Source organism: Lepus europaeus, chromosome 18 (genome assembly GCF_033115175.1).
Source record: "Lepus europaeus isolate LE1 chromosome 18, mLepTim1.pri, whole genome shotgun sequence".
Classification (NCBI taxonomy): domain Eukaryota; kingdom Metazoa; phylum Chordata; class Mammalia; order Lagomorpha; family Leporidae; genus Lepus; species Lepus europaeus.
This window is the reverse complement of record NC_084844.1, coordinates 49,857,794-49,926,928: the sequence shown is the minus strand read 5'-3', so window position 1 is coordinate 49,926,928 and position 69,135 is coordinate 49,857,794. Positions and strand designations below refer to the sequence as shown.

At 57.9% G+C, this 69,135-nt stretch overlaps 1 protein-coding gene across 1 annotated transcript; it reads left to right on the top strand.

Moving 5' to 3' along the window:
- The first annotated feature begins 17,138 nt into the window (after window positions 1-17,138).
- On the top strand, window positions 17,139-54,580 carry WSCD1 (WSC domain containing 1). The gene is made up of 9 exons (XM_062216486.1): window positions 17,139-17,218; window positions 25,750-26,456; window positions 31,583-31,697; window positions 33,214-33,398; window positions 35,785-35,906; window positions 48,569-48,713; window positions 49,559-49,723; window positions 52,024-52,224; window positions 53,797-54,580. The coding sequence occupies exons 2-9, from the start codon at window positions 26,027-26,029 to the stop codon at window positions 54,147-54,149; spliced, it is 1,716 nt and encodes a 571-aa protein (XP_062072470.1). The 5' UTR covers window positions 17,139-17,218; window positions 25,750-26,026; the 3' UTR covers window positions 54,150-54,580.
- The last annotated feature ends 14,555 nt before the right edge of the window (window positions 54,581-69,135 follow it).

Genomic DNA, 69,135 nt, shown 5'->3' with positions numbered 1-69,135 from the left:
GAACTCTTGTACGTAATTCTCACCTCTTCTGTGGTTACTCTGAACAGGCGGACCCCCAGTCTCGCAGCAGGTACCTCCGAGTCCCTGCGGAGTGTCAGGCACGCTGACAGGCATGTGGGGCATGAATGGGTGCATACAGTGATCCCCCCGCACCCTCGCCGAGTCTGCCATGCTGATGGAAGTCGTAGATGTAGCAGAAAACAAAGATGGCGGGCTTCCTGCCTTTCATCCATTCACCCAGTTAACAATATTATTAATTTGTGGAGCTTCTAATACATGCAAGCCAACCTCAAAACCAAACAAACGAGAGGGGGTTATTGGCATAAGCGCCAGGAAGACACACAGGAGCTATGCAGGCCGATGGCAGGAACCTGTTCCCTTATCTATTATTGAATTTGCTATCGCTGTTTCATGTGTGTGTGTGTGTGTGCATGCGTATGGGTATTTATATAGATTTCTCGAGATTTGCCATTTTAATCATTTTAATTATACAATGTGGTGACATTCTGATTGTTCACAATATTCTAAGAGAATTATGTATTTCCAAAACTTTTCATCACCCCCAGCAGAAACTGCACCCTTCAAACAGTAACTCCCGTCCCCTCCTTCCTCAGCCTCTATAGCCGCTAATCTACTTTCTGTCTTTGTAAATTTATCTGTTCCGGTTGTTTCGTGTCAGTGGGAAGATGCAAAATCTGTCTGTCCGTGGCGCCTCTGTCACCCAGCCTGGTGATTTCAAGGCTCATGCGTGTCGTGGGCTGCATCAGGGTCTCAGCTTACGGCTGAAAACAATTCCATTGTGTGGCTGGATCATTTGGGTTTATCCATTCGCCTGTTAATGAACAGGTCGTCTCCACATTTTTGTTATTATGAATAATACTCTTAGACTATCTGTGTTGCAAGTATCAGCTTAGTTTCTGCTTTCGAGTCTTTGGGGGCATTTATGATTGTTTCAATTTGGTTGATTGTGGATGCACAGACTGGATTAAGCACAGCTCTTGGCTCGTGGACTGAGTTGTGCACCCCTCAGTCCCGTGCCTTACGAGAAGAGGAAGAAGCCTTAGGAGTTCGAGGGCGCAGAGCCAGGTCCACACGAGGGTGTCTGCCAGCCAGGAGGAGAGCTCTCCCTGGAACCCCAGCCCTTGATCTGGCTCTCTCAGCCTCTGGGGCAGGGGGTGATAAAACGAGGGCGGTGAGAGAACTCTGGGGTTCTGTCGTGGCCGCCCGAATCGGCTAACGTAGTTCACAATCCACTACCCCCTTTGGTCCAAGTGCGACCCAATTTTAGAATTGTTAGCTGTCAATCACTTATTCTGATTGTAGTTCTTCAGTCTTATTACTATTGCTTGTGTGTGGATTCTATCTTCTATCAACGGCCACTTGTTGAATATAGTTGGAGGTACAGACACCAAGATGTATATTTATTCCTATGTAGATATTCAACTGAGGCAAGGCCATTTATTTAAATAAGCAGCACCCCCAGACCCATTACACTATTCTATTGCCTAAATGTCTGAGTCTGTTGTCCGTGATGGCATTGTAGCCCAGGGGGTTAAGCTACTGCCTGCGATGGTGGCGTCCCATGAGTGCTGCCAGTCGGAGTCCTAGCTGCTCCACTTCCAATCCAGCTCCCTGTTTTCTTTGTTTGGTGTGGTTTAGTTTTTAAGATTTATTTATTTATTTGAAAGGCAGAGTTACAGAGAGGGGGAGACACACACACACACACACAGAGAGAGAGAGAGAGAGATCTTCTATCTGCTGGTTCACTCCCCAAATGGCCACAATGGCCAGGGCCAGGCCGGGCCAAAGCCAGGTGCCAGGAGCTTTTTCCTAGTCCCCTACATGGGTGCAGAAGCCCCCAAAGACTTGGGCCATCTTCCACTGCTTTCCCAGGTTCATTAGCAGGAAGCTGGATCAGAAGTGGAGCAACTGGGACTTGAACCGGTGCCCATTTGGGATGCCGATGCTGCAAAAGGCCGCTTAACCATCTAAGCCAGAGTGCCAGCCCCGAGCCCCCTATTAATGCATCTGGGAAGGCAGCAGAAGATGACCCAAGTGCTTGGGCCCCTGCACCCATTGGGGAGACCTGGATGGAATCCCAGGCTCCTGGCTGTGGCCTGGCCCAGCCCAGTTGTTGTGGTCATCTGGGGCATGAACCTGGGGACAGAAAGTCTGTCTGTCTCCGCCTCTGCCTTTCCCCTCCTCTCTCTCTAACTCCATTTTTCAAGTAAATAGATAAATCTTTAAAAATTGTATTTTCTACATATATCTCTATTTTTGGACTCCCTTAGCTTTTTTACCCATCTTTGCACTATTTCTGTAACTGATTTAATTATCCTATCAAGACAAGTCCTGGTATTTGGTAGAAGAAATCATTCCTCTTGGCCTCTCTTTATTTAGAAATATTCTGGCCACTTTTCATCTATGTACAGATTTAGAGTCATTTTGTAAGATGCCACTAAAAATTTAACAATTTGGAATTTTGACTGGAATTCCTTGGACCTGGATATCTTTGGGGTACTGAGACTTCCTAGCCATGCACATTTTGTATTGCTAACCACATTTTGTGACATAAAAGATTATTAAAAGGTATCCAGGTGAAAATAAAGGAGGAACAGGAGAAAAAAACAGCAGAGCAAAACTGTACGTGCAAAGGCCCTGGAGTATGGAAGGACAGACTACGTGGGAGGCTGATCAATATGATCGGAGCACGGGATGAGGAATGAAGGAGAGATGAGACTGGAGACGAACGACTCTAAAAGGAAGTTGGTGTGGCCACATTTCCATTCTGGATGGACTTCTCTGATGGGGAGAGGGGTCGGAATGGAAACAGGGAGATCAGTAAGGAAGTCACTGCTGTCGCCTGGGAGAGAGATGGCTCAGATCACCGCCGGCACTGGTGTTTGAAAGAAATGGACTCATTTGCAGATCGTTTGGAACACACATTTGGGACTGAAAGGACTTGGAGTCTGTTTCCATGTGTGTGACGTGGACAGGAGGGAGGAGAGAAAGTGCCCCAATTCGTGGCTTGGGTGGCCGAGTGACAGAGTTGCCACTTGTTAGACGGGAACCCCTGACCTCTGCTCCTGGTTCCCAGGAGGAAGGATTTCTCGGAGCGCACATCCTCTCTCCCCAGGTTTCCCCACCTTGTCTCCTCTGGGGGGTGCACTTGGAGGGAGTAACTGCACATGCTGTGCCGGCTTTTGTCCTTCTTGGGGTCACGTCTGACCTCCAGGGGTGCCAGGGCTCCTTCGAGTGGGGAGTCCCACTTGGACGGGATCTCCATGGGGGAAGCTTCTGTAGGCTGCACAGCCTGACGGGGGTGGGTGTGCCTGGCAGCCCCCTCTCCATGTCCCACCAGGTCTCTAGCAGCTGTAAGCCCCGTATTTTGGCCTCTGTTTTTATTTTCATTTCATAGGTTGTTCAAAACCTGAGCTGGACAGGGAGATCCCATCTGATAGCGATCTCATCCCATAGATCTTAAATACTTGGTGCTTCAGGGCGTGAAGAAGCAGGAGTGGAGTTCAGGAACCCAGGGGTACCTGGGATGGCTTTGGGAACAGCCGGAGCCTGAGGCTGTGACCCTGGACGTTTTGATCCCGGTGATGGATTTCTAGAAGCTTGGATGAAGCTGTAGCGTTCTTTTTTTAGAGCTGTGTGGCTGCCTCTCCACAGTCCTGGTGTTGGCAGGAAGGCTGTGTCTCAGGTCAAATGCTATGCCGACTTACAGATTTTGATCTGTGCGGTAGAAATTGGGGTCTCAGGGTGGGCATTTGGCCCAACAGTGAAGGTACCTGCATCCCACATTGAAGTACCTGGGTGCAGTACTTGGCTCCAGCTCCCTGCTAACGCAGACCCTGGGAGGCAGCAGTGACAGCCCCAGTGCTCGGGTCCCTGTCACCACACAGGAGACCCAGATGGAGTTCCCAGCTCCCAATTTTAGCCTGGGCAGGCATTTCAGGAGTTGGGGAGTGAGCTAGGGGATGAAAGCCCTCTCTCTCTTTCTCTATCTTTCTCTCTCTCTCTCTTTTTCTCTCTTTCTCTCTCTCTCAGCTAGATTAATAGTGAATTCTCTGAACAAATCTCCAGTAAATAGCAACAGCTCTCCTCAGCTGGGGTTTGAGCAAGCGGAACAAAGAATCAAGATGGAGACCCGCCAATCTTTCACTTGTGCGTCCAGCCAGGCTGAAACACCTGACCCAGTTCTTCCTAGACCCAAGCAGGTGGTTCCCCCACGGGGCGGGGCATCCAAGTGCCCACTCCCTGTGGCCGGCTGACGTCCAGGAGGAAGAAGGGTGGAAGCGCCCTACCTGGGACCCAGGGTCGAGGGGCAGGTGCACCCTACTTGGCCATTTTCCAGGGTGGAGACTCAAGAATGGGGCACCAAGCTGGATTCCTGGGAGGTGGCCAGCCCTGAGGGCACTCTGTGAAAACTCTGCACCCAACAGCCCATGTGCCAGGGGTCTTCCAAGAGCTCATGGAAATGTGCACCATGGGAGAGCCCTGCGTGGCCTTTATTCATTCATTTTTGCACCAAAAGAAGTTCGTCTTTTAATCCTATTTTGGCAGGGATGTTTTGAAGTCTCCTTGGGCTGTGTTTGCCTTTTCTGGGGAATCCCGACCACACATGCCCTTTGCTGTCTTGTGCCTTCTCCCCCAATTCTGCCCTGCTCTGGGAGGGAGCTCGTAGGGCCCTCAAGGGGTCAGCAGGCACCTGTGATGCACCCATCTTGGGTCCTGGGGCCCCCTGAGCCCCAGCAGCAGGTCCTGAGCTCAGGGGGCCTCGGCTAGAGGAATGGGCTCCCTGTTGCTCGCTTTGGTGTCAGGGCCCAGGTAAATTATTCAGCAGCTTTCCCGCTCCACCAGCGTGCTCAGCTGCGACAATTAGCCGAGGATCTGCTGGGATTGCCTTGTTTCCAGCATTCCCTGAAACCTCCGACCCCGCTGAATTTAATTCTGCTCCTTTAATAATTTCTGGGAGCTTGGATTCTGTTGAGTGAGCAGGTTCCCGCCTGCGGAAATCAAATCAACTTTATCCTGAAGCTGCATGTGGCCTATTCAGGAAGCCGGAGCTCTGATTGGGTCGGGGGCAAGCAGGACAGGGAAGCTGGAGCTCCTTGGGGTGCAGCCCCAGCACCTGTGACAGAGTTGCTGCCTTGGGGGCTTTGGGTTGCAGGTGAGGCTGTTTCTCTGGGTTCCTGCAGGGGGCAGAATGGCAGAGAGGCTGCTTGGTGCTCCAGGATGGAACGCAGGCCCCTTCTCCTTGGCTCATTCCTCCCTTTATTCAGGGATTGTTGATACAAAACAGACCCGCTTTAATCCCACTGTGCATGAACTTCTTAAAGTCCCTTGTATTCCGTCACAGTCACGAAGGACTAATCACCGGGACCAGCACCTGCCATGGGCCCTCCATGCCGGCCACTCTGACAGGTGCCCCATGGTGAAAGTAGGGAGGAGGGGCCCCATCTTTCAGACGGGAGAACCAGAGCTTGGGGAGGTGACGTCATGTGCAGGTGCTCGTGCCGGTCAGCAGCGGAAGAACTGAGATGGGCACTGTGGCCTTGGCCACCCCCTGGGCTCCTCCCCAAGGGGACAGGGACGGGCAGGACACTTTGTGCAGAGGACGGTGTGCAGACCAAGGGAGGCAGAGAGGAGGATGCCATGCAGAACCCTGGCATGTTTGGCTACGTAGTGTGCAGGGCCCAATGCAAACAGAGAAGGGGCCCCTTGTTGGGAAGTCACGTGACTGCCAGATGGCGACAGCAGGACACTGAGCCTGGGGGACAGGGAACTCTGCCTGTGGGGCCTGTGAGCCTACGCAGGTCCCACACCCAGGAAGACGGGCAGGGGCTCGGGCCTTCGCCGCAGCGGTCTCCCGACGGGGGCTCAGGAGGGAGCTTGGAGGATGTTTGTTCTGAGACGAGAGCAGCATGGGCGTTTTGTGCAAGGCTGGAGGGTTTGGGCTTAGTCCTGTAGGGGCTGGGGAGCCCCTGGACTGCTTTGAGAAACCAGTGATCTTGGTTAAGATGGTGCTTCCTTATGTGTTTTCAAAAAAAATTATTTATTTGCTTATGACTATTTATTTGAAAGTCAGAGAGAGAGAAAGAGAGTGTGTGTGCTCTGTAAGCTGAGTTACTCCCCACCTGCCCGCACTAGCCAGGGCTGGGCCAGGCAGCCGCCAGGAGCTGGGAACTCAATCCAGGTCTCCCACAGAGGTGGCAGGGGCCCAATAACTTGAGTGCTCACTGCTGCCTCCCAGGGTGCGCCTTAGCAGGAGGCTGGAACCTTTGGTTTGATGTGGGAGGCAGGTGTTCCCCAGGTGCCTTAGCTGCTCGGCCCGACGCCTACCCCCATGCTTTCACTGCCTGTAGAGTGGCGCTACGAGGGGACAGGTTGGCGGCGCCACTCTCCTTAGGGAATTTGGGACCTCATCACTACCTGTAGGGATCTGGCCAAGAAAGTTCAGAGGCCGCGGTGGGAAAACACTCATTTAGGGGATGTCAAATCCATTAGCACGGTATTAAAAAAAAATTCTCAGTAGGAGGAAAATATTTAAATAGAAGTCATTAGCAAGCATATTTCCGACGCCAACAGTGGTTAATAAGTCAAAATTGCTTTCCCTACAAATGAACCCTGTTCAAGGCTTGCACTCCCCCACCCCTTTCGGAAGTGCTCAATTAGGGTGAAAAAAACCCATAGCTCTCCCTGGATGGAAACTGTTGAAAGGCAGGAGTGCTTTCTGGTTAGGCACCGTCCAACCACAGCGATACAAATCAGCCCCTTAGGATAATTTATGTCTGAGAGAGGAGTTCGGAAATGGGTCTGCTCGGAGCTAAAAGCATCGTAAATAAAGCCGGCATGGGAGACTGCACCGGCTGCAGCCGGGAGTTATGGCCTGGTCGCCCCACTGCCCCTGGGCCTGCGCCCTCCTGAGCAGCACGGGCCTCGTCTGGCCACTCCATAGCCCTCATCCTCGTGGGCCACCGAGCCTCGGCGGAGGCCAGGGCCCAAGTGTGCCTGCGCCAGCTGATTACTGCACTTGTTCATCTCTCCCCGAGGCTGGGGCTGTCCGCTCCCTGAGCGCCCCGAGATGAGGAGGGACAGCGGGGTGTGCGTGCACAGGGACATGTGTTGTGCACACATGTGCAGGCATGTATATGCTCGTGTGTGTGCACTGAGGTATCTGTGCACAGGGACATGTGTATGTGCACCCACATGTATGTATATGCTTGTATGTGTGTATGCACCTGTGTAGGTGTGTGCACCCACGTATATGTATACACTTGTATGTATGTATGTGTGCACTCTGTGCACAGGGACATGTGTGTGTGCACCCATGTGCATGTATATGCTAGTGTGTGTGTGTATCCAATCACTCAGCAGCCACAGCATGGATGTCTGTGCCGTGTGTACATGCGGGTACGGCACACTTGCCCATGGTGTGTGCATGTCCATGTGTGTGTCTGCGCTTGGATAGGGGCACTCGGCTCAGCCTGGGCAGTCAGAGGATTTACTCTGGGAGCAGGGCGGGCTGGCAAGGCAGGGTGCGCAAGGAGGGACTGGTCCCGGAGTCCATGCCTCGGCGGGTGCGGCGGGGAAGAATGACCTGGAGCAGTGGCCCCTCACGCGTCTGGGACCCTGTAGATGCCTGCCTACAAGATGAAGTTGTTTTTCTCACATTTTCCCCTCAGGAGGGAAATCCTTCCCCATCCGGATCACTCCCCAAAGCTGTGCCATTCCCAGAAAGATGGCGGCCCAAAGGCCCTTCCATCTGTCGACGCGAGGAGTGAGCACAGATGGGGCTGTTCATTATTGCTGCATGCCTGACCCCAGCTCTGCCGGGGGTGCCTGGAAGCCGCCTTCCGAGGTGCGCTGGCTGCGCTGGGGAAAGAGCTGACCTGCACCCGCTAGGAACTCGGGTGTGAGGAGCCCACGGCCCAGGGCGGGGGTGAGGCTGGGAGGTGGGGCAGAGGGGAGTAGGTAGCCCCAGCAGTCCGTCCTAAACTCAGCCCCAGTCTTGGAGGTCTGAGCTCATACCTAAGCCACCGGACCCTTCTCCAGGCCACCCAGCGCTGGCTGCCATGGCAACAGGCCGGCAGGTCCCAGAGTGATGTCCAGGGTCCCCGCCCTTCCCTGTCCCGGATCGCAGCTTCCAGCCACTGCTGAGAAACTTCCGAGGCTCTCAGCACCTGGCTCCAGGACAAGGACCAGATACGCCTCCAGCCTTCGGCCTCCACCCAGGAACCGCGGAGAACACCTTACCTTTGCCAGAGTGCCCCAAGGAGGTTTGCTGTGCTGAGCTTCCTGTTCTAGAACATTCTTCTCATCCGCCTTCTCAACCCTGCTTCTTTGGAGTGTTGTGTCAGACCCGACTCCTGTTTCTCTAAACAGATTCCCAGTTCTTCCACGCTGCCCAGACTGATGCAAACAGGGTGGCAGGGCCTGAGGGTCTGTGGACAGACATCCTCCTGTCCCCAGGTCCCCAGGGTCCCCCACCTGCTCCAGCCCTTACCCTCCTCCATCTTCCAATTCTCCGCCCTGGCAGGTGTGCAAATCTAACACCTCCCGGCTGTGGGAGCATGTCACTGCCTCCCACGCAACCCTAGACAGGGAGGCAGCCGACGGGCACAGGGAGCAGAGAGTGGCCACATCATGTAGGCATTGAGCGGGCTGTGGGCGTGGACGTTGATGCCATCTCTGCCCGTGGTCAGCTATGGTCCAATAAGCACCCAATCTACAAATCCAACATCTGAAGGGAGAGCGCTCAGGCCATGCAGGTGGCGTGTGGGCCACAGGGCCGAGGACCCCAATAGGCCTTCTCTCCTGGGAGTCTCAGGAACTCCACCTACCAGACGTGGACGCTGAGGCTCATGGGCCACACAGTCACAAGAGGGCCCAGGAGCTGAGGGGCCTGCTCTGCGAGCTCCCAGGGCACATGAGCGCCTTCATCCACTGCACTTCTGTTCCCTCTAGGCACCTGCTCCCCCGGGGAAGGCCATAGAAGGAGACAGACGGACTCCCGGTTTGTCCAGGAGACTTGGGCCTTCCTTGCTATGTATGTCCTGCAGGGCAGGGTGGGGTGGGGGCAACTTCCTCATGACTGCCTGCCCACCAGCCCTGGGGACCTGGTCTTGGACAGGACGCAGGCCAGCTCCCAGAATTCCTTTCTCCTGCAGCCCTCTCCTCTCCCTCACTGTCTCCCCAGAGGCTCCCTGGATCCAGCGCAAGGATGTCTGAGAGAGCAGTACCTCTCTCCCCCATTCCCCTGGACTCTGGCAGTGACATCGGCCAGGTCCTCTGTTCCTAACAACTCAGCAGTGCCCTGCCCATGAATTTCCATCGTCATCTGGGGGTGGGGGGCGGGAATGTGAGCCTGAGTGGTGGGCGTGGACCACTATGCAGGAGCAGGGGTCAGAGGGCGTCCCTGCGCCCTCACTGGGGGCATGTGTATGGTGGCAGGTGGATGGGCCTGGAGACTGGGCTTGAGCCAATCAACCCGAGCTCCACCGCCAGCTTTTCCACATTGTAGTTGTATATCCTGGGCTCAGGTGCTGAGCCTCAGTTTCCCATCTGCACAATGGGACTGAGGCAGGACTTTCTACAAGGTTGTGAGAGGTGTCCAGCCTAGGACCCAATAATCGGCTGGCAGAGTCCTTCCCAGTCAGAGTGACAGCTGCCATCCTCGGCCAGGGGCAGATGGGCGACATCAGTACTTTCCGGGGCAGTAGAGATCGGAACGGCTCCGTACCACACGCACTCACCTCTGCCTCTAGTTGACACCTGTGCTTCTCTGCCTTGGCCTTTTATTTTTAAAATTTATTTATTTAGGCTGGCGCCGTGGCTCAACAGGCTAATCCTCCGCCTTGCAGCGCCGGCACACCGGGTTCTAGTCCCGGTCGGGGCACCGATCCTGTCCCGGTTGCCCCTCTTCCAGGCCAGCTCTCTGCTGTGGCCAGGGAGTGCAGTGGAGGATGGCCCAAGTGCTTGGGCCCTGCACCCCATGGGAGACCAGGAGAAGCACCTGGCTCCTGCCATTGGATCAGCGCGGTGCGCCAGCCGCAGTGCGCTACCGCGGCGGCCATTGGAGGGTGAACCAACGGCAAAAGGAAGATCTTTCTCTCTGTCTCTCTCTCACTGTCCACTCTGCCTGTCAAAAAAAAAAAAGATTTATTTATTTATTTGAAAGTCAGAGTTACACGAGAGAAGGAGAAACAGAGAGAGAGAGAGGAGAGAGGAGAGAGAGAGAGAGAGAGAGAGAGAGAGAGAGAGAGGTCTTCCATTCGCTGGTTCACTCCCCAAATGGTCGCAACGGCCGGAGCTGCACCGATCCGAAGCCAGGAGCCAGGAGCTTCTTCCTGGTCTCCCATGCGGGTGCAGGGGCCCAAGGACCTGGGCCATCTTCCACTGCTTTCCCAGGCCACAGTAGAGAGCTGGATGGGAAGTGGAGCAGCCAGGTCTCGAACCGGCACCCATATGGGATGCCAGCACTGCAGGCGGCTGCTTAACCTGCTATGCCACAGTGCCGGCCCCTACCTTGGCCTTGTATATTCCCAGGCACAAAGCTATGGTGATGCTGATGGCGAGGGAGAAGTTCTAATTCAGAGGTGGAATCTGGGAGGGCTTCATGGAGAAGGTGGCCTCTGTCCTGGGATCCTGAAAGATGGACGCCTTGGAGATGAAGGTGGTGCAGAGAGAGTGTTCCAGACAGAAGGAACAGAGCAGGCAAACTCCAGAGAGGACAACTCGGGCTCAGTGCGGGGAGAGGGGGGGATGACAAGGAATGAGGGGGAGCCACAGGGGTCACTGGAGAGCAGGCCAGGCGCCGAACAGCCCTGCTGGTCTCTGCCAGGGTGAAGGAAGGGGCGGCAGCTGGCTGGTTAAGCAGAGAAACGTTTGGGGGACAGGAGGTGGGCAGGGGGCAGAGACGCAGAGCTGGAGACGAGGCTGGGGCGGGGCCGTGCTCCCTCCAGGTCCCCCGGGGATGAGGAGGGACCCCAGTAGCTGTGGCCCCTGTGTGCAAAGTCTCCCTCTGGGGGCCTGCGATCCTGACACCGTGTTGCCAGCCCCAGGCCGGCCAGCATTTCTTCCACAGCAGCCTCTCCCTATGTCCCTGCCGCTCGCCATGCGCTCACCAGCTCTGCTGTCCTGGCTCTCCTTTCCTGGGGCGTGGCCCGCACCCCTCATGCCCAGAGACACAGCTTCTGCATTCACAATTGCCCCCAGCTCTCATGGAGGCCACAGAGGTCGGAGACAGCGGGCAGCTGGCAATGGGCCCATGGGGTGCTCTGCCCGGCCAATGGCCAGCGCTCTCCAGGGCTGTCGGCATCCTGGAAGGCAAGGAGACGAGGGGAAGCCATCACAGACGGGAGCAAGGCAGCCGATGGCCCAGCCCAGCAGCCTTTACGGGGAAAGGCGGCGCCATCACTGAATGGTGGTGTGTGGTCCTCACGGCCGTGGTCACCTGGCGTGTTGGCGGGGATCTCATGGGCAGGGCGAGGAGTCTGTTCCCATGGCGATTTGTCTGTAACTTTGAAGTTATTCCAGAATGAAAAGGTTGTTTTTTTTTTTTTTTAAATTTATTTATTTGAGAGGTAGAGTCAGAGAGAGAAAGGTCTTCCTTCTGCTGGTTCACTCCCCAAATGGCAGCAAAGGCTGGAGCTGGGCCAAGCTGAAGTGGGGAGCCAGGAGCTTCTTCCAGGTCTCCCATGCAGGTGCAGGGGTCCAAGGACTTGGGCCATTTTCTACTGCTTTCCCAGGCCACAGCAGAGAGCTGGATCGGAAGTAGATCAGCCGGGACTCGAACCAGCACCCATAAGGGATGCTGGTACTGTAAGCAGAGGCTTAACTCCCTATGGCACAGCATCGGCTGCAAAAAGTTTATTAAAGTGAACCCTTGGCTTCTTTTATGAGTGCTTTAAGCTGTTCCAGCAGCCATCTTGGTAGAGAAAATGCCCATCTGTTGGTTCACTCCCCAAATGCCTGCTGGGTCGAGGCCTGAGCTGGAAGATGGGAACTAAACCGCTTGCTCGAGCCGTCACCTCTGCCTTGCAGGGTCTGTCTTAGCAAGCAGCCAGAGTCAGGAGCCAGAGGCTGATGCCAAACCCAGAGCAAGGTGTTTCAACCTGTGAATTAGCCACTGGGCCGGACAGCTGGCCCCCAGCAGCTTAATTTAGAAGAGGACCTACAAGCTCAACGCCTTACAGGGAAATTCAGCCAAGGCGACAATGACACGGTGCTTCCTCCACCAGGCACTTGTGTCACACCAGGGAGGCCAGAGGCCAAGCACAGAGGCCACCCCTTCTGGTGGGTGACTGATGCGCGGCGGGCTGGCCATCTGACTGCCTGGCTTCTGCCTCGCTGCTCCCGGCACCCAGCCCCTGTGCCAGTGAGGGGGGGAGTGGGTGGAGGCAGGTGGTTAGAAGCCCCAGTTCAACCACCCTATTGCAGCACTTTTGGCAGAGGGAGAGGCAGCTAGAAGCATCTCCATCGCTGTCCATTACTGAATACACACTGCGTGCTTTGACCTATGCGTGAGAAATGAAGCATTGCTCCTATTTTGCAGATATATAAAAAAAAAAAAAACTGCATATGGGAGACATGGTGCAATTTGTGCAAGGAGAGAAGCAGAGCTGGCCCCAGAGCACGGTCACCTTGTGCCCCTGCTTTCCATGAGCAGACTTGCGACAAGACAGCCGGCCCAGTGCACAGTGGGGCAAGCCAGGAAGGACTCGGGTGCTCGAGGATCGCTCGCTCAAGTCTGGCTGGAAAAGGAACTCGCACTTCCTCGCGGGGCCAGCTCTGCTGCCTGTGAATTCTGAAAAACTTTCTGGGTACCTCTGGCTCACACCCAGGAAGTTCAAGGGTTCCCAGTCACAGCCAGTGCTCAGGGAGGCCCCTCCCATCCCAGGCAGGTAGGGACTGGCCCCGCCCCCTCCCCCAGGCTCCTGTGTCTGCAGGCACAGCTCAGCAGGGGGTGCCATTACCATCTGTGTCTGGTGTATTGAAGTCGCTGCGGCACTCGCAGGAGACTTCGAGCAAATACCAGCCCAGCCAAGTGCTGGAGCCAGCCTCGGGTCTGACTGCGCAGAGGGGGATCAAACAGTTCACAGCACTGTGCGGGGAGCAAACGGCATGGAAGGAAGACAGAACTGTAAACTTTCCTCCGTGTGTCCCCAGGTGACGCGATGCTCCCCGGGCTGCCTTCAGGGGCCACTCTGGGGCTGGCAAGCCCGTGTCACCTGCAGGACAGGTACTTGGAGGGCGGCAGCGAGATCGGAGGATGATGCTCAGGTGCCGGGCCCCTGATACGGATGCTGCACCTGCTTCCTCATCCCACTGCAGGGTTCAAGCAAGGGGATGCGGTGCTGCTGGCCATCCACACTCTCCCTCCAGATCTCCCTGGTGGCCAGCAGACGCTGAGGGACAGGCACAGGGTGGCCAGATACAAACAGGGGTCAGTGTGCGGCCAGAGCCAGAACAAGAGGGAGCCGTCTCGAGTTCTTGATAAGGAAAGCTTGTGTCCGTGGGGAACCACATGAGTTCATTAAAAATATGTCATGCTCGACACATCGCACCTTAAAAATCAATTATTTATTTAATAAATATTTAGTGAGCACACGGATGTGCCAAGAACGAGGCTGCGCAGGCTGCTCCAAATGAGGCAGGCATTCCGTCGGTCTTGGAGGGGGGAGTTTCCAGCGCAGCTGTGGGGGCTCTGAGGGTGAGGAGGGGACTGGCGATAGACAGGTAGGTCCTGAGCATGCTGAGTGAAGCAAGGCTAAGTTCTCTAAGGACTGGGAACTGGGCAGGCAGTGGATACCCTGGCTGGAGCGTCAGGGCAGCCCTCCCTGTGGGGAGGTGGTGTTTGGAAGAAGGGAAGGTGTGGAGAGCCTGGTGGGCCAGGAAAATGTTGCATGTGCAGCGTCTCTGGCTTTTCGCAAAGCCTCGGGGAAATCTCTCCATGTAATATTGACAAAAATGTGTCTTGTGCTTATTCTGCAGCAAATGCCATAGCCTTTGCACACACTTCACACGCATTTTATTCCATTTTAGAAGCACCCAATAATGGGTGCGTTTTCTCTAAATTGCAGATGTTCGTATGTTGAGGCTCTGTGAGACTGTGACCTGTTCAGGGTGAAAGAGAGGCGGGGAACTGGGCTTGGGCCCCGGACCCCCGACCTGGGCTTGTCTCCTCACTGTCCACAGCTCCTCCTGCTGCTTGTGTCCACGTGGTGCAGAGATGTGGGACTGCTGCTGATGAAGTGGCCGCTCTGTGAAGGGGGCTGCCCCAGTGGCGGCTGGGGTAGGGCCCGCAGCCTCGCCTTGTCCACTAGTGTCGATCTGAACGAGAGCTCCAGGGGCCATGAACGCCTGGGCTGACCCCACTTTTACTTTGGAGTTTGTTGGCTGAGGCTGCAGGCATGAGATGTTCTTCTCTTGCCGGCTGCTGGTGCCTGGACCTCCACGGGAAACTCCTCAAGGGGCTGGCTCTTCTCACCGAGGAGTCCCTAGGCTTCCACACAAGACTTCACACACAATCCACAAATGGACACCCTGCTCGGTGGTGGATCGGGGAAAGAACGGCTGCTCCTGGCAGAGAGGAGGGAAGGAAAGACGGTGGTGTGAAGCCAGAAGGCGAAGTAGCTACGGTCAGCAAAGAGAGGGGCTGCTGGAGGGGAGAGCCCAACACAGCGAGCCGGGGAGAGGGAGGTGTGTAGGTGGCTCAGCACCCTGTGGGACCACCACCGAAGCCCCTGCAGTGTGGGGGCTCTCTTCTCCCAGTCATCTTGGCAGATGGACACAGGTGACATGCACATGGCTACCCACCAGTCCCAGCTCTCTAGGGAAGGGCTGTGGGGCCCAGCTGGTGGACTGGGCTGGGAGTGACTGTTATCAGGCCTCTGCATGTAGGGCTTATCTGTGACCACACTGGACCTCCCCCTAGTGTCATCTTCCCCTCACCCCCAGGGGCCATGTGCCCTGAGGGCTGGGCAGGGCAGGCACAGTGGTGGCATGGGGCACAGATGTCAGATGCCCCCCCCCCCAGCCTCTTCCTGTCTTTCTTGAGGCACTTCTGCTTCCCTGGTGGCCACCAGATCAGTCCCTCTGACCCAAGTGGCTACCACTCCAAACAGCTACAGGGCAGTGCCTGGCCTCCCAGAGGGGCTGGGTTGGAGTCCCTGTTGGGCTCTGCTTGCTGCTTGCTGTGGGCCTTGGGCAGTCATCCACTGGCGCTCCATCTGTGAAGTGGGCGCACCAAGGCGCTCACAAACTTGCTGTGAGTTGTAGGTGGGACAGGGGGTGTAAGACGAGCCAAGAAGTTTTCTAGACGCGAGTCCCATGCCAGGCACACGAGTCTGTGCCCAGAAGGGCCCTGCCCTTGGCTTAATGCCCTACTGTCAGCTCTTGAATTTTTTGATGTTTTTTTTTTTTCAACAAGGGGCCCACATTTTTGTTTCATGTCTGCCCCTGCAAATGATGTAGCTGACCTTGGAGAGGGCTTGGAGAACCAAACAGCCCGGTGGGCATGCACGCCGGGTACCGTGGCTGACAGCACAGATGCTAACCGGCTGGGCAGGATGTCATGCATCAGGCCAATGCCGCAAGCCTGGAATGGGGGCATGGCACCCTCAGCCTTCGCTCTCCGGTTCTGGGTGGGCTTGGTCTGACTGGCTGTGCAAACCTCAATGAGCCTCCTCCCGCCCTGGACGCCCATCGGGGTACCTGCATAAGGCTCTGAGGGCTCCCACCCTCTCCCCGCGGCGAATCCTCTCCCTGCGCCCTGCACCTGTTGAAAGCCGGCTCCTCCCAGCCGGCCAAGCAGCTCTGCCCCTAGCGGGAGTCGCGGGCATGAAACTCCTGCAGGAAGATCGGTGAGAGCCACTGGCACCTGCTCTGGACGCCTCCTCCGTCCTCGGCCTCCCGGGGCATCGCAGCAGCCGGCCTTGGGTGAGGAGCAGGCCGCCCACAGGTGCACCTGGCCGCGCGGGGTGGATGCTGTGATCTGGGAGCTACTCAGCGGGGGATGGAGGGTGGGATCCTTAGGGTTGGATCCAGCTTTATTGAAAGAGGGAGGTTGTGTATAGGCTTAGCATTTCTTCACCGGTGTGTGTGTGTGTGCGTGTGTGTGTGTGTGTGTGTGTGTGTGAGAGAGAGAGAGAGCGAGCGAGAGAGAGAGAGAGAGCGCCTTGAGCTAGTGGCCAGCATGTCACAAGAGTGTGACTGTTACCGGACCGTGGCATGTGCGTGGCTGATGCCCGCGACCGTGTTGGTGGCAGGCAGTGGAAGGAGCTGGTGCCAGAGCCCGGAGTGTGTAGCGAGACGGCGCGGGGCACTGGTTTGTCGGGCTGCGATTCTGTGCGGGACGGTCTCGTGGTGTGCGTGCGTCTGTGCAAAGCCGTGGCTGGCAGTGTTGCGGCCCCGCACGGGACGGAGAGCCAGTGCGCCTGTGGCGCTGTGCGTTTGCACCGGAGCGCTACAAGCTGTGCAGCCGTGCGTGCGCGCGCCTGTCCCAGGGTCCCAGTTTGTTTGAGAGCGAGGCCCAGGGGGCGAGTGTGCGTGGTCGGGGTGAGTGGACCCGTGGGTGAGGCAGTGGCCCAGGGTGCGGCTGCCTCTGTGCGCGCGCGCCCTCTCCCCGGCCCCGCACCCGGGGGCACTGTGGCGGTATCCCAGGCGCGGGTGTGTGTCTGCGGGTCCTTAGGGGCTGCATGGCTCCAGTGCAAGGCTGTGGTGGCGCGTGTGTGCGTGCGCGTGTGGGTGTGGGTGTGCGCACCAGGGTGGGCGCCACGTCTGCGCTCGGCAGCGGCGCAGCGGCGCGCCCCGCGCCGGTGTCTCGCGCGCCCGGCCAGCTGGGGGCCCCCGCCCGCGTGGCCGCGACCCCTCCCGCGAGCGGCGGGCGTGCGCGCCGGCGCCACTAGGACCCGGCGGCGGCCGGCCGCGGCGCCCGGGCCGCGCGAGTGAGCATGTGCAGAGCGGGGCGCCCGTTCGCCCGCCCGCCTGCCCGACCGCCCGCCCGGCCGCCGGCTCCCAGCCCGCCCGCTCCAACGCCGCGCCTCTGCCCGGACGCCCGCAGCCCCGCTAGCCGGGCGGCGGCGCCCTGTGCCCGGCGCGTCCGTCCGCTCGCCGCAGGCGCCGGGCAGTGCGGGGCTGCGGGCTCGGCGCCCCGGGTGGCGGGCGCGTGGCCGCCGATGCAGGCGCCTCAGCCGGCAGTGATCTCGGGGTGAGTCCTGTCTCCCGGGGGCCCCAGCCGGGACGCCGCGCGGGTCGCGAGCGGTATCTCCCCCGCGCCCCACCCCCAGTCACGGGCAGACAAGTTTGGGAAGACGCAGCGGGGAGCGCGGCGGGGCTGCACCTGCTCCGGCTTCGGGGCGGGCTCGCGGGGGGCGCCTCCCAGCCTCTGGAGCCGCTAGGCTGGGGAAGGGGAGTAGGAGCCCGAGCCGGGCTGTGTGTGTAGGGGCGGGTGGGGGGTCGCTCGGCCACAGTCGGGGGCGGGGGTGCACGCAGGGCAGCTGCCCACGCTGCGTCCCCCTCCGGGAGCCCTTCGAGCCCGTCCGGCCCCCCGGGGCGGGGGCGGGGGCGAGAGTCGGGGCGCACTGGCTCCCCCGGCGTTAGCCCCCTGCGTGCGGCCGCCGAGCCAGGCTTCCGGCCCGCGGACGGCGCTCTCCAGTCTCCCGGGGAACTTGAGCCGAGGCAGGGGGCGAAAGCCAAACGTTCTGTGTGTTGTCCGGAAAATTACCCGGAGTGGAGCCTCTCCTTGCCGGGGTGGACGGAGCTGCCAGCTGCGTTTCTCTCTGACGCTCAGAAGCGTCCCCGGCTGGGGCCCCTGCCTCGGGGTGGCCTCCCAGGGGCGGTGCTCCGCTTCCCCCGCCGCCGCCGCGTCCTGCCTCCCGGTGGGTCTCTGCCCTGGTGCCGACTCCCGGTGGGCGCGGCGGGAGCCCTAGGCTGCGCCTGCTCACCGTGGGGGCTCCGGCTGCTCTCAAGCCGGACAGACTCCCGGGGTTGGGGGGGGGGGCTGTCCTGGTGGCCTGTACTTTTCAAAACGTCCCAGACGTCATCCCTGGGGTAGCTGGGGCCGCGCTTGCGGGCTCCTGGAGGCGCTGGGGTTGGCCTGTGATGAGACCCCCTTGGCTGGGATCAGGAGTGGGGTCAGCTTCTAGGTTCTCGCGCACAGGTAGCACGGGCGGATGGGGAGGGAGAGACTTGGCCAGGAGGTCAGCCCCCCCGTCCTGGGCCGTGGGTGGCGGCCCCTGCTTGTGGACTGCGGGTGCCGGAGCTTTCCTTGGGATCCCGAGAGCTTTTCCGTGGGTGAGGGGTGAGGGTGCTTTCTCTCCAGCGTGCTCTGCGCCTCTGCATGGACTTAGCATGGCCGTCAGAAGTCCCTCGGAGAAAGTGCCTCTGAGGGCTTCCAAAGGAAAAGCAGCACATGCCCGGGGCACAGGGGATGGCGGGAGCTTGGTGAGAGGCCCCGCTACTGTCCTGAGCCCGGGACAGCTTCATCCTCCCCCCCCACCCCAGAGGAGGCTGGGGCCCTCCCCTGCGCCTGGCCCTCAGGGCTTCAGCAGGACCGTCTCCTCGGGTCTCCTGGGAGAATGTCTTCCTTGGGGGTGAGGCGGGTCCCTCCTTTCACGGTGGCGGTCAGCACCTCTGGGTGGAAGTGCAGAGGAGCCTGCATTAGGAGGAGGTCGGCCTCGCGACCCTGCTGCCTGCCTGCCTGCCTTCCTCGCCAGGCCGCAGCCGCCCCTCGGGGCCACCAGCAGGTCTGCAGCCTGGCCAGGTCAGCCGGAGCGCCGGGGGCCGAGCGGCAGAGCCGATTCCTGGTGGAGTGAACGGAGCAGGCGGCTCAGTGCCTCTGAACCCAGATCAGCCTGCAGGCCTGGAGGCAGCCGTATCCCGCAGGAACTCGGGCAGGGCTATGTCTCTTGGTTGGCTCTCCTGGCGTGGCTTCCCACCCTGCTCGGACCCCACTCGGTCTCCGAGAGATGAGCTTCCCACCTCTCCCCCGGGGGCCACAAGGACTCCGGGCAGCTCAGTGAGGTGTGAGTGACCATCCCACGCCCCAGCGGGGGCGGAGCAGGTCCCCAGCAGCTGGAGCCGGGCTGGGCTGGAGTGGCCCTTCTGGCCAGTGTTGCTGCCTCGCATCGCTCCACACCCTGTGTGGCCACCGTGTGGACCTTTGGTCTGAATGAGTGTCGGACCTGTGCCGCTGAGGGGGGGACATGTGTGGCGGGGAGGGACCGGTCCCTGTGCACTGCGTGCCCCGTGGAGGTGCACAGTGGGTGCAGGAATGGGCTGGGTGCACTTCCCCTCCAGGTAGCCCCTCCCCCCCACTTGTTGACTTGCTTCCCCTGGAGCTGAGACCGGCCTTGGGGTGTGAGCCCGCTCCAGGGGTTCTGCCTTGGCCCCAGGACAGGATCATAGCGGGTGTGTTGGGCCAGCTCCCTGAGTCCCAGTCCCAGGGGCAGGCACTGACCAGAGAAGGACCAGGCTAACTCTGCTTGGGGCCTTCACGCTCTTGCCTAGCTTTATCCGACCCACCCCGTCGCCTTTGAACACCTGTTCACCTGCCAGACTCTGAGCGAGACCCAGACCCCCCTCAGGGGTTCCCCACCAAGGGAAGGAAGCACCCAGACAAACCAACAAGATGGGGTTCCATAAGAACGGTGGCCCAGAAGAGGCTGGCCGTGGCTGCTTGTTCCAAGAGCGGGGTGGGCTCCACACCGGCCGACCAGAGTCATGCCCCGTCTCAGTGCACGGGGCCGAGCAGGCCGAGGCGTGCACCTGTGCGCTTGGCAGCAGAACACTTGGCTTGGGTCCGGCAGTGGCTGTTTGTCGCTGCTGCCGCCGGCGGGCCTTCGCAGAGCCTCAAGTGCTGCATCTGTGCAGTGGGCACGATGACGAGCTTGACGTCCCGAGGTCTGGGGGGGATCACACATTCGCTTGCTCACCTACTCATTCATTGAGCACACCTGGTGGACCTGAAAGTGCCTTGCAATCTCCTGGGTGGGTTGTGACGGTTTGTTCTCATGTGAATCCTGGGGTCCCGAAAGGGCGTCTCTCCCATTGCACCAAACTGAGTTTAGACCTTACTCACTTGCTTTTTACCCTTTTAGCCACATTTTTTTTTTTTTAATTTTGGACCCTTTTTGCTGAAGTTAAAAGATTCAGAAGGCAGCGATCCCGCCCCAGACCGGGCCCAGGTGTTTTGTGTCGCGTTCCACGCTCCCTTTCACAGTCTGCAAGACTCAGGTGTGGCCTGTGCATCAGGGTGTGGCCAGGGGCTCTCATCTCCTGCACCTGCCCTGTGCCCCACCCAGAGGGAGGCCGAGGCTCAGGCTGTGTTGGCTGGGAGGAGGCAGGAGGATGGCTCAGAAGGCATGGTCCACAGCAGCGTCTGTTCTCGGTGCCCCCCGGGGCGGGGGTCAGGGAGGCTTCTCGGAGGAGGTGGCAGGGGAGCTGCGCAGGAAGCAGCTCAGAGCCACGAGAGGGGAGCTGCGATCCCTGGCTGGTGGAAGGGCGCAGGGGAGGGGGGCGCTGCGGTTGGGGCTCAGCGTTGTGCAAAGAGCATTTAGAGACAGGGGCTGGGGACTAGGCCAGGAAGGGCCCCCTGGTGCCACGCTAAGCGGCTGGGCTCAGCTGGGCGAGCCCTGGGGAGTCCCTGCAGGCCCCAGCTCTGTCAGTTCTTCGCATGGGAAAGAGCACGAGGCGCTGGAAGGGGCCAGCCTGCTGGAGTGGGCTGGGGTCCCGGTGACGGGTGCTGAGCCTGGGTGCAGGCAGGAGGGGGAGGGCTGAGGAAGGACGGGGCAGGGGACATCCAGGCGCCCTGAGCACAGCTGTGGGCTCCCCAGGCGTGTCTGCGATGAGGCCCCCAAGTAGGGGCTCCGGGCCGCGGGGCCTGGAGCCCCAGGGGTGTCACAGCCTTTGCTGCGGTGGTGTGTCTGAAGTCACCCTCCCCCGGACTGCCACCGCCTGTCCCCTCTAGCCAGGGCATGGAGGGAGCTGGAGAAGTCATGTGAGCGCATCCCAGTAGCTGCTGGTCAGACCCTGTCGTCAGCCCCAGGGACTGCCTCTTGTCCTCTCCTCTGCCCACTGGCATCGCCTGCTATCTGCACCCCCAGCCTTCCCGGGGGAGGTGCCACCTGCCCTCCTCCCCCTCCTGACACTTGGTCTCTGCACCCCCAGCCTTCCTGGGGGAGATGCCACCTGCCCCCTCCCCCCCTCCTGACACTTGCTCTCTGCACCCCCAGCCTTCCTGGGGGAGATGCCACCTGCCCCCTCCCCCCCTCCTGACACTTGCTCTCTGCACCCCCAGCCTTCCTGGGGGAGATGCCACCTGCCCCCTCCCCCCCTCCTGACACTTGGCAACTGCTGCCTGCCTGGATCCCGGGTAGCATCACAGAAACTAAAGCTCAGGTTTTCTCAGTCCTACCTGCTCTACCCTCCTGCTTCCTGCCTGAGATTCCAGGAGCCCCTGCTCTGCTCCAGAATGACCCCAGTGGGGGAGGAGGATGGCAGTGGTGGGTGCACGCCTGTGTCCAGCCCGGCACCCTCTCCCAACAAGGCAGAGGTGGGAAGCTGGTCAGTCTCCCGTGAAGCACTGTGCAGGGTTCCGAGATGAGGGGTGCCACCGGGTACCACGTCTTAGGGGGCAAATAATTGTGACTTGCAAAGGAGGGGAGGGACCCCGCGGCCAGAGCCTTCCGCACATGGCAGTGTCTGGAAGGCTTGGCTCAGGAGACACTGTGTGTTAGCATCGTCGTCTCCAGGAGCTTTGGCCTGGCAGGATTTCAAAAGGCGCTGACGGAGGCATACTCGACTCCTTTCAAGAATAAATCTTGCCTTGTGCAAAGCCGGAGCTGGTGTGGGAAGAGAGGCAGGAAGTGGAGTGGCACGGGGTGGGCTCTGGGAACAGGTGTCCTGGGTCTGAGTGCCGGCCCTGGCTTGCCTGACCTTGGACGGTGAGCTGCACCTGCTCAGTTCTGGCGGCCTCAGCCGGGCTTCTGCCTGGGAGGGTCGCGTGGAGTTGGTGAGGTGGTGCTGGTGAAGGCATTTCCCATCTTGCCTGTTCATTAAAGCTGCACGGGCCGTGTAGACGCTGACACTGAGACAGCGAGCGGCTGCCAGCAGCCGCCTTAGCATAGCGATTGACTTCAGGCAAGAGTAGGCTGCCGGGCTCACTCCGAGGAGTGGGGGGCCAGGGGAGGTGGAGGGGGCCCTGGGGACTTTTTCACCCGTGGCACAGCTGTTGCAGGCCCGTCCTGCAGCCTCTCCGTGTTGGCCTCTCTTGCAGGGTTACCCAGTGCAGAACGCAGCCTGTGGGTAACAGAAGTGCCCCATTCACTTTCCATTCCCATCCCATCCCAATGCTGACTTGCTTCCATTGAAACAGATGAGGGCCCGAGCCCCAGCCCTGTGTCGAGGTCTACCCAGCCTGGTTTGGCTGTGCTGCACAGCCTGCCGGCTTTGGGGTGCAGTAGTACAGCTGCTGGCCTCCCGGGCCTGGTACAGACCGGCAGCGGCCTGATGCTTGCCAGCTGTGGCCACCTCCGCTGTCTACCTTATTCTACCTTACCTTGTGGCTTGGCTGCGAGCCTGCACACAGCTGCTCCAAGTGTCCGGGCCTACCCGCAAGCCTCTCCTGGGTTCAGTCACTTGGCAGGCAGACACTGACGGTCACTGCCCGGCCGGCCCTGTGCATCAGGTGGGATCCGAGCCCTGGAGGGGCTGTCAGCCCCGGACAGAGGGAGCCAGTGAAGAGCGGGGCCCACGGGCAGGGAGGATGGTGGCCGTGAGGTGCGGGGCGACTCCAGGGCAGGGGGACAGACGCTCGGGCCGTGCAGCGCCCAGTGAGTGTCCTGGCTGGCAGTCAGCTGTGCGATTTGGAAAGTTTGCAGTGACACAGCTTGCTTGGCAGGGGAAGTGGCTGCTTCTGTGTGGACTCCCAGATCTCGGAAGTGCTTCCCACCCCGGGAAGAGGACTGTGGGGCGAGTTTAGAATCCTCACTGAGGAGCCCCATCCGGCTGCTATCAGTACTCAAAGTGAACACCACACCCGCTCGTCAAAATTCTGAGCCGCGAGCCGTTGCCCACTTTCCAGTAGGTTCTCGTGGCAGGTGCTGCCGCTCCTGGACTTCTGTCGGATTTCTCACTGTTGGGATCCCAACCGTAGAACTTGAACCCTTCTGTGGACAGACCTGGAGGCCCTTCTTCCTAGAGTGACCACCTGGGGGCAGGGAGCACCTGCAGGGAGGTCCTCTCACTAACTCCCACAGGTCTGCAAGGCCCGGCTTGGTTACACTGCAGCCTTTGCCGGCCGGAGGGCCTGCACCCGGCCACACTGCGCCCAGCTCTGCAAGAGTGGAATTTGAGATCTTGCTGCCTTGCGGGAGCAGACTTCTGATGTTTCCTGTCCGTGTCGTCTTGGTCATTTTCAAAATGATATCCAGAAGCCCAGAGCCCTGGGCATCCCGGCCAGGCCAGTCCTCAGGCTGGGGCCTGGAGTGATGAGAATGGCTCTGGTATGGCCCCCAGCCTGGAGTCCATCACAGTCCCCCTGGGTGATTGATGGGGAGGTGGACAGTTCTAGTTGTCCCAGGATCACGGGGCCACCAGAGGCGGTGGAGACACCGAGGGAGTCTGTGCCAGTGGGTGATGGTGATGGTAGTCAGGGAGGGCTTCCCAGGGAGGTGATGTCTGAGCTGAGCCTTAGAGGATATGCAGAGATTTTCCAGATGAAGAAGGGGAAGGCTTGGGAGCGACCTGTGCAAAGGCACTGAGGCAGATGTGCTGTGGTTACGGGTGGCTCTGCTGGACTGTGAGGTAGGGGTGTGTGTGTGTGTGTGTGTGTGAGAGAGAGAGAGAGAGAGAGAGAGAGAGAGAGAGAGAGAGAGACTGACTGACTCAAGGGAAGAGTGTGGCAGAAGACGAGGCCAGACAGGCCAGATCATGAAGGGGACCTTGGATGTCATGCTAAGGAGCTTGGAGCTGATCCCTAAAGCCGCCAGAGCTACTGAAAGGGGTTTTATGCAGAGAGCACCGTGATGAGGTTCGGAGCGTTGGAGGCTCACCCTGGCAGCCTGTGGAAGACGGATTGGAGGGGCCGGGGCTGGAGGCAGAGGGATCAGGCAGGATTTCGTGGGATTTTCTCTGTGGTTGTACAAATCGGATGAGGCTAGCTGGGGTGGGCCTGGCACACACACACACACACGCTCGCACATGCGTGCACACACACACACACACCCCAGCTTAGATAATAACAGCTCCGAGGCCCATGGGAATGCACTTCCTGCCTTGGGGGCTAATTCCACTGTCCTTCCTGGTGTCCGGCCAGCCTGGCCACCCCCACCCCCCTCGCCCCTCTGTGGGCCAGCCCTGTGCCCATGGCCCTGCCCTCCCCAAAGGCCCGGAACCTGGGGGCCCTCAGCCTGCGGTCAGGAAGGGCCGGGCTAGGTCTGGGCCCCTTCGGGCCTTCAGCCTCAGCTGGGGGTGGGAGCCTGGAACGCCAGCCCCAGGAGCCCAAACATTGTCTTTCCTGTCACACCGGCCATCTGTCCCTGTGTACAGAGCGGCCATTGAGCGGCCGCGCGGGCCTGGCGGGGGTCCCGGCCCCGTTTGTTACGGGGCAGTGGCTTAGTCACGCTTCTGCGAGCCTTTCTTCTGGGACAAGCCTGCCCTTGTGCTGGGGGCCGCCTGGCACAGCAGCCCGGCCCGCGGCAGCTGCAGGCCCCCGCGCCAAACCCAACAGTGCACTTCAGAGACGCCGCCGGTGGGAACCACAGCCCGCCGTCCTGGGGTGGAGGCGCCCGCAGGGGCTGCTTGGGGACCCTTCTGCCCTCTCCTGCACCTCTCGCTAGGGAAGGGGTAGGGGCACAGAGACTTAGCCCACTCCCTCCTCCGGGTCTCCTTCTGTGTGAGAACCGGCCATCAGCCTCTGCAGAAGCGCCTTCCAGAACACAGCTCGTGGCCCCAGGGCATCCTGGGAGTCTGCTGGTTGTACCCATATGGGACACCTGGTGCACTTAGCTGTGGCGATGTCTCACGCTGAGAGCACAGGCTCGGGCCAGTGTTGTGGCACAGCGGGTTAGGTGGCTGCCTGCAACACTCTCATTCCCTATGGGCATCGGTTCAAATCCCAGCTATTCCACTTTCTATCCAGCTCCCTACTAATGCTCCTGGGAGAGCAGCAGAAGATGGCCCAAGTACTTGGGTCCCTGCCACTCATGTGGGAGACTGGATGGAGTTTCAGGCTCCTGGCTTCGGGCTGGCCCAGCCAGTACACTCATTTGTGTAGCGAACCAGCAGATGGAAGCTCTCTCCTCCCCGCCCCTCCCCCCCGTCTGTCCTCTCTCTTTGTAACTCTGTGACTTTGGAGAAATGGCTTCCCTCCTCATCTGTCAAATGGGCGTGATGATAAAAGCTCCCGCCCCGGATGCGCGTGGCTGATGAGTAAGACATGTGCCCAGCACTGCTAAGCACGGTGCATGGCAGCTGCTGTCCAGGGCTGTTGCTGTCACCCCTGGGCCTCCGCTGTCACTCAGGGAGCAGGGACTGTGGTCCCCCTTCACAGATGGAATGCTGGCACCCAGTGGGGTTCAGCCACTTGCCCTGTGTCACGGAGCTGGGATTTGAACCTAGCAACGTGGCTGCTCCTTTGATAGATCTAGCCCTGTGGGAGTTGGGGGGGTCCTGCTCCGGGGTGGGGTGCTAGAGCAGACTTTCCCGTTGTGTCTAAGTTTCTCTTTCTCCACATTTCAGAGTTCCGAGCCAGATGAGGGCGGCTAGAACTTGAGGATGGGGGTGTTGGTAACACCAGGACAGAAGCAGCTGCAGGGCCCAGCGCCACCTGGGGAGAAGTGACGGCACCATTGGAACACCTGCTGGCCCCGGGGCCGACCAGCGAGCCAGGGTGGCACGGGTTGGTCCCAGGAGCCAGCATGGAAGGATGATGTCTCCAGAGGCCCCGGCCTCCGTCCTGCCCGGGCACTAGGAGCCGTCCCCGGGGCTCCGGCCGGGAGCCCTGCCGCCCGGGGGCATGGCCAAACCTCTCTTCCGCTTCCAGAAGTTTCTCCGCAGAACGCAGTTCCTGCTCTTCTTCCTCACGGCCGCCTACTTGATGACCGGCAGCCTGCTGCTGCTGCAGCGGGCCCGAGTGGCCCTCGCCCCCGGCCCCCGGGCCCCCGGCCCCCTCCAGGCCTTGCCCGTGGCCGCCGTGGCCCTGGGTGTGGGCCTGCTGGACAGCAGAGCCCTGCACGCCCCCCGTGTCAACCCCGAACTGCTGCTCGACGTGGACGTGCTGCGGCGCCCCCTGGCCCGGCCTCCGCCTGGGTTCCGCTGGCCGCAGAGGAGCCGCAGCCCAGAACTGCGCCAGCTGCGGCGCCGCTGGTTCCACCGCTTCCTGAGTGACCCCCAGGGGCCACCTGCCGCGGGCCCCGAGGACCCCAGGCCCGCCGCCCGCAGCCAAGGTGGGTGCAGCCGCGTTCTCACAGCCCCTTTCTCCGGCCCCTTGACAGGCGGGCACTGCGGGCCCGTGGCCGCCCGACTCTTCCCTCCTCTGCCCTGCAGGAGGCAGGGGCGCAGGGCACAGCTCACTCACAGCTGCCGGGGCCTGTGAGCTTGTCACCCAGAGCCCTGCCACTGTCACGTGACCAGCCGCTCTGCCAGCTGCCAGCAGGGTGGCCGGAGCACAGAGCACCAAGTGGCAGGGTTTAGGAGCTGAGAGCGAAGCTTTATTGGAGGGTGCTGAGAGGGTCCCGGGGGAGAGGCTGGCTCAGCTAGCCTGGCCGAGGGGCTGTAGGACTCCTCAGCAGGGCTCGTGGGCAGGAAGAGAGGGGTGAGACGCTCCGGGCACACAGGTGTAATTCGGTAGACGCCCCAGCACGCCAGTGCAGCTTGTTCAGACTAAAGTGTAAGTGACTTCTAGAAGTCAGCCTGGAGGTCTTGAGGGAAGGCCGCGGAAAGAGCGTGCTGAGTTCTTGGTGTTGCCACTTCCCGGCTCTGTGAGCTCAGGCAAATCCCACGCTTCCTGGGAGTCTCCCTGTGCGCCCCCTGGAGAGCTTGCTCTGCTACTGCAGCCGGGAAGACACAGCCCAGCCCGACTGGGGTACGGCAGATCCACCTGCAGAGGGCTTGTGGACTGTGTAGACAGAAGTGACTTTGCCGGTGACCGGCAGAGGGGAGGGCTCAGGGGGAGCCAGCCCTGGCCTGGGTTTGGAGTGGTCTGTGTCCAAGAGAGCAAATGAGCGCCCCTTGACTTTGAAGTTCCTCCGGAAGAGTTCAGGAGACATGCGAGGGATTGTGGGTAGACGTGAAGCGCCCCGAGGTTCACCTGTTACCCGGCTGTCTGGGCTACCAGTTGTTAAAGCGCTGACTCATTTCCACATCAGTTAAAGTGCTGACTCACTTCCACACCGGTTGATCAAGCGGTGACTCACTTCCATGCCAGTTGTTAAAGTGCTGACTCACCGCCACACCTGTGACACATAGTTATTGCCCTCTTGTAGGGTACTATCTCTACTCTGGCTGCCCCCTCCACTGACCCCCAGACTCCCCTGTTACCCAGTAAGGAAAGGGTTAACTGCAGGGCCAGCCTGGGGCACGGGGTGGCAGATCTGGTTGTGAACTGTTTGGAAGATGGCCCAGGATTTAAGGTGGGCTTTGCTTATCCCCCCCGCAGAAAAGTGAGTCTGGGGGTCGAGGGGCCGTGTGGTCATGGCTGGAGCTCTCCTGCTCCGTGGGAAGTGGCCGTGGTCCTGCCCCTGCTGCAGCCGCCGCCGCCAGGGTCTCTTCCCAGCCCGGGCCAGTTGCCAGCCCCCGCGGAAGCTGCAGGTGGCCCCGTCCATCACGGGGTGTTTCGTTATACTTTGGACAGCATCCATAATGGGATAAAGCATCAGTACTAGGGGAAGAACTGTGTAACTTCTCCGTGGCCAGTTTGTTTTTTATCGACAGTAATTTCCGAAGACGTCCCACTCCCTCCTGAGCCGGCGTTAATAGCCTGGCGGCCTGTCTGTTCTGATGTGCAAATGAACTGATGTGGACAAAGACAGACACCTCCATGCCTCGCCTGCCCCTCTCTGTCCCTCGGAAGTTCTCGGGCTTACTGGCCTCTGGCATGGAGTTAGAAAAGCCGTGCTTTGTGCTTCCAGATAAAAGGAGAGACCTTCTTCTCCTCCACAGCCAGGGGTCCAGGGGCCGCCGTGTGCCTCCTGCTGCCCCCAGGCCCTGGCCCTCCACGCTGCAGGCTGGGCAGCCAGGCCTATGCCGGGGAGCCTGAGGCTGACCGCCTGAAGCCCTTCTCCTCTCTTCTCATTAACGTGTTAATTATTCAGCCCTGGGTTCACCACTTGGGATGGGGCGCTGATGGCCGTGACTTTGCGGTGTCTGCCGTGTGGCACGCGCTGTTCTGGATAGATGGGCGTCTGCCGTAATTTAATCTTCCAGCAACCTTCTGGTGTAAGTGATGCTATCACCATTTGATTTATTTATTGTTTAGGGTTGATTTATTTATTTGAAAGGCGAAGTGACAGAGGCAGACGGAGATTTCCATTTGCTGATTCATCCCCCCAAATGGCTACAGTGGCTGGGGCTGGGCCAGACGGAAGCCAGGAGCTCCATCCAGGTGTCCCCATGGGGACAGGGGCCCGGATACTTGGGCATCCTCCAGTGCCTTCCCAGGCTCATCAGCACGAAGCTGGTTCAGAAGCAGAGCAGCTGGAACTAGATCCACTACTCCAGGATGGGGTACCGGCAGCACAAGTAGTGCCTTAACCTGCCTCACCATGGCCAGCCCCCTGCTGGCACTGTCTTAATGATGAAGAATTTGAGTTTCAAGGAAGTAAAAGAATTAAACATGTTTCTTTATTAATAATGAGCTGAGCACTCGTTAGCCCAAGCCTTGTGTTAAATTTTGAGTCTAACTGCACTTCGCATTAGTTAGGAAATTGTCGCGACCATTCTGTGAAATCGGCACCATAGACCCATTTTACACATGGCAAAGCTGAGGCTCAGAGAGGGGAAGCCGTACACCTCCGGCCACACAGATCGTGGTGGAACCAGCATTTGGACCTAGGTCAGCTTGTGCTCCAGGGCTGTTGCCATCCAGTCTCCGGAAGCGAGTTTGCACAGCTCAGGCTGGAAGGTCTTGCGTGCAGCTCCGTCGCAGCCTTGCTGTGAACTGCCCGTTTACAGAGATAACACGTTTAACGGTCCCGGAGCTTGTGTTTTGCATATGTTCCATCGCCAGTAGCAGCAGAATTGCTTCTTTGCTGAGCCGGTTGTTTCTCCAGCTCTGCTTTTCTTAGTGGGCAGGCAGAAGGGGAGAGCCCGTGCCGGCCGCCCGGGGTGAAGGCTGTCTGTGCGGTCCTCAGAGCTGCAGCAGGTGCTGGTGCACGGCACGTGGGGAGTGGTCACACAGGCTGCGGGGCTGCCAGGCCTCCCGGGAGCCAGGCCTTGGGCAGCCGTAGAAGACGGTGGCTATGGCATCCTTTCTTAGCCCCGGCGCCCTCCGCCCTGAGCTCCTGGCATGGCAGGAAGTACAGCCTCCTGTCTGCCCAGTCCTTTTCCTCTGCTTCGTCGCCCTTCAGCTGAGGGCCCTGGGAACCACGCCCTCCTGGCATTGGGCCGTCCACTCCCAGCCTGCATCCGGGGGCCGTGTGGGGGTGGCTTTTAGGAGCATTGTGTTTAACAGACAGGGCACACAAACATGAAAGGGTTTTATTTACATTAACAGCAAAGGTTCGTGACAATGGTTTGGCTGATGGTGAGTTGTTCAGGCCCAATGTAGAGGAACGCAGAGCAAGGTGGGGACCCAGGGAGCTGGCAGGGTCAGCGCCGGGGCCTCCAGCCTTCAGGGACAGGTGGAAAGGTGCATGTGGATGTGAGGGAGGACCAGGGACAAGCCCAGAAGAAGGAGAAATGAGCTGGGGGTGGGGCACTGATCCATTTGACAGTTGGGGAAACCGAGGCACAGCATGAGCAGAGTGAGAGCAGGGATGATGTGTGGTCCTCACGCAGAAAAGCCACACCCCACTTGGGACCTTAGAAGCAAGTGGCCGGCAGGCTCGCTCCTGGGAATCACCCAGCCCGTGCCCCCTCCGTGGCCCCAGAACCAAGTTCTCAGCCGTGAGGACTTCCCTCCTCCTCCCAGAGATGGCTTCATTCCTGGGGAAGCCGTCGGGCGCCCACAGCTGGCGTTTCGGAGGCATCCTCGGGGAGGAGTGTGGCGTTTGTCATGGGCCCCGGTTGTGCGGCTCTTGTGGGTGTGCGCTCAGAGCTTGCAGGGTGTGTGTGCAAACACACGTGTGTGTGGGCTCATGTGCGGCAGCTTCTCCACGCATCTCTGCGAGGTGTCTCCCACCGTCGCTGGGGACCCGGCCGGGGTGTGACAGTGCGGCGGTGCCGCCGCTGCTCTGTGGGGCTGTCCCCCAGTGTCCCCTTCCAGGGCCATGCCTGAGGTGACCAGAGAGGGCCCCGCAGTCGCTGGGTCCAGTTGATGCCCACGCACGGCCCTCGACATGCTAGCCCGCACGTCGAGCGCACTCCAGCAATGAGGGCCTGCTCCCTGCTGGACACAGAGGATTCCCTTTTTAAAAGCGTTTTGAATTTATTTGTATTTGTATGAAAGGCAGAGTGATAGAGAGGGACAGGACAGACAGAGATTCCCCCATCCACTGGCTCTCTCCCTAAATGCTTTCAGCAGCAGGGGCTGGGCCAGGCTGGAGCCAGGAGCCAGGAGCTCCATCCGGGTCCCTCATGGCAGAGGCAGGGATGCAAGTACCTGGCCCAGCGAGAGCATCAGCAGCAAGCTGATTCGGGCAGAGCTGGGGCGGGAACCCTGGCTCTGATATGGGACGCAGGGGTCCCAAGTGGCATCTTGGCCCCTGCACCAAACACCTGCCATGGCTTTCTTCCCCGGAAATAGCTCTCCCCGCCCGAAAGAGCTTCCTTCTGTCGGCGGACATCACGCCTTCCCCCACCAGTGTCCTCCCTGCGGCTCCCAGGGTGGGCAGGCAGGCTCCTCGTCCCGGACACGTCACGTGGAGGAAAGTCAGGCTGACGCCAGGTTCCTGCTGGGCTGTCCACATGGACAGTGGGCCAGCCGCTACAAAAGGGGGCGGGAGGGAGCTGTCATTCATAAAGCCATGACCCGCTGGCACCCAGTGGTGTCTGTGTGGGTGCCATGTGTTCCCCAGGGCTTCAAGCGTGGCGTCCTGACGAGGAGACGACAGCTGCCCCATGCTGATTCTGTCAGCCCCCATTGTACACCTTCATTACAATACCACAGCATACCCCGCAGACACGTACGACCAGCGCATGTTAATAAAATGTAGTGAATGTTTAGGGAGATGGACATCACCAACCTCCCTGATGTGATTACTGTGAACGTGTATCAGATGCTCACACTCAACCCCCAAACACGTGCAAGTGTAATAAAGAGTGTGCAACAAAAGGTAGAAGGTCCCCGCAGCGAGGAAGGGGCCAGGCCCCGAGCCCCTGAGTCCCCACGGCTCCTCCCAAGGGTGGGAGCGTGATCAGGACCCCTCCTGCCGTGTGCTGGGCCTCTGACCTCCATGCCGCTTCGTCCCAGCAGGCGTCTACATTGGGTGCTTCCGCGATGCCGGCCAGGAGAGAACGCTGAAGGGGGTGGTGTTCTATGACCTGAGGAAGATGACCGTCGCCCACTGCCAGGATGCGTGTGCTGAGCGGTGAGTGCCGGGGCCCCACCAGGTTGGCTCTGCTGGCACAGCGCTCGGGGGACAGTCCCCGAACAAGGTGACCCTTTGGCTGCCAGTGGCTGATTGCCATGGTGCAGTCACACCTCGATCCATCAGATCCCAGCGTCCGCAGGAAAGGATGTTGTGGGCGAGTGGTGCCAGGCGCTGGGAGCTCCGTCTGGGTCTCCCAGGTGGGTGCAGGGGCCCAAGCACTCGGGCCATCCTCTACTGCTTTCCCAGGCACATTAGCAGGAAGCAGGGGTCAGAAGCGGAGCAGAAGGAAACCAAACTGGCGCTCTGATGTGGGATGCTGGCAACGTAGGCAGAGGTTAAGCTGCTGAGCCACACCACCAACCCAGGAAAAGTATTTCTGTCTTGTGTTTATGACAAGATCTGCCTATTCGGATACTGCCGGCTCGCCCAGTAGTTCTGGGACACTTCTCCCTTAACAGGGGCCGGTCCCTGTTGTCCCCACTAGGATGCACTCTGTGTGTGCGTGCATGAGTGTTTTTGCACTTGCCTGGGTGTGCGCACCTACCTGTGCGTGCTAGAAGCAGGTGAAACAGAGTCAGCACAGGGCGTTTGTCATTTGTTTCCAGCCCTGTAGCTTTCTTCCTGTTCGCTACGTCATATAAATCCTCAGTGGCCACTGTCTGGTAGTGAGGCCATTTTACAGGTGGAAAAAAGGGGGCTGGAGACAGAAAGGACGGGGTCTCTACCTGTGCGCACTGCACAGTCTAGCTCAAGCCAGAGCCAAGGGTGATACAGGCTCGTTTGGGTCTGACAGTTCAGGAAGCTAGGCCTTGGAGCATCTCACAGTGAGTCGGAGGCCAGATGGGATCTAGAAGCATCTCCATGGATTTTCTGTCCGGGCTTGTGCCACCCAGGCACCCTGCAAAGGGAGTTTGAAAACAGGGGCCATTTTGTGCAGTTTGGCCCTGCGCGGTCTGTCTCCAGGCATTTCCTACGGCCTCGCACCTGACGGTGGAGAAGTGGGCTGTGCCGTAGCGCCGGTCCGTAAGCCGGGGCACAGCTCAGGCTGCCTCTCGGAGGGTACACTGTCCCCTGGGGATTGTTGTGTGCCTGCTGCCATTCATCACATGCCCCGCCCTCGGTCTGATGCAGCCTGTCCCCACCTGTAGCCCTTGCCGTCACACCCACGAGTGGATTAGGAAGTTGGAGGCCAAGCCCGTGGGGAACACCAAACACCTAAACCTGTATCTAAACCCTCGCACCATGCATTGGCTCCTTCCCTGCCCCCCCAACCCCGTGAGACCCAGGTTCCCAGCCTGTGACCTGTATCTTTTCATAACCTGGAACCCTGGATGTCACCTTAGGGGGCAGAGCCCGGGGGTGACAAGAGGACCAGTGAACTCTGTCACGTGACCCTCACATGTGAGCCCCAAGGCCTCCCACCTGCTGACGCCCCCTCGCCCGGAGCCAACCTCAGCTTCAGGTTCAACCCCTACTCCAGCTCCTGACCCAGCCAGGGCCTGTGTCCCCGCAGATCCTACATCTATGCCGGCCTGGAGGCCGGAGCCGAGTGCTACTGTGGGAACCGGCTCCCAGCGACACGCGTCGGGCTGGACGAGTGCAACCAGGAGTGCAAAGGGGAGAAGGGCACGGCGTGCGGGGCCGTGGGCCGGCTCTCCGTGTACCGGGTGGAAGACCTGCAGCCGGGCTCCCGGAAGCGTGAGTGTGCCCGCCTCTCCCCAGCTCTGCTCGTCCCATGGGCCCCCACTGCCCCCTGCAGCTGCTCACCCAAACTGCGGGGCGGGGGGCAGAACCTGTGCCCTGCCTTCCCCGTCGTCTTCCCCAGAGAGGCTCCTGGCAAGGGGGGTGGTGGTTAGGGTCCCTCAAAGACGATTGCTGAGTTTGTGACCGAGGCCCACTTCTCCCTGTCCCTCACAGCAGAGAAACCGATGAGGAGGCCTGAGGCCTGATATGCCTTAGATGTACTGTGCGTCTTCGGGCAGCTCAGTGGCCCTCTCTGGGTTCCTGTAGTGAACTGCAGCGGCAGACCTAGATGGCCAGAATGAGGTGGATCAGAGAATCTGAAAAGTTCCAGCTAGGAATGCTGGATGAAATTGAGCATTTTAAATGCATAGCTTAATTAGCGGGAAAGAAAAGCAATCCATGTGTCCAGACACAGAGAGAAGTAGGAACCACAGAGGTGAGAGAGAGGGACAGCGCCGTGCAGCTCTGGGTCCAAGCATGGGCCTTGCTGGGCTTGGTGGCCTCAGGGGTGGCTTTCACGGCTGAGCAGGGTGGGGAGGGAGGCCTGAGACGTGCCATGCTGTGGGGCTTGGGCTTCAAGCCCCTGTGTATGGTAGAATTCGAATGTCACTGAAATGCACCTGGTGAAAGTGTAGAGACAGCGGCTTTGCTTCTGTCACCCACTGGTTAAGGGACAGATGTGCAGTCCCTCAGGGCAGCCCCAGCTCTTGAGCCGGCTGGACCTGCTGTCACGGCCGACGTGGAAAATGGCAGCTGCTCGCTGTGGCAGGCTCGGAGCCCCGTGTGGTTGATGGCGGCTTCCGCTCCCTCCCCAGGGGCTGAGCAAGAGGCGACCAGGTGGCCACTGTCGTCAGTTGCAGCTTCGAGCTGCCAGGGTGCTCTCCCAGGGAGCTGGGGCCGGAGCTTGGCCCTGAGCAAGCCCAGACCTCTGCCCCTCAGGGATGCCCTTCTGCCCTTGGTGGCCCTGTGCTGTTGTCCGGGGAGCAGACAGAGGGTGTAGGAGAGACCGCCGTAGGTGGCCTCCTGGTGCCATCAGTGAGGTCCAGGGGCAGCTCCTGCAGCCTCACCAACTGCCCCTCCCCCGTTACAGTTTCTGCAGGATCCTGGCCTGTGGGGAGCACAGCGTGGCCCCCAGGCAGCCTCCCCTAGGAGCTCCATTCTGCAGCCAGGGACTCGCTGGCACGCTGGTCCCTCCAGCCTCCCCAGGTCCTGTGTGTCCTGCTGACTTTCCTCTCCCACATCCTGCCCTAGTGGGTGGCCGAGGACCAGGGCCCGGTCCACCTAGGGGTTTCTGAGTCCTGGGAAGGAGTTTTGTGGGCCAGTGCTAACCGTCACCCTCGGCCCCACCAGAGGAGAGCCCATGGGTGCCTCAGCCCCATGACGGGAGAGCCCGTGGGTGCCTTGGTCTTACCAGGGGAGAGCCTATGGGTGCCTTGGCCCCACCAGGAGAGAGCGTGGGTGCCTCGGCCCCACCAGGAGAGAGCTGTGGGTGCCTCGGCCCCACCAGGGGAGAGCCGTGGGTGCCCGGTGCTCCTCCTGGTATGGAGGTGGGAAACAGGCGCTGGCGTTCTGACTCTGAGGCAGGCCAGAGTGGCAGAGGTGGTCCCGGTGGAGCCTGGGCTGCTTCCCTGCACCACCTCTGTGCCTGGCTGGGGTCGACCCTGGTGGGCTTCCAGATGCAGGGTCTGTGCTGCTTGGAACAGTGTCACGTAGCTCTGACTGGCGAACACCCAGGGGTGCAGAGAGAGCCAGGGAGGTGCCGAGCCCCGGGAAACCTGCTGTCAAGAACAAACATGGGATGAGAACCATGATGCTGCCAGAGAAGCTTGGTGAGGTCAGCAAGTATGGGGGGAGGGGGCAGAGCCGGAACATTCCAGAAGGTTCCTTTTAGCACCAGGGACGCCAACAGAAGGTCTGGAGGGCAGCTTGGTAAGGGGCTTCCCCGGGAGCCATCTTGAGGAGTCGTCCCAGGGTTCACGATCAGGGAGGGAAACCCCGCTAGAAGCACAGTGGCGGCAGTGGCATCAGGGCCTCGGCGAGAGGGAATGTGGCAGGATTTCAGACGTCCAAGTCGACTTTGCCCATGGTGCTCTTGGAGGACAAAGAAGGGTCCAGAGAGTCAGCCTGCAGGTCGCCTGCTGTGGCATCCTGACATAGTCAGCCACGCGGGCCCCTGTCAGCGTCCCTGGCCACCCAGGGGCTCGGCTTAGCCCCAGCACCCCATCTAGGCCAGCTCACTTGCGGACTCGAAGTCCGCCCCTCCTGCTCGGGTGTGCCCCTCTCTCCGGGGTCTCTCCTGTGCCAGCGCCGTCCTCACCCGCACCCGTTTCCTTCCCCGCAGGGCGGACTGCCACCTACCGCGGGTGCTTCCGAGTGCCGGACAACGTCACCCACGCCTTCCCCGACTCCCTGCTGCAGACCAACATGACCCTGGAGACGTGCTCCGGATTTTGTTCTCAGAAAGTAAGACCTGTCGGAATTTCACAAGCCTTTCCCGGAACATCCGGAGGCGTGCGTGTGTGGTGGGGGTCTCCGTGCTGGCCTGCAGGTTGTGCACTGTGGCAGCCCAGGGCGGGGGAGCTGAGGAGGGGCTGGTGATGTGAGGTTAGAGGTGCAGTTCTCAGCCAGGGTGTGCCTTTGCCGTGCAAGCTCTTGGCCTGAGTGTCGGACGTTGAATAGACTTGGTTCGGAAGCAAGAAGGTCCTGGCTCGGGCCTGGGGCAGAGCTGGCGGGCTCCGGTTGTCTGCAGTGACGGTGTGGGGCCGTGACTTGGACCCTGGGGACCATGGTCAATGCACCTGCTCCTTCAGCTCAGCCTGGGCTGAGGAGCGGCATGTGACGCCGTGTGTGGGTTGCGCCAGGCCCCAGACACCCCCGTCCCTGCATCGTGTGCTAGCTCTGTGATGGGAACCCAACACTGGCCAGGGGCAGACCAGCCAGGTGTGGGAGAGACCCCACAGGGTGTGTCCAGAAAGCTTGGCCAGAGCCTCGGGCTGGAGTGCAGGCATCTGTAGGTGGCAGGGAGAGGTTGTGGTTCTAGAAGTGGCCGTGGGGGCTGTAGGCTGATGTTCAGTCGTCTTGAGTGTGGCCGTGGCCCCGTGGCAGTGTAGCAGAATCAGGCTACACGGAGGCGTGCCTTGCCCACCACCACCAAGGATACAGATGGTCTATAGATGCTGGCATTCGTGGGTTGTGCTGTTCCCAGCGTGTTAGGTGTGTCAGCTCCTCTGTTCCTTACCACATAGGACCAGGGTTATCTCTCTCTACTTGGGAGGTCAGGAAACTGAGGCCCGGATTCACACAGGCCGTCCGTGCTGGAGCTGGGATTTCAACCCCACCAGCTCCAGCACCTGCTGGTGATGTGAGGGGGGCACAGGTGGGTGCCAGTGAAGCAGGTGTGAGTGGATCCCAGGGAGCCCCACGGCTGCCGCGCCCCCCGCCTGCCCTCCTCCTGCTCCCACCTCCCACGGCTCTCCCCAGACACTTCCCCCCGGGGGGGTGGGGACAAAGGAGCCTTTTCCTCTTGTCCCAGCATATCCTCCGATGTGTGTCTCCCACGTCACCAGAGCTTCCGAGGCCACTGCCGAGGACGTCTTGGGCGTCAGGGCTCATGGGACACAACGCGGGGACTTGACTGATTCAGACACCTGGCCTGCCCCTCTGGTCCTCGTGGGAGCGGCGCTGTAGGCAGAGGCGGCAGAGACACCCCCTGGGCTGCTGGCTCCTGTTCATGCTGCCCCCTCGGGGCTTCCGTGGACCTGCAGTTCCCTCTCCCCTCCAGATCAGAGGAGCATGAGCTGGAGGCGGGCCTCCCCCAGCCAGCAGCCTTGGGGGAGTCCTGGCATGTCCCGGGCACCGGGCCAGGGGCCTTCTCGTGGGTCGGTCTTCCCAGCGGCTATGCCAGGGGAGAAGTGCGGCGGCCAGCAGCGGCTCCAGAAGCAGTGCTGATCTGGAGAGGTGCGCGTGTTCGCGAGCAGGTGCAGAGGGAGCGCTGACACCACAGCCTGCACTCCTGTGCGCTGCGGCCGCTCCAGGTGACGGCGCCGGGGGAGACAAGAACACACAAGAGGACTGGGAGTGCGCAGCCGCCATGCCCGTGTGCTCGGGGGAGAGGGGGCTCAGGTTACTTTCATTCTATTAATTTAATTTTATTTAAATAAAGAGAGGGAGAGAGGAGACACTGGGTGTCCTCCCTACACTGGTTCATTCCCCCGCATGCAGCCAGGGCTGGGCCAGGCTGAGGCTGGGAGCCCAGAACTGTGTCTGTGTCTCCCAGCGCTTGGAACCATCACCCGCTGCCTCCCAGGGTGCGTACGTGCAGGAAGCTGCATCAGAAGCCGAGGAGCCAGGCCTGGAAGCAGGCACTCCCAGTCTGGCATGTGGGCCTCCCAAGGGGTGAAAATGCCTGCCCCTCAGATTAGTTTGAAGGGAGTCAAATGCTCACGTGGAGCACAAGAAATACATAGCCCAGGGCTTGGGGGGAAGCCCGCCTCTCACTCCCGTGACCCTCCCTCCCGGCTGCCACTGTCGGAGAGACTCAGGCCGTCCAAGCCCTTGCTCCTCGCCGGTTCCCCTCCCAGCCCTGCAGACAGGAGCGAGCGCACGCCTCCCACGCTGAACGCACTGTGAGCCGACAGAGCGCCGTGTCTTGGAGAGCGCTCCCTGTCAGAGCAGAGAGTGCCGCCCCCTCCTTTTCCCATTCCAAGGATGCCCCACGATTTATTTAACCAGTCCCCGACTGCTAAGCATTGAAGTTCTTTTCAGCCTTTTGCTTTTACAGACTATCCTTAGGTGGTTTTGTGTGAGCGAATCTGTTAGAAACGAAACCCAAAAGCAAAAACCACTCCCAGACGAAGCGGGGTGAGAGAGCCTGTGTCCTTCCCGCTCTAGTTAACTTGGCAGTATTGCCCTCGGCCAACGGCGTGCTAATTTTATACCCTTTCCACTGATGTTGCCTTGGGATGCTTTTGGGGGAGGGTGGGTCGTCAGCAGCATCTGGAACTGGTGCCCCGGGATATTTTGGGGGCGCCTCCCCTGGGGCTGCCTGTCAGGGCCCAGAGAGCTCTGCTTTGTGGTTATAGACAAGAAGGTAAAGGCTTCAAATTGCTGGGGCTGACGCTGGCAGGGAGGGCGTGGTGATAAAAAAGGGAATCGATCCAGGAGAGGCTGCAGGACCCGGATGTACCTGAGAGGACGTGGGGACTTAGAAGCAGGACCCAGCCCGGGGTGGGGGGTGTGGACTTGGCCAGCCAGGGAGGGTTGCTTGGGGAGGCGGCAGCCCTAAGGGCTGCCCCGAGATGCCTCAGTGAAGCGCCCATGGAGGTCAGCCTGTGAGCCGGCTGCAGAGTTAGGGACGCTAAGGCAGCAGGGCAAAGATGATGCCTGGGACGTGGCGCATCCAGGCCAAGCCATGATGCACCCCACAGAGCGAGCCCCTCTCCCTCTGCTGCCCTGGACGTCGGGGTAACTGGACTCAAGCCTTCTGCGCTGTTGGGCCCCTGCTCTCAGCTCCGCAGGTGCTGGGATCCCGAAGTCAGGCCCCAGGAGGCTTTGCTGTGGTGCAGGACACAGCCTCGGCCCCAGCCCCTACCTGCCATAGGCCGGTAGCACCACTTCTCGCCGCGGGGGGCAGTTCCAGTGCCAGACATTGCCACGGGTTCCCTGGGTGACAAGATCCACCAGGCCTGGTGGGGGTCTGGTGGGGGCTCACAGCCCTGGAGAGCCTGCTTGCCCGTGCTGGGCAGCCGTGCCCAGGCCTGGGTCTGAACCCTGGTGAACCACCGCCCTTTCTGACTTGTTGAAGAAGCGGTGGTGTAGCGGCTAAAGCTGCTGCCTGTGGCGCCGGCATCCCACATGGATGCCGCTTCCTGTCCTGGCTGCTCCACTCCATCCAGCTCCCTGCTGATGTGTCTGGGAAAGCAGCAAAATGGGAGACCCGGATGAAGCTCCTGGTCTCTGGCTTCGGATTGGCCCAGCCCCGGCCGTCGTGGCCATTTGGGGAGTGAACCAGGAGACCAGGAGATGGAAGATAATCTCTCTCTCTCTGCCTTTCCAATAAATAAGTAAATAAATAAACCTTTTAAAAAAATGAAGAAGCAAATGCTGCCTCTGGCATTGAAGTCAGCTGAGCCTGCCTCGGACCCAGGTGCTCGGAGGCCGAGGAGCGCCAGGCTCTGCCTCTGGGGAAAGGCCGCTGGCGGGGAGGCTGCAAAGGCTTCGCCACATCCAGGCTTGGCTGCAGAACAGGCCCCAGCGCCCTGAGATGTGAGAACAGGGTGGCGACAGTGACGCCACCGTGGCATCCAGCGGGCTGTGACATAGCTATGGAACCTGTGTTCCAAGACTATATGGTGGGAAACGCTCACGTTCAATGGGGCAGCGCTAAGCTGGGGGTGGCGTCTGGGCGCTTAACTGGGGCCGGCTATGGCAGCAGGGCGCAGAGCGGCAGCTGTGAGAGGTGGGCCGTGGGGGCGGGGAGAGAGGGGGCGCCCTCCTTGAGCATCGGTCCTGGGGCTTCTGAAACTGACCTCAGATCAAACTCTCTACCGTTTTCTGCAAGTGTGAAAATGGGTCTGGGGCGCTCCAGGAGTGCTGTTTGCGGGGTGGGGGTGGGGCTCAGCGTCTGACTGGTGTGAGTCTCTGCCAGCCAGAGGGGCTGGACTGGTGTCTGGGATTTTAAAGCCCAGTAGAAGGATCTTGTCCTGTTTTCCTCCCTCCTTTTGGAGATGGAAGCCTGCTGCCCTGTGTGGCCTTGGGCATCCCATCCTGTTGCCTGTGTGGTCGCGCAATGTAGAGAGGAGCTTGCATATTCGCGTTGCCACCAAGTCCCTTCTGGGGTACTTGGTTTGGAAGCCTGATCCTTGCCCGCGAGTAGCTAGCCCGTTTGTGGGGCCGGCATCCCGCAGCGCCATCTGCAAGTAGGTTGCTCACGTGGGGTGCCCCTCTGGCTGCTGTGCCTGTGCGCTGAGGTTGGCTCTGCCTGCAGCTGCTCGCAGCTCTGCTGATAAAGGAGCCGGGGAGGGAGGAGGAAGAGGAGCGCTGCATTTTCTCCTGGGCCTCTTTCAGCCTGTTTTGGGCGTCTGCATTCCGTGTGCAGAATACAGGTCCTTTTTATTTTTCTGGCCATTTCCTGGTGACGCCGGCCAGCACCCTGTGGAATGGAAATATTCCTGGGGGCCCTGCGTGTTCTCTGCTAGGGGAGCTGCCTAAATTCTTGTGACTGCTACACAGAGACCAGTGGTTTCCACAGGGCCCTGAATTTCCCATCTCTCCCGGGGGCGAGGTCTGTGAGAGCCTAGGTTTTATGAACTACAGCACTGATATGTAGAGGTTTCCCTTTGCCAACGTACCGTGCAGTCATTCTAATAGGTGATAGAGCACCATGTTGGGTTTCTTACGAAAGTCAGCGTGTGCCTGTCTGTAACTGGGCTGTGTGTGTGTGCACCTGCTTGTGTTGGAAGGTTACAGAGCTATAATGCACGCCTATTTTAGACTCGCTTAGAACTTTACCACAGCAGAGAAAACAAATGAGAGTGTTTACATTTGGGGCTTTGATGCTAGGTGTGTGTGTGTGGAATTCATGTCCATCCTGTAATTGTTCCTTCTCCCATGTACTGTCTTGTGAATGTTTCCTTTTGCTGCACTGTGCCTTTTGTGGCTGCAAAACATTCGGCCTCTGTCGATGGGCATTTAGGCCAGTTCCTCTTTTGTTTTGTTATAAACGGCACTGCTGTGAACATCCTTGGCCTGTATTATCAGATGTGAATTGTCGGAGCAAGGGATACATACAGCTTACATGTATACTTCTAAGACTTCCGGAACACTCTGAGACTGAGTCTCCTGGCCCCATTCTTAAGTCGCTAAAAGGAAAGCTTTAGATTCTGGGGTTTTGTCCCTGCTCTGCCCCTGTGATCCCAAGCCTAAGTTTTCTTATATGCTGAATGGATTAGCCGAGGTTAAACTGTCCCGCTAGATTGTGATGAGGCTTTGGTGACGCTGTGGTCTGCATTGTTGGTGACGCTGTGGTCCATATTTTTGGTGAATCTGTGGTCTGTGTTGTTGGTCACATTGTGGTCTATGTTGTTGGTGAATCTGTGGTCTACATTGTTGGCCACGTTGTGGTCTGCATTGTTAATGATGCTCTGGTCTGCATTGTTGGTGACACTGTGGTCTGCATTGTTGGTGATGTTGTGGTCTGCGTTGTTAGTGACTCTGGTCTGTGTTGTTGGTGACACTGTGGTCCGTGTTGTTGTTGATGCTGTGGTCTGCGTTGTTGGTGATGCTCAGGTCTGCGTTATTGGGACACTGTGGTCTGCGTTGTTGGTAACACTGTGGTCTACATTGTTGGTGACTCTGTGGTCCATATTGTTGGTAACACTGTGGTCTGCGTTGTTGGTGACCTTGTGGTCTGCATTGTTGGTGACGCTGTGGTCCATGTTGTTGGTGACTCTGTGATTTGCATTGTTGGTGATGTTGTGGTCTGTGTTGTTGGTGACACTAGTCTACGTTGTTGGTGGCACTGTGGTCTGTGTTATTGGTGACACTGTGGTCCATGTTGTTGGTGACTCTGTGGTCTGTGTTGGTGACGCTGTGATCTGCATTGTTGGTGAAACTGTGGTCCATGTTGTTGGTAACTCTGTTCTGCGTTGTTGGTGATGCTGTGGTCTGTGTTGTTGGTGACGCTGTGGTCTGCATTGTTGGTGACACTGTGGTCCATGTAGTTGGTGACTCTGTGGTCTGCGTTGTTGGTAACACTGTGGTCTGCGTTGTTGGTAACACTGTGGTCTGCGTTGTTGGTGACTCTGTGGTCCATGTAGTTGGTGACTCTGTGGTCTGCGTTGTTGGTGACTCTGGTCTGCGTTGTTGGTGATGCTGTGGTCCATATTGTTGGTGACTCTGTGGTCCATGTTGTTGGTGACATTGTGATCTATGTTGGTGACGCTGTGTTCTGCATTGTTGGTGACACTGTGGTCCATGTTGGTGACGCCGTGGTCCATGTTGGTGATGCCATGGTCTGCGTTGTTGGTGACACTGTGGTCTGTGTTATTGGTGACACTGTGGTCCATGTTGTTGGTGACTCTGTGGTCTGCGTTGTTGGTGACTCTGGTCTGCGTTGTTGGTGAAACTGTGGTCCATGTAGTTGGTAACTCTGTGGTCTGCATTGTTGGTGATGCTGTGGTCTGTGTTGTTGGTGACGCTGTGGTCTGCATTGTTGGTGACACTGTGGTCCATGTAGTTGGTGACTCTGTGGTCTGCGTTGTTGGTAACACTGTGGTCTGCGTTGTTGGTAACACTGTGGTCTGCGTTGTTGGTGACTCTGTGGTCCATGTAGTTGGTGACTCTGTGGTCTGCATTGTTGGTGACTCTGTGGTCTGAGTTGTTGGTGATGCTCTGATCCGTGTTATTGGTGACACTGTGGTCCATGTTGTTGGTGACTCTGGTCTGCGTTGTTGGTGACTCTGGTCTGCATTGTTGGTGATGCTCTGGTCTGTGTTATTGGTGACACTGTGGTCCATGTTGTTGGTGACTCTGTGGTCTGCGTTGTTGGTGATGCTCTGGTCTGTGTTGTTGGTGACACTGTGGTCCATGTTGTTGGTGATGCTGTGGTCTGCATTGTTGGTGACGCTGTGGTCTGGGTTGTTGGTGATGTGGTCTGCACTGTTGATCACGTTGTGGTCCATGTTGAGAAGTAAGCATTCCACATGATGACGGTCATGGCCATTCTCATTCAGCTTCTCTTCACTCCTTGGCTGTGTGGGGGATATTTGAGAAGTTACTAAACTGAGGAGCAGGTCCCTTCCCCATGTGCAGAAACCCTGGTGCCGTGGGACCCCGGTGATGTTGTAGTTCAGAACCGCGTGTTTCAGCCTCCTCCGATTGGTGGCTGTTTGGCTTTGATGGGGAGAGGATGTCTGGGAGTCTCTGGGGCAGACCAGCTTCCTGGGGCTCAGGACTGCAGAATGCCATCTGCCCAGGGGGACACTGCTTGGGGCCCCTGGAGACAGTTTCCAGTCACACCCGGCCCTTCCTCAAGTCTGCAGCCTTGAAGTTCCAGCGCCTGTTGTGAATAGAACTTCCAGCATCTGGGAGGGCATCTAGCGGGGACTGGTGAGTTAGCCCTTGATGTAGGCAACCACAGGTGTGGAGGGTGGAGGGGCCCCTGCCCTGCCCCCCTGCATTCAGCCTCCCGTGGACTCACCCATCCCACTTGCTGAGTGTTCACTTTGTGAACGGCCCCCTGGAAAGCATGTTAGCCCCCAAATGTCCCTATGGATGGAGAAATCAGGGCTCAATGCAGGCAGACTTAACCTCACACCTGTGGATTTCTGAGCCCTTAAGTAGTAGGCTCTGCCCCTTTTTGCAGATGATGAAGTCAAGGCTCAGAGATGCCCAGTGCCTGGCCTGATGCCGAGCTTTGCACTGCTTCTGCCTCCCAGTAGCTCCGTCTCCAAACCCGGCCCCACCAGCAGCACCATTGTCGGCTGCAGTATTCCTGGACGAATGTTCGGTCATCTCCACGCTTGCCTGGAAGCAGAAGCTTGTCCCCACGTGCCTCATATCTGCAGCCCCCTGCGTGGGCACCTTTGTCCCCTTTTATACTTGGGGCTCTGCCTCTGTGGGAAGGGAACTGCCATGGAGGCAGGAAACTGGCAGAGCCAACCTCCACGCTGGTTTACAGATGGCACTGGAAGCCATCCTGGCCGGTGTCTGCCTGCTGGGGGGTTGAGCTGTGCTGTGACATCCAGGGGTGGCTTCTGTCCCCACTCACCCAGCGGGCCAGAGAGCCTGGCTGTGGGCTGCCTGCCCCCGAGCCTCAGTTTCCCCTGTGGTGACCTCTGAAATCTGTGTGCTTAAGGAGGAGTGGAGACAGAAGAGCTGAGGCCCAGATGGGCCCGCTTGGGGCCTCGCTTCTTGCCTGGTGGAATGGCCGTTCCTCCACCCCTTGGCCATAGACCAAGTCCTTGCACGTGGATGCCTCCCTTTCTCAGAGCCTTGCCCTTGCTGTGTCATGTCCTGGCTGCTGGCTGAGCCCTGCCCCATCCCAGACCCCCAGGCTCGGGCTGCAGGTGCAGCGTCGGGAGGAGGGAGCGCTTCCTCCCCGCCCTTGGCACAGGCCGCTGCTTCTCCATCCCCTCTCTGTCTGGAGGACCCGGCCCCGCATCTGTGTTCCTGCTTGCTTTTTCCGCTGCGCTTTCTCTGATCCTTTTCTTCGCTTTCTGTCTCAGCGAAGCCTGGAGTGCGGATGAGGGAAGCGGAGAAGTTGGCAGAGAGCTAAGATTCATCAATATTTAATTTTTATGGAAATCATGTCCTAGAAATCCCCCAGGGGCTGGAAATTGTTCTGTGTTTTTAGAATCCAGTGATGTTGCTGAAGCGGTTATGTTGTAAATAAAACCGCATTACTGTCGGCAGCTCTGCAGACACCCGCAAACTTGACAGTTTAATCCACTCAAGGAAGCGAAGAGGTCCGGGTCACTGGTCGCGGCAGAGCGTTCCGCAGCCCCGGGGATATGAGACCCGGAGGCATTAGCGTCCGCAGAGCGGCAGCCACGGACAGGGACAGGAGCCACGTGCATGGGGCTGGCGCGCTGTGCTGGGGGCGGTTCCTTGCTCCCAGCAGGAATCCCAGGGCCACAGAGCCCTGCTGGGGGTCCTGGTGGAGGGCAGGGCTTGCTCAGAGGCCAGGGCTTGCTGCCCATCCTCCTTGCCCAGCGTGCAGGGGGCCAGCAGAAGGAGCATAGCTGAGACTGCTGCCCGCGGCTCTGGAGATGGGATTTGGAAAGGCCATTCCTGCATTCCTGCATTTGTCCACCTTCAGCTGTGTGTTGTACTCCTGCCACCTGCTCGGCAGCCTACTAGTTTCTGAGGATGGAACAGCACACAAAACACAGACGCATGAAAAGCCCTGCTCGCGTTGTCCTGCAGAGACGCGGACAGTAAGGCAGCTAAACGAGTAAAACAGAGTACAGGGGCTCTTCGTGGGAAAGCGGGATTGAAAGCTAGGTGCTGGGCCAACGCTGTGGTGCAGCAGGTTCAGCCACAGCCTGCAACACCGGCATCAGAGTGCCAGATCGAATCCCGGCTGCTCCACTTTTGCTCCAGCTCTCCGCTAACACACCCGGAAAACTGCAGAGGGTGGCCAACTACATGGGCCCCTGCCACCCACGTGGGAGCCCTGAATGGAGTGCTTGGCTCCTGGATTTGGCCCGGCCCAGCCCAGACCATTGTAGCCATTTGAGGAGTGAATCAGTAGATGGAAGATCTCTTGCACTGTGTCTGTCTGTCTTTCTGTCAAACTGTCTTTCGAATGTGTAAAAATCTTTTTTTAAAGTGTTTTCATGCAAATAAATTTGGCAGTCCATGGAGAGTTTTATGTATTTTTCATGAACTTTTTGAAGGCTCCTCAAATGCATGGATTTTAGCATTTTTTTTTCTGCCCTAACATGAACTCAATTTGTGTGTCTGGGGAAGTCGCCTCGTATCTGTGGCCACTCTTCCTCTTTTTTTTTTTTTTTCCTTTTTTTTTTTTTTTCTGGCAGGCAGAGTGGACAGTGAGAGAGAGATAGAGAGAAAGGTCTTCCTTTACCATTGGTTCACCCTCCAATGGCCGCTGCGGCCGGCGCACTGTAGCCGGCGCACCACGCTGATCCGAAGCCAGGAGCCAGGTGCTTCCTCCTGGTCTCCCATGCAGGTGCAGGACCCAAGCACCTGGGCCATCCTCCGCTGCACTCCCGGGCCATAGCAGAGAGCTGGCCTGGAAGAGGAGCAACCGGGACAGAATCCAGCGCCCCGACCGGGACTAGAACCCGGTGTGCCGGCGCCGCAGGTGGAGGATTAGCCTAGCGAGCCGTGGCGCTGGCCTGCTCTTCCTCTTTTTATCGGATGCTTGTCGTAGTGCATCAGGACAAACCCCGATGGCCCTGTTTCCCTTACTTCCCTGCTTGAAGACCCTGCTTCTGGGTCAGGTCGCATTCGGGGGTGCTGAGGAATGTAGGGGTGCAGCTCCACCCCTCACAGCCAGTGTGCACAGAGCGGGGCGGGGGCAGCGTCTTGTTTCTGTGGCTCCCTGTGAAGAAGCTGTGATGTGGGGACGGCCTTGGGTGAGACGGAATCAGGGTTTTGTTTCAGAATTTTTAAAATATATTTCTTTGAAAGACAGTGAGAGACCCACAGAAATGTCACATCTGCCGGCTCACTCCCCGGATGCCTCAGTGGCTGGGGCTGGGGACCAGGAGCCAGGAGCTCCATCCAGCTCTCCCACATGGGTGGCGGGGGCCCAAGCACCTGAGACATCACTGTTGCTTTCCCAGCGTGTGCACCTGCAGGGAGCTGGAGTGAGACGCAGAGGTGGGGACGCAAATCCTGGCCCCTGATGCAGGCGTCCCAAGCATCGTCATAGCTGCTAGGCCAGCACCCACCCCAGGAAAAGGCGTTTGTGGAAGAAGATGGACAGAGCGGGGTGGCTGGAGGTTGTACTTCCACGCTGGCCTTTCCCAAGCCTGCCTTGTCCTGATTGAGGGCCAGGCCACAGATCTGCTTCTGTTGACAGGGCTGTGAGAGCCTGAGGCCGTGGCCTGTAGCCGGGAATACTGATCAGGGCAGTCAGTCCGTGGTCCACCCCTGCAGGTGCAAGGTCACCATGCCAGGGCGGGGGTGGTGAGGCCTTCACGGAGGCTGCTGGGCTGCCAGGGGAGGGTCCAGCCGGCATCCATGGGTGGACAGCAAGCAGTAGCATTTCCCCCCGTGACGCACTCCAGGTCTGCGTTGGCCTCACTTGGCCGGGTCGCTGTTGTCTTATGTGAGTGCTGAAGAATCTCAGCTTTACCAAGCCCCACTCAGAAAATGCGACTGATTTTCCTTTACTTATTTATGAGATTTTTTTTTTTGCTCTGGGCAAAAAATAAAAAGGTTTGTGCAGCATATCTCTTAGCGCTGCGCATGCTTCTGCGCCTGCCGGCTCCCTCGTGCACACGCGTAGTCCACTGCTCATCTCCCCACACTGCAGGGGCCTGGCATCGCATGGGGGCACAGGTGAAATGGGGCTACAGGTCTTAGCTGGTGCTTAGTAGGTGCTCAGAAAGGGAATGTGCAAGAGGGGGGTGGGTGCGTTTTTATGAAAGGAAAAGTCTGTTTTTAAAAACAAAGCTATTTCCATGGTACTGGAAAAGCAGACAGGGAGATAAAACAGAGGCCTTCCATCCACTGGTCCACCCCCTAAATGCCCACAACAGCCAGAGCTGGGCCAGGCCAAAGCCAGGAGCTTGGGGTTCCAGCCGGGTCTCCTGCAGTAATGGCAGAGGCCCAGGAACTTGGCCCAGGATGTGCACCAGCAGGAAGCTGGATCCAGAGCGGAGCTGGGACTCACACCCATGCTGTCTAGGCTCCTACTGTGTGCCAGGCCCTCATCATAAACACACAGTGGGTTTTGTTACGTTTTTTTCAATTCAGAGAGGTTAAGCGCCTTGCCTGGGGTTGCCCAGCAGGTGAGCTGGAATTCACAGGCACCATCACATCCTCAGGATGCCAGGGCCCAGCTCACTCCCCACCTCACCCCGCCCCAGGGGGAGCAAGAACCTGCTTAACAGGTGTCCCGCGCCTCCCCTCCTAACCCTAGCAGGGCTCTCGTTCAGGAAGCGCCAGCAGGCTGGGTGCTGTGGGTGGGGGAAAAGTCTGCCCCCTGCCGCAGGGGACAGTGGGGCGGTGGCCGGGCAAGGGTGGCCGGAGGGAATCCTGCTCCTCTCTCAGGGCCTGGGGTCTGCTGGTTAATGGTGCTGTGCTCTGGGCTGCTCTGCCCCACGCAGACGGTCACTTGAGCAGATCCCCTGCCCAGAGGGGCCTGCCCCTCCCTGGCCTTCCGTGCTTTGCCAGCCCTCTGCCCTCTGCCCTTGCACTGGTGCCACTGACTTGGCACCAAGCAGCTGTGAACTGGTGGCAGGTGGAAGCTGGGCCTTGCGGGCCTTTGCCTCTGTGGGTCTGGGCGCAGAGCTGGTGCTGGAAGGGTGATGGTCAGCCCTGTTGGCCCCAGTGGCCAGCAGTTCCCCACGGTGGTCAGCCCAGGAGCTGAGCCAGGGGAGGCGGGGCCCTGGCATTCACCCAGACGTTTCTCTTCCTCTTCCTCCCGGCAGGAGTTCCCCTTGGCCATCCTCAGGGGCTGGGAGTGCTACTGCGCCTACCCCACCCCCCAGTTCAACCTGCGGGAGGCTGTGGACAGCTCACGGTGTGCGCAGAGGCTGGCGGATTACTGCGAGGTCTACCAGACGCCCGTGCAAGGTGAGCTCTGGTCTGGGGGCCAGGGAGAACTTCCAGGGTTGCAAGACGCCAGCTGGGCCTGCGTATGAAGTCCTAGGGCTGGGCGGTGGCTGTGTGAGGTCCCTGGCCTCTTGGAGGCAGAGGGAGGTAGCAGGAAGGGTGAGGCTCCACTCTGTCCAAGTTTGAAGTCCAGCTGGCCTGCGATGACCTGGGAAGAGGAAGGGGAGGAGGAGGGGGAGGCAGGGCTTGGAGGGAGGGCAATAATGTAGGGGTGGGGGTAGGAAGAATAGAAGCCCAGGGACTGTGGGGTCTTCTGTACCTCCAAGCGCTGGGGTCCTCCTTGGGGGAGCGTCGGGTGCCCTTAGAATTTATGAGAAGAAGAGCAAAACGGGGAGGGGTGTCCCCTCGCTGTCACGCACCTGCTATGACCCTGCATGTCTGGAGTGCTTGAACCCTTTCCCCGGGGGTTCCATGTACTCCCTGCTGCAGCCCCAGGAGGAGCTGAGATGCAGGGGGTTACTCACCTGAGATTAGCCCAGCTCCAGCTTGCGGCCAGCATTGCTTAGCCCGGCACAGTCCCCGCCCGCAGCATCTGGAGTTATTCATGCTGTGCTGGGATCCTGGGTTTGAGCCCTCAGAGCCCCTGGCTCCCACCCCATGCCTTCGCTGGAGCATGGGAGGCCTTGGCATGGGGCTTCCTCTGGACAGCTGCAGCCTGGGCGCCCGGGGTACGGGTGGTCAGTCTCTTCCTCCCTCGCTGCCTCAGTTTCCCCATCTGTTACGTGGGAACCTGGGAGCCGTGGTCCCAGTCTGGGGGAACCCAGCGGCAAGGGAGAGTGATGCCACGATGCCTTCTCTGCCTGCAGACACTCGGTGCACAGACAGGCGGTTCCTGCCCACCAAGTCCAAGGTCTTCGTGGCTTTGTCGAGCTTTCCTGGGGCCGGGAACACGTGGGCAAGGCACCTCATCGAGCATGCCACTGGCTTCTACACGGGGAGCTACTACTTCGACGGAACCCTCTACAACAAAGGTGCGTCCAGCCACTGCCCCGCGGGACCCCAGGGGCACAGAGCTTCCTCAACAGGAGAGTGTGGAAGGACCTCCTGGAGGGCTCGTTAGAATGCTGGTTCCCCGGCTGCACCCCCAGGGCCTCCAGCTGCCTCGGTGCAGGTGTGGGCCTGGGAATTGGCATTCCCGACGGGCTGCTGGACGATGCTGGTGCAGCCTGTTCCGGATTCAAAGGCAAAGGCTGCAGCCTGAATCCCCGAATTTCTCTTACTTTTTAGAACTCTTTATAATTAGGCGTGAAGCTGACCTAATTTGCTCAGGCTTGTCTTGTTATTGTTGTTGGAGGCAAAGGATGGCTCATCGAAATGCAGTCTTTAAAACACAGGGCCCCAAATCCCAAAGGGTTTTATAATTTCTCATCTTCCCGGTGTAGACATAAGAGGCCCGGCTGGGCCAAGCGAGTTGAGGGAAGTGGCTTGAGGCTGGGCTGTGTGAGCGCCTGGCGCCCGTCCAGCGGCACCTGAATTTGGCCTAACACGTTTCTTTGCTGTCCAGCATTGCAAGGTTTTCCCTCCGTCTCCCAGCTGGAGTTTGGTTTAGGAAAAGGTGGTGCCGTCAGCGACATCCTGGAGGAAGCATGGCTGCCCGAGCCTGGCTCGGGTCCTGGAGCTGCTCGGGGTGGCCGGGTCTGGTGGGTGGGGAGGAAGCCAGCTGTGCAGCCCAGCCTGCGTCTGCCTTTGAGGGTCCTGAGCGAGGGAGGAAGTGACCAGATGACACGTGGCCCTGCCTGCACTACCCTTGGCCCTTGGGAACCACGCCCTGTGTCCAGGCTGCTGTTATCTGCCTCGTTACCTTATTCAGGCCCAGGCTGTGTTGGTCGACTTGGGGCTCCTTGTTGTCCACGTAGGACTGAGTGGCCTGGTGACTGCACAGCCAGCCACGGGCCTCAGAGCACAGAGAGAGTGATGGCACACACACACTGCAGCTCCAGCGCCACAGTGCCCTGCTGGCCCGGCGGCTGAAGGGAGGCTAAGCCGCAAGGTGGGGTCGCAGGTGCACTGAGCTGAGCCGAGGCTCGGGACACCCAGGGTCTCAGGGTGGTCACATTATCCCAGCCCGTGCCATGACTCTGCCCTTCACAGCCCTTCCTGGCTCTCTGACAGAATCCATCAAAGCCAAGGGCAGAGTTGGTGCCCAGGGTGGAGTTGCGTTTGCAGCACATGCTGGGTTGCGATGGTTCTGAATGCAGACTTGCAGATTCAAAAGAAATTGGCGTCTTCCCGCCGTGGAGGAGCCCTCGCTGATCCCCGTGGGTACCTCCGGCAGTCAGGAGGAGGGCACCAGGAGCCCGATTAGCTCAAGGGCATTTATGAAGCATGTCCCCAGAGCTGGGGCCCTGGGCGGTGCCGGGCTGCCATCAGGAGACTTCTACCCGGAAAGCCTCCTGCCATCCCCGCTTCGCTGGGTTCCCCTGAGTTCCTGCGCCACATGCTTGAGCTGTCCCCTGCTAGATTCTCAGCGTAATGACGGGAATCCAGGTCTCACCCCTTCTCCGTGAGTGCACGGTAGCCTTCGTGGGTCATGTGCGACCCCCTAGCTGGATGGGAGAGGAATCTGTCTCCCCGCTCAGCAGTCCCTGGGGTTCCGAGTGACCAGAACTGCACCAAGGGGCCAGGGAAGCAGAGAGGCCCTGGGCGGCTGGTCAGTGGGAGCAGGTCCCCGCCAACGGTGGATGGGACCATGACCAGACCTGCTACGGGCCTGAGGTGAAACACTTCCGTATACGCTGGAGCTGGAGCTGTTGCAGGACCAGTGTGTAGGATCAGAAGCTGAGGTTGCAGGTGCTTATGGCTACTGGTCCCCTGGTGGGGCTCCCACCCCCATTAGGAGGAGCTGGATGGAGGCCAGGCACCTCCCCAGGACCCCCAAAGCTGTGTGGAGAGAGCTCAGGTGCTGTGTGGCCTTGGGCAAGTCCCACACCCACTCTGAGCCTGCGTCTCTTCCTTGAGCTGTGCCTGCAGCTGTGGTTAACTCACAGGGTTCCTTGCAGTGCTTGTGGGAAATGACTCACATGAAAATGCATGGAGGGAACATGTGCATCTCCAGGGCCCACCCACACGGCAGAGCCAGGACCTCTCCTGCCGAGGCTGGGGGTCACCGGGGGCTCTGGCCTCTTCCCCTGCAGCAGAGTCGCTCCCCCGGAGGCCGCCTCTGCAGTCCTCCGCTTCCCCCTTGCTCTGCCTGGCCCCAGCCGTCCCGCGGGGCTGCAGTCTGAGCTGGCGCTGCCCCCTCCTCACGGGCCCTCTCGGCTGTCTGGAGCAGGGTTCAAGGGCGAGAAGGACCACTGGCGGAGCCGGCGCACCATCTGTGTGAAGACACACGAGAGCGGCAGGAGGGAGATCGAGATGTTCGACTCGGCCATCCTGCTCATCCGGAACCCCTACAGGTCCCTGGTGGCTGAATTCAACAGGAAGTGCGCCGGGCACCTGGGCTACGCACCTGACCGCAACTGGAAGAGCAAAGGTAGACCTGGGCGGGGCGGTGGGGATGGGGCTTGGTTCTCTTCTGGGCTGGCAGGATTCTCATTGGATGCGGGATCAGGATACAGCCCCCTCACCTCTTAACTTGCTGCTGCTGTGCATAGCTTGAGGTCGTCTCCACCACCCCTCACCCTTCACGCCTCCCCAGGCCAGCTCAGGACCCTCCTCCGCCCCCTCCCACGGGACTGCCGGGGGATCCACACCCCTTTTCTGCCCCGTCCGTCCCCATGACCTTGTCTAACGCTCATGGCTTCCTGGAGGATCCACCCTGTGAGGGTTGGGGCTTAGTGGCCGGCTTTGGGTCTCTGCTTCTGGATCCCACAGGCGGCTTCACTCACAGGGGCAGCCCATGGGCCCTACCCACTGAGGTCCAGGCCATGCGGGGTCAGTGTCTCTGTCCCCAGGTCAGGTACAGCCGAGCCTTTGGGTGACAAGCAGCAGAGATACGGCTCTGGGTGGGGAGTAAGGTGGAGGGCAGCAGGTCCAGGCGGGCTGGGGTGCTGTAGGGCCCCCGGCTCGGGAGACTGCGCCTCTGTTCCCTTGAGACCCTGGACCACCCGCAGCAGACTGGTGTCTCGAGTTGGCTTCTGGCCCCTCCTCTGCCCATCACCCTCCTCCCAGCCAGCCCCCCACAGCCGTCCCTGTTCCTCTAGGCTGGCGCCCCTGCATGGATGATAGCAAGGGATCAGCCCCACAGGCAGGCAGGCTGAGCCCCGATCCCTCCTCCTAGGGCCCATGCAAGCTGTCCGCCTTGCGTACTGAGCTTCTGTTTTGTCGTCTTAGAAACAAGGGCCGTCCCTGTCTCATAGATTCTTTGTGAAGCCAAAGACGGCCAGCCTTTCCCCGGGGTGACTGAGGTCTGTTAGCAAATCCGTCCCAGAGACTCCTTGGTGGGGAGATTCTTGACACTTGAACCTGCTTCCCTCCCAGAAAACTAAATTTCTAGGAAAGAGACCTCAGGAAACAGATAGGTCATCTGCACCATTTGAGGCCACTCCCGTCGGTGGCGTCATTATGTGTCCCTCCTCCCATCAGGCCTGGCAGTCAAAGCCACCACCCGCCATCAGCATCCACCAGGCACCAGGTGTGCTAACCGCCATAGGTAGCCCAAGGTGTGGGTACTGAACCTGCACAGCAGGAGACCCGGCAGCTACCCCGCCCCAGACACAGTGCACCGCGCCATCACCCAAAGGCGGGTCCTCCGTGGGGGTCTCCAGACAGGCGGGCAGTGGGAGATCCTGGCTGCTTCCCTCTCCATAGCATCGGATGTGTGGAGTGGCTGGAGCCGAGCTCACAGTGGCCAGGGGCCATCTGGACAGGGGTGTCCTGCTAGGGTTTCACCCCAGTTGTTGGTCCCTGCTGTGTCTCGTAGGTCTGAGACCACCCCCCACCCCCTCCCCTGGCCCACTCCCTGGGCCCTCCTGCCCCAGCTGGAATCTCAAAGTTCGAGAGGCTCCTTGTCCTTGAGAGAGAGAACCCACTGCACAGGGTCCCCAGCCCTCCCCCCCGGGCGGCGGGGCCCCTGACCCTGTGTCACCCTCCGTCCCTGCCGCAGAGTGGCCGGACTTCGTGAACAGCTATGCGTCCTGGTGGTCCTCGCACGTGCTGGACTGGCTCAAGTACGGGAAGCGGCTGCTGGTGGTGCACTACGAGGAGCTGCGGCGCAGCCTGGTGCCCACGCTGCGGGAGATGGTGGCCTTCCTCAACGTGTCGGTGAGCGAGGAGCGGCTGCTCTGCGTCGAGAACAACAAGGAGGGCAGCTTCCGGCGCCACGGCCGGCGCCCGCACGACCCCGAGCCCTTCACCCCGGAGATGAAGGACTTGATCAACGGCTACATCCGGACCGTGGACCAGGCCCTGCGTGACCACAACTGGGCCGGGCTGCCCAGGGAGTACGTGCCCAGATGATAGGCCCGCCCCGCGCCGCAGGGCTGTGCACCTGCTCTGACGGACGCCCAGGCCCGCGGCCTCCCTGGGACACAGGGCCTGCAGGACACAGATGGACACCCCTAGCCGCCATGCCATGCTCACGTGCTGGTCTGGGCACACCCAAGCCACCTCTGCAGGGTGTGCCGGACATGTCTGGCCTTGCACACAGGGCCAGACACGGACCTGGGCCCTCAGAGGGCAGGGCCGTGTTCCGGAGGTCGCTGCCTGTCTCGTGCAGATACGTGCGTGTGGTCCAGGCATCCTGTGTCCAGCCCTGGCGTGGACTTGCTCGTCGGGGAGGGGGGCGACTCTGGGGCGGTTTTCATGGCCTGGTCAGCCGGGGTACAAGTGGCCCTGCCCGCGTGTCTGATGCCCCATAAACCTGTGTGCCTCACAGCAGGCACCGCAGACCCTGCAGCCCTGCCTCTCTGTCCTCTCTGGGTGGGCTGGAGGCCCGGGGGGCCCTCTCCATATCCCCCAGTGACCTCTACACCAGCCCCCCGCTCCCACCTTGCCCCATGTCAGTGCTCCTCGGAGCCGGGCCACCCGGCCTGGCTTCCTCCTCCTGCCATCTGGACAGAGCAAGGGATTCACCACGGCCTGGATGCAGAGGGTGAGGGCAAGGCCAGACCTGCAGCCTGAGACCCGAGGGGGACCCATGGGCCAGTAGCGGGGGAAACCCTCACGGGGAGTGCCTTGGAGATCCTGGGACAGCTAGCTCCACCCATAGTGACAGCCCCCACCTGGGTCCTGCCCTGGGGTCATGAGGAATGGGTATCAGTGGCTCATCAAGATGACCTTGGGGTGTGACCCCAGTTTCTGCCTGACCCCCTGTCTCTGCCACTCTTACCTGCTACTTCCCGTCACTGTTGTACCCTCTGTCACCAACTCTGGGAGGCTCTGCTGTCTTTCCCACAGGCCCCTCTCTTTCTTAGCTGACCCCGGGGGGGGGGGGGAGGAGGAGGGTGGGAAAGATCCCTCCCCCACCTCTGGGCAGCCCCCGCTGCAGGAGGGCAGGGCAGGGGCCAGCCCAGAGCAGCGTGTGCTATGCGGGCTCAGCCGCCGGCCTGGGATCTCCAGAGGGTGCATTGTGGCATCTGTGCCGGGGTCATCCCAACAGAGAGGGAAAGGCATGTGCAGAGGCTCGGAGGCCGGGGCACCCCTGGCTTGCTTGTGACAGGTGTGACAGGTGCTGGAGGAGTTTGCAGGGAAGTGGATCTGTGTCTGGGGTTGAGGAGGGGACCTGGTGGGTGGAGTCAGAGCTGGGACACAGAAGCGGACTCGTCCACACAGCTGCCAGCTTGGGATGGAGAGTGGAGCCAGCGCTGGTGAGCAGCCTGGGCCAGCCTCTCCCAGCCTCTCCATGCCCAGTGCTCCAAAATGAGGCTGTGGAGCCCCGGGAGGCTCAGGGCAGGGGGCGGTGCAACCTAGGACCAAGCTTGCAGCTGCCACAGTGCAGGGAGGGCCTGGGGAGCAGGTGGCATGTGGGCCCCCAAGGGGGAGGAAGCAGAGGTCCCTGACCTTGGGCGGCCCCCTGGGCTTCTGCAGGCCTGGGGCAGCCATCAGGGAGGCCTCCCCTCAGCTGTGGCCAAGCTGCACCAGGAAGAGAAAACACTGAGAGGGGTTGGGGAGAATGGGCCGGGGAGGACCCAGCCCCTATGCTCCGGCTCCACCATGGCCAGCTAAGAGCAGCTGCTGGCCCAGGCACCGGGCAAGGGGCCCAGTGGAGCTGCCCCTGAGGGAAGCCTCTGGGTGTCGGGGAGGTGTGGAGACAAATGTGGGCATCTGCTGGCAGGTGCAGGGCAGGTGTGGGGCGAGTATGGGCATCTGTGCCTGCAGGTGCGGGGCAGGTGTGGGCGTCTGTGCCTCCAGGCCCTTGCTGGGCTCTCCCCACCCCATCCTGGAGCCAGGCTCCTCCTGCTCCTCCCGCAGCCTCCCGCCATGCAGCCCGAGCCAAGAGCCCCTAGGCCTTTGTTACTGGCATGTTGGCTTATAGGGTCCAGCCTGGGAGAGCTCCCAAGGCCATGTCCCTTGGGGTGCAGGAGCCTCTGAGACCCAGCTGGAGTCTCCAGGCTGCCTTGGAGGGGTGGGGTGGGGGGCTGGCATGCCTGTGTCCCAGAGCAAACCCAGTGTTTCAGAAGAGGCAGCAGGCGCCAGCCAAGCCTGCTGGAGAGAGGGGAGACCACACCCAAGACTGGCTCTCAGGCTCACTGGCTCTCTGGGGCGCAGGACGAGCTCAGGGCAGAAGATGCAGATGCTGAGCAGGCCGGGAAGGGCACAAGTGTGGCGAGGCCTGACGGGGACCCCTGGGGTTTCTTTCCCTACTCCTTGAGCCCAAGAGAGCAGCAGCCGGGACCTCGTCTCCTTCCGGGTGGACTGCCACCTGCTCATGTGGCCTTGGAGGGCACTGCCCTCCTCAGCTGGGGGCACAGGTGAGTGGAATGTTGGGGGTGTGGGTCCGTTCTGTCCACAGTCACACCACCAAGCAAGGCACCTGGCGCGTGCAGGTGCTCCTGGATATTGGACCCATGCGAACGTGCAAAGGCCCTGTGGCTGCGGCTGGTCCTTGGCAGCCTTCACTCAAGTCTGCCTCTGTGGGCAGTCTGATGAGAGACCAAGAGGTGGTTCCGTCTGTCTTTCAGGAGGGTCCATGTGTCTCTCCCAGTGAGGTCTCATCCACAGCTCTCGGCTCCTCCGTAAAGAGCGGTGTGGGCACATGCGTCAGGAGCCAGTGGTACAGAGCAGGAGCCCTGGCTGTGGATCCCAGCTCGAATAGTAGAGGAGTTACCCAGACCTGTGTTGAGACATGCAATTTTCATGGGTTTCATCTCCCGTTGTGGACCAATTTGGAAAAACCAAAATATATAATTTTAAAAAGCTGAAACACGCTCTGATAATGCCAGTGATGTGTAAATGAGAGAGAGAATAGACGGGCTGCTTAATTATGTGAGCATCCTATTATGAAGCCTCTCGCAGCTAAAATTAGACATTGAGCACATGCATATGCGATACAATTCGCCCAGCAGAGCGCATTGGCCGCCTCAGAGGAGCAGGGGCCGCTTGGTGCCTGGGGGAGGAGGCCGTGCCGAGGTCAGCCCTGGGGGCCGCGGGAGTGCCCGGGCAGCGGGCTTGTTGGCTTCTGCCCTGGGAGTGTGTTGCAGGTGCTCAGAACCCGAGGCCTCCCGAGTGCTCCTTTGAGGCTTAGAGATAAAGTGCCAGGTCTAACCTCACCCTGACCACCCCTGGTGAGCATGGGGTGGGAGCACTGGGGGGGAGCAAAATGTGGAAATAATGTGGTAATGGCCAGCCCACCCTGTACGCGCCCAATCTCGTCTGATCTCAGAAATGACGTGGTTCCTGACGGAGGCCTGGGCTGTGGCCATCTTGGACCAGGCCTGCCCCATGTCTGGCCTTGGGCTCCACCATAATGAGGGGTGTGCTGGGAGCTGGTTGCCTTCCCAAGGTCCATGGCCCCGGTTCTCTCAGCAGCTTCTCATTCCTGTTCAGGGGTTCGCATGATCTGGCAAAGCTGATGCTGTCCACCTGCAGGGAGGAGCCCGTGACTGGACCGAGCCGGCCTCCTCCATCCGGCAGGCCACCATGCTTGCTTCAGGCCTGACCGTGGCTCTTAATCCCCCTGCCGGCTACAGTGGTGGGTGTAGGTGCTCCTGGGCCATGGCAAGATTCCATGTTAGCACGTGAGAGGGAGAGGCATCAGACCCTTAGTGAGGTCAGCTAGGCACAGGGCCAAGGCTGACCTGGGTCGGCCCTCTTCCTGGACTGTTCCGTTATGTGAGCCAATGCATTCTCTTTACTGCCCAGTTGCACTTGCACTCCTCACACCCCGGAGCACTGCACAAAGAGCTCAGCTCGCAAGGCCCTGGGCTTCGATGTTCTCAGCTCCGTGGCTGCGGGAAGGGAACCCTGAAACCCGGAGCAGCACGGGGTGGGAGGACGGGGGTCGCACCTCCCACAGGGAAGTGGGGGAGGGACTCACTCCCGGAAGCTGTGCTAGGTCAGTGGAGACCAGCGGCTTTAGCTCAGCGCATGGCAAGGTCGCTGAGATGGCCTTGGCGAAGAGTCCTTCCTGGGTGTGCAGCCCAAGCCCTCCGCCGTCTCATCGAATCCTTCACCCTTTGAGGTCTTGCTGAAGTTATCTGTTTATTTTAAAGGAAGACTAACAAAGATTTTCCACCCACTGGTTCACTCCCCAAATGGGCTGCAAACAGCCAGGTCTAGGCCAGGAGTAGGGAAGCCATGTGGGTGCGAATGTACCTGCTTTCCTAAGTACATTAGCAGAGAGCTGGATTGGAAGTGGAGCAGCTGGGATTTGAACCAGCGCTCTGACATGGGATGCTGGTGTTGCGGGCGGTGGCTTAACCCACTGCACCACAACGCCAGCCCTTAGGCGACTATTAGCAGCTCTGCTCTGCAGATGAGAGGCCTGGAGTGAGTATAAAGTATAACGGCCCTGTTATATGGACCATGGTGCCTTTCACAGGGAACACAGCAGCAGTGACGGCGTGGCTTGAAGGTGTGGCCCGTGCTGATCAGAACCAGCAAGGCGAGTCCTCCCAGGCCAGCAGGTCCTGCAGCCCTTGTCCCACCTGTGCCCACGTGGGGAGAGGGCGTAGTGACTGAATCCAGGTAGGCCCGAGTTCACACTTTTTTTTACGGACGATGAGGTACAGATGGGAAGGGGTCTCAGAGGGCCTGCAGTGACCGTGGACGGTTGTGCTGGGATAGGCACGTAGGCTCTTTGGGCTGGAGCACCTGACGGCCCCAGCCCTGCACCCCAGGAAATCACCAAGGAGTTGCTGGCCTTGGAACAGCTCAGTTGGCAGCAACTCCATTCATTTCACTGCTCGTTCTTAGAGAGAGAGACAGAGAGAAGGGTCTTCCTTCCATTGGTTCACCCCCCAAATGGCTGCTACAGCCGGTGCGCTGTGCTGATCCGAAGCCAGGAGCCAGGTGCTTCCTCCTGGTCTCCCATGTGGATGCAGGGCACAAGCACTTGGGCCATCCTCCACTGCCTTCCCGGGCCACAGCAGAGAGCTGGACTGGAAGAGGAGCAACCAGGACAGAACTGCAGCCCCAACTGGGACTAGAACCTGGAGCGCCGCAGGCAGAGGATTAGCCTAGTGAGCCGCGGCGCCGGCCTGCCTAAATCACTTTTGATGGAACCCGCATTCACACGTAACGGCCTTGAAGACCAGCCCGCATTTCCCCAGGCGCATCCGCAGGGAGCTGGATTGGAAGCAGAGCAGCCGGGATGGGAACCGGCGCTCTGATATGGGAGGTGGAATTGCAGGCAGCGGCTTAACCTGCTGAGCTCAGCTGTCCAGTTAATACCACAAGATGCTGGGCTGGAGCCATACTGGACCAGAATGACCTGTAGGAAGGTATTCCAAAAAGTTCGTGGAAAATGAAACTAAAAGCTTTCTTTGGATACAGAAAAATGTTTTGAAATCCACACACACAAGTGGTCTCCAAAAACGTCAGGGAAAATGCATATTCTGGGAAAACCAGGCAAGGAGGTCAGAAACTTTCTGGGAAAAAAAAACTTTCGTTCCATTTTCCATGCACGCTGGCAGGGCGCCCGTATTCCCGTTGTACTGCTGTGTGCTCAATGATTGTAAACTGAGCAGCGTAGACAGAGGTGTGGACCAGCCGTGGTTCCTGCGCTCAGGAGTCTGCCCTGGGCATCAGTGGTTTCTCTTGGGCTCCCCGTGGGGCTGCAACCGTGGTGGCGGCCAGAGCACGTTTTCAGCTGGAGATCTGAGAGAGAGAGAGTGCTTCCTCCAGGCTCAGCCGGCTCTTGGCAGAGTTAAGTTGCACCTGATTGTGGGATTGTAGGCTGTTTGCTTCCCTAGGGCCAGCCTGAGAGTGAGACCGTAACTGTTACTGTTTGCACGGGATTTGGCTCCTCAGACTCATGCAGAAGTTCAAATCCCAAAGTCGTATGTTGCTGGTTGATGGATTACGGTGGGAGCCTCATCAAGGCACTGGGGGTGGGAGGGGCGGTGTGTGTGCACCTGGTGGGAAGTCTGTAGGTCGTTGGGGGCTTACCCTTGGAAGGTAGTTCCTTGAGAGAGGATTAGCTGTGTGAGCTCAGTGCTCGCTCTCTTGTTCTCTCTCTCTCCTCTCTCTCTCTCTGCTCCCTGGCTGCCATGTGTGACTATTCCCCCACACATGCTGTGCCATGGGCATCTTGCTGTAGACCAATAGGGCTGCCGATCTTAGCCTGTGGACACCCCCCACACACTCCCCTGTAAGCTGATGTGAACTCTTTCCTGGTGTCCGTTACGTAGTAACTCAAAGCTGACTCCTCTAACAGCATAATTCCAGGATGACTTCCCTTCGCCTCACGGGGAGGGCATCACACAAGGGTGTGAACACCAGAAGGTGGGACTCCCCGGGGCTCTACCTCTGGGCCTGTCCAGCACACCATCAGGAAGGAAAGAGCCTGGCAGGCAGTCCATCCACTCGTCCTGACTTAGCACCGCTGGCCTGTGCTGAATGTGGTGGATATTTCGAAGCATCGCCCAAGAGAGTCAGGCTGTATCCAAATCGTAACAAGTTCAGACCTAAGGTCCCCAGCCCACTCCATCATGAGCAGAACCACCTGTTTGGGGAGCCAAGGAAAATCCCGATTCGTAGCCGGCAGCTCCATCTCAGTGGGTGCAGCCATGGTCGTCGTCGTGAGCACATGTACACAGGATGTCTCCTAACGACACGTTTTGCACGTCTCCCCGTTGCTAAGCGACGGATGACTGTGTTGATTGCCTTCATTAGATTTGTAAGCCAGTGGAGTGTGGACAGTATTGTATTTTGTATTTAATTTTGTAACCTGCTATGCAGGAGGCACAGGAAAATACGAGAAGAATGGAAAGAGGGATGGATAAAAAAAATCCTTAGTGACCTGGCTTTTAGAGTTTTCCGAGAATGTACCCTCTTCCTGGAAAAGCACACTCAGTCTTCCTGTCTGTGAGCTGAGATGTCCCTGAGGACACTAGGTTGGATGTTCTCACCAGCTGTTTATTGGGAAGTCCAGGAAGTGAGCTGCGCGCTCCCTGTTTGGAGCTGTGGGTGCAAAAAGTGATGAAATGTGGCAGCCACCGAGTTCTGGAGTTTTCTGAGCCTGCACGCCGACTCTTGTTGAGCCTCACCAGCTCTTGGAGAAGAACAGGAAAGAGATTGGGAGGAGCTCAATTGCAGTCCCTGCTTGTGGGTGTTCTGGAAGACAGTCGGCCGGTGCTGTCCCCACTGGCTTTGCACCAGAACCTCCTCCGCAGCCGGGTGCCCTCGTGGTGGCCATGGGACAGGTGGAGAGCAGCAGCTTCTCTCCCTCCTCCGGTTCTACAGCTTTAAAAAAATATTTATTTATTTGAAAGAGTTACAGAGAGGGGTAGAGACAGAGAGGTCTTCCATCCACTGGTTCATTCCCCAGATGGCCGCAACAGCAGGAGCTGCGCCGATCCGGAGCTAGGAGCTTCTTCCAGGTTTCCCACGTGGGTGCAGGGGCCAAAGCACTTGGGCCATCTTCCACTGCTTTCCCAGGCCATAGCAGAGAGCCAGATCAGAAGTGGAGCAGCCGGGACTCGAACCGGCGCCCTTATGGGATGCTGGTGCTTCAGGCCAGGGCGTTAACCCGCTGAGCCAGAGCGCCGGCCCCGGTTCTATAGCTTTTAATACAGACCTCGTTTTGCAGCAGGCCCCACGGTGTAACAGACCCCTCTCCCAGGTCAGGCCCGGACAGAGCTGTCCCTTTTCCTGGGACAGAGGGTGAGAATGTGCAGACAGACCACAGGCTGGTCCGCCTCCTGCCTAGCCTGGGGCTTCCCGCCCCGCCGCATCGTGAGCCTCTACTTTACTGCATTCGAAAAGTTTGTGGGGAGCAGAACTAAAAGATCCATTTATTCTGGTGCCAAAAACATTAGAAATCCTTGCATATGAAGGATCTTCACGAGTTCAGGGAAACTGTGTATTTGCAAAACGCTGCATGGGTTTCATAATTCCTTTTGTGCCCATATCAGCTTATCTTTTCGTTCTATTTTCCACGACATTCCTGAGGTTCCTTTGCAGTATCCACTGCTATGAAACGAGTCACCCACAGACATAGCCACGCCCGAAAGTTATGACTTCAAAACAAACCTGTATTAGCTTAGCTCTGCTGTGTGTCAGGAAGCCAAGCCCAGCCTCGCGGAGTCCTCCAGCTCAGGGAGACTCGCGAGAAGTTGGCCTGGGCCGGGTTCCTCAGAAAACTCAACCTGTGCAGGACTCACTGCCAAGCTCATCACAGGGCGTGAAGACAGGGCTCTTGGGGCCAGTGCTGTGGGCTGGCAGGTTAAGCCACAGGCTGCAGTGCTGGCATTCCATATGGGCACCGGTTCGAGTCCTGGCTGCTCCACTTCTGATCCAGCTCCCTGCTGATGTACCTAAGAAAGCAGTGGAAGATGGTCCAAGTGCTTGGGCCCCTGCACCCATGTGGGAGACCTGGATGAAGCTCCTGGCTCCTGGCATCAGCCTGGCCCAGCCCCAGTTGCAGCCATTTGGGGAGCGAACCAGCAGGTGGAAGACCTCTGTCTCTCCCTCTCTCTCTTTAATTCTGACTTATACATCTTATTTTTTTTTTAACTTTTATTTAATGAATATAAATTTCCAGTGTACAGCTTATGGATTACAATGGCTCCCCCCCCCCCATAACTTCCTTCCCACCCGCAACCCTCCCCTCTCCCGCTCCCTCTCCCCTTCCATTTGCATCAAGATTCATTTTCAATTCTCTTTATATACAGAAGATCAATTTAGTATAAAGATTTCAACAGTTTGCACCCACATAGAAACACAAAGTGAAACATACTGTTTGAGTACTAGTTATAGCATTAAATCACAATGTACAGCACATTAAGGACAGAGATCCCACATGAGGAGCAACTGCACAGTGGCTCCTGTTGTTGACCCAACAAATTGACACTCTAGTTTATGGCGCCAGTAACCACCCTAGGCTGTCGTCATGAGTTGCCAAGGCTATGGAAGCCTTCCAAGTTTGCCGACTCTGATCATATTTAGACAAGGTCATAAAAGACAGAGTGAGGATAGTAACCAATGATCCTAAGAGTGGCATTTACCAGGTTTGAACAATTATACAGCATTAAGTGGGGAAGAGGACCATCAGTACACACATGTTGGGAGTAGAGCCATTGGTGGTAGAGTAGAGGTTATGATTACAAAGGAATGAGGCCCAAGTGCACTAGACAGGGCCTAGAACAAAGGACAGAGTCATTATTAGAGGAGCTAAGAAAGGTGCTGTCTAAGCTACAATTAAGTTTCCTGATTGAGAGGCAAATAGAACCTGATAGAAGGGGCTTGATAATAATCTGGTGGGCTTTAGGCCTTGTAAATTCAGAGGCCCAGACCTATCTATCTCTTCACATGGGGTATATCCTAAGGGAGGTGTGAACCTCCTAGGGGAAGGCACTCTGTTGACTTTCATTACTTGGCTGGCCTGGGAGGAGAGCTGGCCAGGTAAAGGCAGGTGGCATCTCTAACAAGAAATTTACAGTTCTGCCTGCAATGTTGCTGACCCTACTTGACCATCCCCTCAGCTGCAGTGGTCACTTTGGAAGTTGGGCTGAGTGAAGGGCTTTTCAGCTTAGAGCCAATAAGATCTGTGGCTCTGACCTGGGCATCCTTCGACTCCAGGGCAGGTCCATTTCCAGTGATCCAACTCTTGGCAGAGCTGCAAGGGCTCTTCACAAGCTGACTTCTGCTGAAGCCCAGGCTTACCACATTGAAAGCCACTGCAGTGGACTGGCCTGTTGGGTCTCCTTGAGGGCAGATCACTGTACAGATCAGCCATTAATAGGCCTGCCACCCATTGCTTCTGATGCTGAGCTTTCTTTTCCTCCTGGTTTGTGTTAAAGCAGACCAGAGGATGCAAGTCAAGGGAGTGCCCGTTTCCCATCTCTAATCTTCGGTGGCCTGAACTACAAGTCTATAGTCACAGGCATGTTCTGTAGTAGTTTTTCTAAGGTAGACAATGCCCATGAGGAAAATTATATTCTCACTTTAAAACTTTCTTTCCCTTTGGTCTGAAAGGGAGGTTTTTTCTACTTACTGTATACTTCGCTGATGGCGAAGTGAATCTAGCTATGAGATTATTATTTGAGTTCTTATTTTGGCTATGCTATTGCAGAAAAATGTTAGCCATCTCTTTTATAAGGTCTAAAGATTAAATTGTGCATCCTACAGATTCCTTCATAATAGAATTAGTTTCCTACCTTGAAGAGAATAGAGAAATGAAAGAACAAGTTGGGCTTAGAATAGAGAAATGAGGGAGCAAGTCCTAGATCGCTTGCTGACAATAGCAATATCACATGAATACTTAGCAAACAGTTTCAACCATTAGATAACAACTTAAGAAAACATTTACCAGAAGGTCCAATGCCTTCTATAAATTTTAAGAATCATGTATTTGAAAACACCTCTTAAATATCTAACATGGTGTAGTTTGTTTAGCCAGTAAACTTAAGCACAACCATCTAAAATGTTTTTAGTTTCTTTCTACCAACAAGTCTAAAACATATGATACACAGATTCAGGTCACACAAATTAAAATGTATCTTTGATTGATTTTAGCAGCTTAAATTTATGGACAATCTTATCTATAAGCCATTTAAAATAAAACTCTTAATAAAATTTCCCCATGTGGACATACAATATGTACACACATATAATATAGCATAATAGACCAATATAGCAATTTTAATAATAGCTTTTAAAATCTTTAACTCTTTTTGTAGATTGCCAATTGATTTGAATTGCTTTTTCTTTTTAGTAACCTCAGTTAACCATACTTTCTCTCAGTTGGTACTGTTAATACATTATTGGCTTCATCTGTTTACAGAGCCATCCCAAAGTTCTGAATACAATAAAAGTGGCTGGAAAAAGTCCATAGGAACCTATAGGAGGACAGCTAAACACAGAACCAACAACGCTTTAGTTTTATGAGCAGCAGATCATATATAACTGTGGATGACAAAAGACTTTAAGTCGCCATGTTTAAAATTATAAACTCATCAACCAACAAGAGGCACTTGCTTACTTCACAGTATTTTTGAAAGCACCTGTAGGATTTTACAAGTATTTAACCCTTTAGGCCTCTGGGGCTTTCTCATTAAGATAACTCTCATGTCTAGTAACACAAGATCATTAGACTTTTTAATTCTCAAACATTTGTATTAATAGCATTTTCCATTATAGAAACTTAAAATTTAGTACCACACCACATCTTGACAGTACTTCTAATATAATCCAAATAGCCTGATTAGTTGGTGTCTCTATAAGATGAGAGACATAGGTCCTTCGATTTTTTTCAGTTGGGCCCAAACTGGAAAAACCAAAGTCCAGGATTTACTGGAAATTTTAGAGTCCAGATTGTTTGAAACTTTGATTTTTTGAATGCCTGTCAAGAATGCTAAGAAGGCTCAAAATCCAAAATATCTGGTTGAAATAAGATTCCTTAAAATCATGACATAACATAGACCAAATTTGATCATTGTTACAAGGTGATTATTCAAATCTTTGAAAATAAGCACATATTTAAATAACCCATAGCTGTTAATAAAAATTCAGCTGTTTTTGAACAATTAGAATTTAACAGACATCAAGAGAACATAATAGATTACTTTAACACATTGCTTTAACAGAGCATCAGAGTTTAATTCTATGTCAAAGAGAAATTGAGCTTCCTGTGATCTTTTGCTGTGAGGTTTCCTTCCTTTACCTTCTTTCATATTGGTGACCATGTTTCTGTGTTTCTGTGTGTAACACATCTTTAAGCATCTTTTGCAGGGCAGGAAGAGTGGCAACAAATTCTTTCAGTTTCTGTTTGCTATGAAAAGTCTTAATTTCACTTTCATTCACAAATGAGAGCTTTGCAGGATATAGTATTCTGGGCTGGCAGTTTTTCTCTCTTAGTACCTGGGCTATGTCTCGCCATTCCCTTCTAGCTTGTAGGGTTTCTGATGAGAAGTCTGCTGTGAGTCTAATTGGAGATCCTCTAAGAGTGATCTGACGTTTCTCTCTTGCACTTTTTAGGATCTTTTCTTTATGTTTCACTGTGGTGAGTTTGATTACAACATGTCGTGGTGAGGATCTCTTTTGGTCATGTTTATTAGGGGTTCTATAAGCTTCCTGTACTAAGATGCCTCTGTCCTTCTCCAAACCTGGGAAATTTTCTGCTAGTATGTCACTGAAAATGCCTTCTAATCCTTTCTCCCTCTCCATGCCTTCAGGAACTCCTAGAACCCGAATGTTGGGTTTTTTAATAGTATCCTGTAGATTCCCGACAATATTTTTTAGATTTCTAATTTCTTCTTTTCTTTGGCTTGCCTGTTTCCTTTCCTGTTCTCTGTCTTCTAAGTCTGATATTCTCTCTTCTGCTTTGCCCATTCTGTTTTTAAGGCTCTCTAATGTGTTTGTCATTTGATCTATTGAACTCTTCATTTCATTATGATTTCTAGTCACTATCAGAGTTTCTTGTTCCACTAGTTGTTTCATTTCATTTTGATTCCTCCTTAATATTTCACTTTCACGAGAGAGATTTTCTATCTTGTCCATGAAGGATTTCTGTAGTTCAAGAATTTGTTTTTGAGAACTTCTTAATGTTCTTATCAATTTTTTGAGATCCGCTTCTTGCATTTCTTCGATCTCATCATCTTCATAATCTTGAATTGGGGTGTCTTTTTCATTTGGGGGCGTCATAGTTTCTTCCTTGTTCTTGTTAGCTTGGTTTTTGCATTTGTTGTTTGGCATGTTGGAGATATTTGGTTTCTTCACTGTGGTGTTTTTTCTTGTTATACTATGGCTCTATATTAAGTGGACTGTCTGCTTTCAGTGGAGCCTTAGAGGCTTGAGATGAGTGTGGACTGAGAGCTGGGTTTGGTTCCTCAGGGTTGAGGGTGTGTCAAGGATGACACTCCCAGGTTAGGTGTGGTAAATCTCTCTTTCTTTTTTTGATTTAAAAGGGAAGTAATTCCGCACAGTTGAACGTAATTGGAGGTAGTTAGCAGGCAAATGATATACCCACAGGAGCCAGAGATCGGAAGCTCTTTCCCAAGGACCACACAGGGAATCTCTGCTGCCCTCAGTGTGGGCTCCAATTCTCCTGCAGTCTCCCACTGGGTTGCCAAGTTAGATGCTAATCTCCTGTTATTTCACCCCTCCCCACAGAGTCAGGTTTTTCTGCTAGGCTCAGGGCTGGTGCAGACCTGAGGTCGCCCTGCTTATGACGTATGTCCAAAATGGCGCCTGCTCTGTCTTGCTCGCCTTTGAGAGGTGAGCGGAGAGAGAGAAACTTGTGTCCGTATCAGTCACTTTTTTTATTTTTTTTCTCTCTCTTCTAGTTAGCCTGGTGAACTTTTCCCCACGGAGTTTCAAGCCTCGCTCCCTCTAGTCTCCTCTTTCCGCTTGCCTGCTGGTATCTCGGGCTATGGAGGTTCGGCTCACCTCGCGTTCCAGCGCTGGTGCGTTGAGTCTGCCGCTGGTGTCCCGAACTTGGGCTCCCACGCTCTCCACGCAGGTCCACTGTGAATCACTAGTTCCGGAAGAGTTTCCTCTGCTGTTTCTTCCCCTACTCTTCCTTGACCCTGCAGTATCTCCACTTATATTAAACTTTCTCTCCCCCCGGACTGTGTGCTCCCTGCCTATTCCGCCATCTTGCTGCCCTGACTTATACATCTTAAAAAGGGGAGGGGAGCTGTTGGACCGAGGGGCTCAGGCTCTCACTGGCTGACTGTCAGAGGCCACTGAGCCTCTTCATAGAGTAGGTGTCTCCCAACGTGGCAGATTGCGTGAGTGAGCAAGGGGGGAGAGCTGCAGAGCGGGCGAGCGGGTGCATGGCACGGCTTGGGGCAACCTCATCTCCGCAGCGGCATCGCATCGCTGTTACCAACTTCTGTTTCTTAGCACCAAGTCACTAGGCCCAGCCCATAGCCAGGGAGAGCAGGACACCAGGGCACGAACCCCTGAAAGCAGGGGACACCCGGCCCCATCTTTCCAGCTCCCTTGCTTCCTCCCACTGCTGGCCTCTGCCGCCGGAGTCCCAGCCCTGCCCCTGCATGCTGCTATGTCTCAGCCTGCAGCATCTGCAGCCCACCAGGTGTTGGGGGTGACGGAGGGTTTCCTGCAGCCACCTCCCTCCAGCTGCAAATGTAATTTCCTTATACCAAAGCCAACATCCTGGTCCCCACCTTCAGCCTAGCAGGGAACCTGGAAGCCAGAGCAGCTCTGGCCAGATCTCCTGGTGGGGTGGGCCACCCCATGGTCTTACCCATGCAGCGAGCTCCTAACATGAGCCATTATTCCCCGTTACACCCGGACCTCCCTGGTCCCACGCCACATTAGCTTCCATCAGATAATTAAGGGCTTGGCTTACCATGAGAGGCCTTAAACGTCACCTTTCTGCCACCCAGTAAGTCTTTGAATGACACAGACGCTAATGAGATGTTCAAATATAGAAACCCAGCGACTCCTTGCATCGTGACATTTGTTCAGCCGGAGTGATCTGACTACACCTCTACATCACTTACAATTTCTACCTGACCTTGGGTGCTGGCGTGTAGTCTTTAAGGAAACTATCCATTTAATCTCCCTCGCCTTATTAGCATTTAATTACTATGACAAATTTCCAGATGTACGAAGGATGTTAGTTAGGATTATCTTTCAATTTTCCCCTCAAACGGCCCAGCAGCCAAGGGCAGAGGGGCCACCAAGCTCTGATGTGGGAAGTGCCCTGCACCTCTGAGCCGTGGGCAGGGCTCACCCCAACCTTGGCTCCCCAGGTCCTGCATTCAGGCTCCCGTGCCCTCCTGTGCTCTTGCTCTCTCTCTCTCCCCCCTGGTCAAGCCTTGCTATGCAGCTCCGGGTGAGCCAGGGCCCAGGGCCAGGAAGAGGGTATCTATGC

Coding starts and splice junctions, on each gene's coding strand:
- WSCD1 (XM_062216486.1), top strand. CDS start 26,027: ATGGCCAAACCTCTCTTCCGCTTCCAGAAGTTTCTCCGCAGAACGCAG. Junction 26,457..31,582: donor GCCCGCCGCCCGCAGCCAAG/GTGGGTGCAGCC, acceptor TCGTCCCAGCAG/GCGTCTACATTGGGTGCTTC. Junction 52,225..53,796: donor CCGCAACTGGAAGAGCAAAG/GTAGACCTGGGC, acceptor TCCCTGCCGCAG/AGTGGCCGGACTTCGTGAAC.